This window comes from Chiloscyllium plagiosum, unplaced genomic scaffold, assembly GCF_037043375.1.
Source record: "Chiloscyllium plagiosum isolate Xiang-an unplaced genomic scaffold, Cpla_swu_hap1 HiC_scaffold_11, whole genome shotgun sequence".
Taxonomy (NCBI): domain Eukaryota; kingdom Metazoa; phylum Chordata; class Chondrichthyes; order Orectolobiformes; family Hemiscylliidae; genus Chiloscyllium; species Chiloscyllium plagiosum.
Genome location: NW_028270149.1, coordinates 39,596,416 through 39,660,915, shown reverse-complemented (window position 1 = coordinate 39,660,915; position 64,500 = coordinate 39,596,416). Strand labels below are relative to the sequence as shown.

At 42.1% G+C, this 64,500-nt stretch overlaps 1 protein-coding gene across 1 annotated transcript; it reads right to left on the bottom strand.

The window, feature by feature from the left end:
• Positions 1 to 3,936: 3,936 nt before the first annotated feature.
• On the bottom strand, positions 3,937 to 36,802 carry fdx1b (ferredoxin 1b). Its single transcript, XM_043704836.2, has 4 exons — positions 36,556 to 36,802; positions 28,777 to 28,901; positions 27,377 to 27,506; positions 3,937 to 5,817 (listed from the first exon to the last, which is right to left on the bottom strand). The coding sequence occupies exons 1-4, from the start codon at positions 36,720 to 36,722 to the stop codon at positions 5,715 to 5,717; spliced, it is 525 nt and encodes a 174-aa protein (XP_043560771.1). The 5' UTR covers positions 36,723 to 36,802; the 3' UTR covers positions 3,937 to 5,714.
• Positions 36,803 to 64,500: the final 27,698 nt, after the last annotated feature.

Genomic DNA, 64,500 nt, shown 5'->3' with positions numbered 1-64,500 from the left:
CTGCCAACTGACAAGATTATCAACTCAGTTCCAAATTCCAGACAGGTGAAAATATTAATTTGTGAGTGGATGGCCTATGCTTATAGAAGTGCAACATAGGCATGTGACCCAAAGAGAAATGAACAGAATTGGAGATTTGAGGTGTAACCCAAGGCCTGAGAGAATTCAATGTTGAAAAATAAACAATTGATTTTCCCAAAGGGCTTCCATTCTCAGATTAATTTTCTGTGCGCCCCTCCTTTTGGAATATTTGTAAATATTCAAGCCTCAATACCTCAAAATAGTGTGCTCAGTGTAATTTCCAGGGTGGCCTTGGAATTGTAAGGTAAAGAGAAAGGGAGAAGAGTTCCTGACAATCCATGTTTTTCCCAATATTTTAATTTCATTCCCATCCTCGGGCAAGGCACACAATATTTCTGTCTTCGTCCAACCCAGGTAATATGGGACCCATTGGGTTTCTATGTATTCAATAGATGTATGGGACAGTGGTGACATTTTTCATCTGCTATATCGGTAGAAGTAAATGCAGTTATAACCATGAGGAAATGGTTAGTGTGCCAAAACATTCTTACAGTATTATTAGGCAAATAAAGCAACAATTGATGAGTGATAGCCAATCCACAAAATTTGGATGACTAAAGCTGTGTAATTGTGATAGGGCTTGGCCAGCCTTAGGTCAATAATTTCTGATACCTAATTGTTTAGCTTGGAGTAGACATTGGCTGCAAGATGGACTCTTCTGGATACAGACACATTATCTTCATTTGCCACCCCAAATGAATCTGAACCCATCTCGTCTTGACTGGAAAACCTGTGTCTTGTGTGTCCGTATGAGGATTCAGACACTGTGAAGAAACAGACTGTTATTGTGTTGTAGGCACAGCAGATGCAATAAAGAGGATACTGCTCAATCAAATGCCTGATTAAAGTTTTGATTTCATTCACCTTTTCACTGCTGACTACAAAATCCATGATTTGGAGATGCCGGTGTTGGACTGGGGTGTACAAAGTTAAAAACCACACAACACCAGGTTATAAACAACGAGGTAAAAACAATGACTGCTGATGCTGGAAACCAGATTCTGGATCAGTGGTGCTGGAAGAGCACAGCAATTCAGGCAGCATCCGAGGACAGGCAAAATCGACGTTTCGGGCAAAAGCCCTTCATCAGGAATAAAGGCAGAGAGCCTGAAGCGTGGAGAGATAAGCTAGAGGAGGGTGGGGGTGGGGAGAGAGTGGCATAGAGTACAATAGGTCAGTGGGGAAGGAGATGAAGGTGATAGGTCAGGGAGGAGAGGGTGGAGTGGATAGGTGGAAAAGGAGCTGGGCAGGTCGGACAAGTCCGGTCAGGTCAGGGGATCGAGTTGCTGGAGGTTAGAAGCTAGGATGAGGTGGGGGAAGGGGAAATGAAGAAACTGTTGAAATCCACATTGATGCCCTGGGGTTGAAGTGTTCCGAGGCGGAAGATGAGGCGTTCTTCCTCCAGGCGTTTTTCCGTGTGGGGTGAGTTGGTTACGGAGACAGGCACTGAGGAAGCAAATGTGGCTGTGATAGCGAGTTTGTTTCAGGACATGGTTGAAGAGCTTCAGGGCTGAGGAAATGACCTGGGAGTTGCAGTGAGAGAGAGACTCCCTGAGATTCTTGTAGAGAGAGGAGGAAAACTTCTTCAAGGCAGGCATCCTTGCAAGAGGATTCACAGTAGGGCTAAAATCAATGAGGTAAAAACAATGACTGCAGATGCTGGAAACCAGATTCTGGATCAGTGGTGCTGGAAGAGCACAGCAATTCAGGCAGCATCCGAGGACAGGCAAAATCGACGTTTCGGGCAAAAGCCCTTCATCAGAAATATCTTCCGTAATTACACCGGCACCACTCCCCACCTCTTCCTCCGCTACATTGATGACTGCATTGACGCCACCTCGTGCTCCCGCGAGGAGGTTGAGCAATTCATCAACTTCACCAACACATTCCACCCTGACCTTAAATTTACCTGGACCATCTCTGACACCTCCCTCCCCTTCCTGGACCTCTCCATCTCCATCAGTGACGACCGACTTGACACTGACATCTTCTACAAACCGACCGACTCCCACAGCTACCTGGATTACACCTCTTCCCACCCTACCTCTTGCAAAAATGCCATCCCGTATTCCCAATTCCTCCGCCTCCGCCGTATCTGCTCCCAGGAGGAGCGGTTCCACCATAGAACACACCAGATGGCCTCCTTCTTTAGAGACCGCAATTTCCCTTCCCACGTGGTTAAAGATGCCCTCCAACGCATCTCATCCACATCCCGCACCTCCGCCCTCAGACCCAACCCCTCCAACCGCAACAAGGACAGAACGCCCCTGGTGCTCACCTTCCACCCTACCAACCTTCGCATAAACCAAATCATCCGCCGACATTTCCGCCACCTCCAAACAGACCCCACCACCAGGGATATATTTCCCTCCCCACCCCTCTCCGCCTTCCGCAAAGACCGTTCCCTCCGTGACTATCTGGTCAGGTCCACGCCCCCCTACGACCCACCCTCCCATCCTGGCACTTTCCCCTGCCACCGCAGGAACTGTAAAACCTGCGCCCACACCTCCTCCCTCACCTCTATCCAAGGCCCCAAAGGAGCTTTCCACATCCATCAAAGTTTTACCTGCACATCCACTAATATCATCTATTGTATCCGTTGCTCCCGATGTGGTCTCCTCTACACTGGGGAGACTGGGCGCCTCCTAGCAGAGCGCTTTAGGGAACATCTCCGAGACACCCGCACCAATCAACCAAATCGCCCAGTGGCTCAACATTTCAACTCCCCCTCCCACTCTGCCGAGGATATGGAGGTGCTGGGCCTCCTCCACCGCCGCTCCCTCACCACCAGACGCCTGGAGGAAGAACGCCTCATCTTCCGCCTCGGAACACTTCAACCCCAGGGCATCAATGTGGATTTCAACAGTTTCCTCATTTCCCCTTCCCCCACCTGTCCGGACTTGTCTGACCTGCCCAGCTCCTTTTCCACCTATCCACTCCACCCTCTCCTCCCTGACCTATCACCTTCATCTCCTTCCCCACTGACCTATTGTACTCTATGCCACTCTCTCCCCACCCCCACCCTCCTCTAGCTTATCTCTCCACGCTTCAGGCTCTCTGCCTTTATTCCTGATGAAGGGCTTTTGCCCGAAACGTCGATTTTGCCTGTCCTCGGATGCTGCCTGAATTGCTGTGCTCTTCCAGCACCACTGATCCAGAACACCAGGTTATAGTCTAACAGGTTTAATTGGAAGCACACTAGCTTTCGGAGCGTCGCTCCTTCATCTGGTAGCAGTCAAAATCCAAGTCAGTGTATTTTACTGCTGTTATTTTTGGGATAGGGTTTAGTCATGCCACCAGGAGAACGCCCCTCATCTTCTAATAGCATCAGAATTTTTTTTTTATGTTCAGTTGAGCAGGCAGACAAAGCCAGAGGTTAACATCTACATTTTCCAGTGCCAGATTATGTGGTAAATCTCTGGAGTGGCAGTGCACATGACTAGAAGTTGGCATGTTTATACAACTGAGCTAAAATAGGGACAATTTAAGTAACTGACTTTAACATATGTTCCAGGAGAATTCCTACATTAAACTTACATCTAAATGCAGACACATTTCAAAAGAAGGTTTTGCATTCCCATGCCCTTGCTAATAAAGGTAATAACATACAACCCAGAAGGTCTAGGGACAATTTCCAATCAATGTTAAGTATTAGAGTCAAAGAATCATACAGCACCGAAACAGACCCTTCCGTACAACTCATTTTCACCGATCAGACAACCCAATGTGACCTACTCCTATTTGCAAGCATTTGGCCCAAAACACTCTCAACTCTTCCTATTCACAACACATCCAGATGCCATTTAAATGTTGTAATTGTAACCGCCTCCACTACTTCCTCTGACAGCTTGTTCAATACACGCACCATCCTCTGTGTGAAAATGTTACCCTTCAGGTCCTTTTTAAATCTTACCCCTCTCACCTTAAATCTGATGCCCTCTAGTTTTGGACTCTCCCACTCTAGGAAAAGACCTTGGCTATTCACCTTACCCATGCCCCTCATGATTTTACAAACCTCTGTAAGTTCACCTCTCAGTCTCAGATGTTCCAGAGAAAGAAGGCCCAGCCTATTCAACATCTTTCCCATAACTCAAACCCTTCTGTCTCAGCAACATCTTTGTAAATATTTTCTGCACCCTCTCAGGTTTAACAACATCCTTCCTCTAGAAGGGCAAACAGAATTGTATGCAGTATTCTAAAAGTGTCCTCACTAATGTCCTGTACAGCTGCAACATTACTTCCCAATTCCAATGTTCTGAGCAATGAAGACAAGCGTGCAGTTAGCTTACTCTCTTGCATTCTAACTGAATGCCAGTATTATGGGTAAGATCAGTAAACCAGTGAGGAGAAAGGTCAGCTTTCCTGATGATCTCGTGACCACTGATTATTTCACATAACTTCAAATAAAGGGCTTTTTTTTTATTTGGAGAGTGTCCAAATGTTTGTCCTACAACCTTGATGTCTGAGAACAAAATGTACTAAATCACAGGAGTGAGAAAGAACCAAAACATCATGAGTTTGAAATCACATCTTGTGTAAGTGAGGGAAAGTGAGAAATGCAGAAACACAACAGTGGCTGTCACTAGAGACATAGAATTGGCTTTTGACCTGTGAACCTCAAGTTAGAGATGAATTATCAAACAATCTCCAATGACATTTATAACTGCCTCCAGTTGAGTGACTCATGTCTATAAAGTACAGAGCTACAAAATGACAATATCTTCTCAGTGCTAATAACAGTGCAATGACTTAGACATTAACATTTCATCTCTGCGATCTGGACTTGGTGACATTTGATGTTTCCCTTGAAACATGGCTGTAAAACGAGATTTGGCTATCTCAGACCACATTACAGAATAGCTCCTAATTTGTCACTTATGTGACAACTTATTTTCCAAGGAGACAATGAAAGCACTATGGGACAGAAGTGGGGATGGAGCTGCATAGTGAGTGGGAGGCAAGGATTCAAGGTCATTTGGGACCAAATAACCTTCACTGTTGCATTGGGTGCCAAACATATTGAAGGAAAGAACCCCAAGGGTTTTGTCAGCTTATTTATACATTAGATATTACAGTTATGCATTTTCACAGTTGTACATGTATGTATGTATGTATATGATACCAGTTTTAGTGTGTAGTATTCAGTATTATTGCCTGTTAAATTGTAAGAGCCCCAGATTGAATCTTGAGCCTGCAAAACAAACATCCTTCCTGGTGGATTGCTGCAAAGGATTTTTCTTCTTAAATTATGGCTTGGGTATTATTTAACTTCAGCTACATGACTTGACTTACAGATGATTGGTGTTACTTCTGGGTGAAGAAATGGATAATGATTCTCTCCCCAGATTACTTCCTGAGCACACAAACCTTTCAAAGAGGAATAGTAAAACATTTCTCCAACACCAGCAGACACTTTGCTTATTGGGACTCTGCTTTGTTATAATGCTATTATCAAATCAGTTTAATGTTTATCCATTACAAGTCTCACCCATCAGAAACAGCTTCACTGGCAATACCATGTTGGACTTCACAAGATCTAGTTAAAATAAAAACTTAATATGTTGTGACATAATTTTGTCTCTTCTATGAGGGAGTTGTTTCCAAGTTGTGTTGACATTGTAAAATGTGTCATGTCACTGCCCCTTTGATTCTCTGACGTCGGACACTTCCTTTGGTATTTTCACAGTTATTCCATCCAAAGACTTCTTTAGACAAATCTGGCAACCCAATCGTGACCTGAAAATGACAAATGGCATAACAGTGAGCATTTTATGTTATTTTTAATTATTGTATTTTATTATTATTTTCCTACTGAAAGAAAAGAAATATTCATTTTCGAGGTTGATGAGGTTTGAAAAAATTTTATCACCAGCAAAGGATGCAAAAAATGATAATTTTACCTAATCCTTCTTTGCTTAGGAAAGTGGAATTGATGCTTGATGTACGGTTAAACTTTCAGTTGGGAAAATCTGGATTTGTTGAGTTTGTGGGCCGATACATGGTGGATGAAGTATAATGTGGATAAATGTGAGGTTATCAACTTTGGTAGCAAGAATCGGAAGATGGATTATTATCTGAACGATGATGCATTGGGAAAGGGGTAGGTGCTACAAGGCCATGGTGTCCTTGTACACCAGTTGTTGAAAGTAAGCATGCAGATGAAGCTGTGGTGAAGAAGACAAATGCTATGTTGGCTTTCATAGTGAGAGGAGTTGAGTACGGTAGCAGGGATGTCTTGCTGTAGTTGTAGAGCGCCTTGGTAAGACTGCACCTGGAGTTTTCTGTGCAGTTTTGGTCTCCTTATCTGTGGAAGGTTGATCTGGCTATGTAGAGAGTGCAACAAAGGTTTACTGACTGATTCAAAAGCAGAAATTGCTGGAGAAACTCAGCAGGTCTGGCAGCATCTGTGGGAAGGAACGCAAAATTAATGATTTAAGTCCAATGATTCTTCAGCACAACTCAGACTGATACTTAGGATGGTGAAACTGGTGTAGGGAGAAAGATGGGATCATTTAGGACTATATTCACTGGAGTTTAGAAGAACAAGGGTGAATCTCATAGAAACCTCTTAAAATTCTAACAGGATTAGACAGGGTAAACGCAGGAAGGATATTCTTGATGACTGGTGAGTCCAGAACCAGGGGTCACAGTCTCAGGATATGTGGTAGCTCATTTAGGACTGAGAGGTTGAGAAAATTCTTCACCCAGATTGGTGAAACCTGTGGAATTCTCCGCTCCAGAAGGCTGTGGAGGCCAAGTCATTGGGTGCATTTCAGACACAGATAGATGGATTCTTGATTAGGAAGGGAATCAAATGTTACAGGGGGAAGACAAGAGAATGGGGCTGAGAAACATATCAGCCATGATTGAGTAGAGGAGCAGACTTCATGCTCTGAATGGTCTAATTCTGTTTCTACATCTTATGCTTTCCAGGAAGGAGTTAGATATAGTTCTTAGAGCTAAAGGGATAAAAGGATATGGTGATAAGTCATGAACAAGGTACAACAGTGTTGAATCATCAGCCAAGATTATAGTGAACGGTGGAACAGGTTTGAAGGACCAAACGGCCTCCTCCTGCTCCAATTTTCTACATTTCTCTATTTATCAGAAGCAAACTTGATCTCAAAATAAAAATAATTTAATCTGAACAATCTCTGGTCTAAAATGCTAAAGGCAACATCTTATTTAAAATAAAAACTTCTGATCTTTAGTTGACTGAATGACTTACAAAGTAAATACTCTAGCTGGGCTTGTTCTTGAGCTCTCAGAAGCACCCTACATTTTTGGCAGTATTCTCAAATCCAAAACCAACCATTCTTAGACAGCTCAATATTTCTAAGCTGGTTGAAGGCAGATGTAGCTTGGAAAAATGAAAATCCAACAAACTCACGTCAGATGACCTGTGTTCTGTAGATTGATGCTTGCATTCTGTTCACTGCCACCAGATGGCAATTATATTGTGTTTGGCTGTAATGTCCCATCAGTGGATTAACCTTCTAACATTCACTGTCAGGTTTTACATGAACCATTGCCACTTAAATAAAATATTGGCAGCCATGAAAGTGCTGAAACCTAAGCCTTCAGAAGGGAAACAAATGTAGAAAAAACTGATTAAGATTGCAACAAATATCAGGCACTGTTCATACTTTATATTTGAGGTGAGGTGCTGCATCTTGGAAAGGCAAATCAAGGCAGGACTTATAGACTTAATGGTAAGGTCTTGGGGAGTGTTGCTGAATAAAGAGACCTTGGAGTGCAGGTTCATAGCTCCTTGAAAGTGGAGTCATAGGTAGATAGGATAGTGAAGAAGGTGTTTGGAATGCTTGCCTTTATTGGACAATGCATTGAGTATAGGAGTTGAGAGGTCATATTGCGGCTGTACAGGATATTGGTTAGGCCACTTTTGAAATATTGCATGCAATTCTGGTCTCCCTCCTATAAGAAGGATGTTCTGAAACTTGAAAGGGTTCAGAAAAGATTTACGAGAATGTTGTCAGAGTTGGAGGATTTTAGCTATAGCGAGAGGCTGAATAGGCTGGGGCTGTTTACCTTGGAGCATTGGAGGCTGAGAGGTGACTGTACAGGGGTTTATAAAATCATAAGGGGTATGGATAGGGTAAATAAGAAAGATCTTTTACCCAGGGTATAAGAGTCCAAAACTAGAGGACATAGGTTTAAGGTGTGAGGGGAAAGATTTAAAAGGGCATTTTTTTCACATGGAGGATGGTGCATGTATGGAATGAGCTGCCAGAGGAAGTGGTGGAGGCTGGTATCATTACAACATTTAAAAGGCATCTGGATGGTTGTGTGAATGGGAAGGTTTAGAGGGATATGGGCCAAATGCTAGTAAATGGGACATGGATGTGGCGGACCGAAGGTCTGTTTCCATGCCATATATCCCTATGGGTCTATAACTGTAGTGGATGTACTTATTAAATAGGACATTGAGACTGTAACAGGGTTGCACTTTGTTCAACTCAGCTACACACAAAGCTCATATCTCTGGTCTTTGTGATGCATGTAAATCAAATAGATCTGTTTATGTACAAGATTCTGGCATTTGCTGCTTGACTGAAAGGACATTTCCCAAATTAGTCAGACATTGGCATTCCCAATGGCACAATGCTGCAGAGATAACTTCAATGTTCCCTCAACAATCAGTTAAATTTGATAATACTTGACAAGACAAGGGTAAAGTTTGACTTACAAATGACTTTAATGCTGGAGAACATAAGACTTTATATTTCATTCAGTTAGTTACAGCAGTGAATACTCACAATTTTGTTTTAGTAGGAAATAAATATCCTGTTCTGCTTCATCTCAGCCTTGTAGGAGTCACAGACATTGGGGAATTTTAACCTGAAACATTGAGTTGTTTTGAGAGCAGGCATCTGGTTAAAATTTCTGAAATGGATAGTCCTTTGAGAAATGTGAGGTGTTACGTTTTGGTGGGGCAAATCAGGACAGGGCTTGTACACTTAATTTTGTTTTAAAAATGGATTCACTTTGTGGGATGTGGGTGTCGCTGGCTGGCCAGTATTTATTGCTGGTTCCCAGTTGCCCTTGAGAAGATGGTGGTGAGCTGCCTTCTTAAACTGCTGCAGTCCACCTGCTCTAGGCTGACCCACAATGCCTTTAGGGAGGGAATTCCAGGATTTTGACACAGTGACAGTGAAGGAACGGTGATATATTTCCAAGTTAGGATGGTGAGTGGCTTGGAGGGGAACTTGAAGACAGTGGTGTTTCCATATATCTGCTGTCCTTGTCCTTCTAGATGGAAGTGGTTGTGGGTTTGGAAGGTGCCGTCTGAGGATCTTCGGTGAATTTCTGCTGTGCATCTTGTAGATAGTACACACTGCTGCTACTGAGCACTGGTTGTAGAAGAGTGGATGCTTGTGGATACAGTGCCAATGAAATGGGCTGCTTCGTCCTGGATGGTGTCAAGTGTCAAGCTTTTTGAGTGTTGTTGGGGCTGCACTCATCTAGGCAAATGGGGAGTATTTGATCACACTCCTGATTTGTGTCTTGTAGGCTTTGAGAAGTCAGGAGGTGAGTTACTCACCACAGTATTCTTATCTTCTGACCTGCTCTCGTAGCCACTGTGTTTATGTGGTGAGTCCAGTTGAGTTTCTTAATGGTCAGGTCCTGGAAAGTGTTGCTGATAAAAGAGACTTTGGAGTGCAGGTTCATGGTTCCTTGAAAGTGGAGTCACAGGTAGACAAGATAATGAAGATGTTTGGTACGCTTGCTGTTATTGGTCAGTGCATTGAGTATAAAAGTTGGGAGGTCATGTTATGGCTGTGCAGGACATTGGTTGGGCCACTTTTGGAATATTGCATTCAATTCTGGTCTCCCTGCTATAGGAAAGATGTTGTTCAACCTGAAAGGATTCAGAAAAGATTTACAAGAATGGCCAGGATGGGAGGCTTTATGCTCGAGGAAGAGGCTGAATAATTAAGGGCTGTTTTCCCTGGAGCATCAGAGGCTGAGGGGTGACCATACAGAGGTTTATAAAATCATGAAGGGATCATGATAGAGTGAATAGTCAAAGTCTTTTCCCCAGGGTAGGGGAATCCAAAACTAGAGGGCATAAGTTTAAGGTGAGAGGGGAAAGATTTAAAAGGGACCTAAGGGGCAACATTTTCATGCAGAGAGCTTGACAGAGGAAGTGGTAGAGGCTGGTACAATTACATTTAAAAGGCATATGAACGGGTATATGGATAGGAAGGCTTAGAGGGATATGGGCCAAGTGCTGGCAAATGGGACTAGATTAATTCAGGATATCTGATCAGCGTGGATGAATTAGACTGAAGGTCTGTATCTGTGTTGTCCATCTCTATGACTCTAAGCCAACAGTAGTGACCAACGTTTGCCTTTAGGTTCAAAATATTCATCTCTATGGCGGATACTCTATCAGGAGTAGTGGGTTATTGATTATAATATGAATAACAGCACTTCATAGCTGCTTTAAATCGGACGTTTACACTAACTCTGAGCCTGCAGGCTTCCTGGGATTCTGGAATTCATCAGTGAGAGAAAGACAAGTGAACACATGGAACTGAGGATGCTGCACAAAAGGCAAGATATGCAGCAGCAGTAGCACCAGCATAGGAGCATCAATAATCTTCTCACTTACCTGATTGCTCTACGGGAGAAAGGGGATGAGCACAGAGGTACAGTTTGCAAGATGCAGTACATCCAATACAGATTTTACAGGCAAAGAATCAATTTCATTGAATCTATCTAAACAACATTGTCACAAGAGGCTCAACAGTGATCAGCAGCATCCAACCATGTCGACTGGATAGGCATACAATGTCACACCACAGCTTTGCATTTCTTTGCCTATGGAATTGTGCGGAAGATATTTGCAAAATCTTGTATTCTGTTGTCCACACATTTATCTTAAAGGGGATGAATGCCGGAATATGTCTGCAATTTGTAAATGATGAGGCCAATCAGAATGTTTGGCTTTATGACACTTGCTCATTTCCTTCAGATTCTGGAAGTCATCAGTTGCATGTAAGGAACTCAGGGGACCCCCTAGATTACCTCAGGGGAGATGATGGTCAAGTGGTATTGCCCAGGGACCTAAGTAATATTCTTTTAAGAAACAACCAACCTTCCCTGGTCTGGCCTACATGGAATACAACATTGTGGCTGTCTCTTAACTTACCTTTGAAATAGCCCAGAAGTTTAGTCAGTTGTATCGATTCTAGAAAGTCTAAAAAAATGAATTAAACCAGGTAGATCACCCAGTATAGATTAAAGACGCCTGTAATGATATCAGCAAATATAGACCTGTTGATCCTACAAAATGCTCCTTACCAACTTCTGAGGCTATTGCTAAAATGGAAGAGCAACAGCTTGACATAGTCATACTCACAGGATGCCCAGACAGACAATATCTACTAGCAGCAATGGCCCAGCAGAGATAGCAGCACAGTGGTACACTGTGGGAGTTCTGAACAATGACTCTGGACCCCATGAAACCTCATGACCTCAGGTCCAACATGGACAAGCAAACCTCCAGCTGAGTACCTCATAATGTAGCTCCTGTCTCAGCTGATGAATCAATATCCCTCCACATTGAACATCACCAGGGTGAAGCAGACTGTAGCAATAACACAGAATATACTCTGGGTGGTAGACATTGAAGAGTGATTCAGCAACACTGCCAAGCTGCTAAGAAGAAGTCCATTCTTACTAAACTGCCTGAAGGAAGTGGTGAGGGAAACAACAAGAGGGAAAAACATGCTTGACCTCATCCTTCTGCCAGCTGCAGATGCATTTGTCCATGATATTAGTATCGGTAAGAGTGCCCAACACACAGTCTTGTGGAGACTATGTCCTGCCTTCAGATTGAAAATACTTTCTATCATGTTGTGTGGCACTATCACCGTACTAAATGGGACAGACTTGCAACAGATCTGGTAACTCAACACTTGGTATCCATGAGGCACTGTGGGGCATAAGCAGCAGCAGAATTGTACTCCAGCACAAACTGAAACCTCACGCATATTCCCCACTCAACCATTATCATCAAGCTAGGGGATCAACCCTGGTTCAATGGAGACTGCAGGAGGGCATGCCATAAGTAGCACCACACACACCTGCAATGAACTGTCAACCTACTGAAGCTAAAAAGCAGGACAACCTGTATGCCAAATAGCATAAACAGCAAGTGATTGATAGAGCTAAACAACTCCACATCCCATAGTTTAGTACCCAGCCATGATTAGTTATAGACAATAGGAGAGTGGGGGTATATCAGGGTCCAACAACCAGGACCCAGGGCTCTTGAAAACTCACTGAGCTCAATTTGGGTGTGGGACCACTGTAGTTAGTTGGGGATTGGACTGGGGTCCTGGGCCATGTGCAGTGTTTGGGGCCTGTGATTTCTATGCCTGTTTCTGGAGGAAGAAGGTGGAGACTACAGTACTTCTTCACAGGAGGAGGAAGAGGGAAGGTAACCTAAGGATCAGGGGAGGAGGGATGTGATATAGTAAGCATGCCCATAGTTAACAAAGCTGCCTGAGATGGAGTAATCCTTTTGTGGTTCAATTGCACTAAACTGGTAAACTCTTCTGACAACAATACTGTAAACCCACGTCACATTCACCAACACCACCTAGCATCCATTGCCCCCAACATAAAGCAATCCTACAAAAAACCCAGTAACCCTGTGAAAAACACCCACCGGTTATCTTTAACTTTTGTCATACCATTCAACACAAGCGATGCTACTGCCAAAGATCAAATGGACATTGGGAAAATATGCAAATGGTTATTTCAATCTAATTAAAAAGTTAAGTCTAAATGTATAACTATTGCATCGTGTGTGAGGTGAGGATGGGGTTAAATAATTTAGACAGCTCTCAAGAACAGAAGATGGGATCTGTGAGATGTCAGAATGAAGCGAAATGCAAAATGTGAATCCTGCAGTGACAGGTTGAGGTGGACGTAAAGCCAGTGCCTTGTTTGTTGTGTCTCAGACAACACACTAAATTGGCAGACAACATCTAACTTCTGTACATTTTCATGCCAGTAATAATCAAAGCATAAAACCTTTAAATAAGTTCTACTTTCAAGACCAAATCAGTGGTGCACGAGAATCTGGTGGTTCACATTTGTTTAAAGATGGTGAGCACCGATCAGCTTTGTGCAGTTTTGTATGAGATCTTTATATTGTCTGAGTTTCCTATACTAAGCTAGATGGCACAAGGGAGGGAAACAAGAGAATGGCAGCCTACATGGAGTCTCAGGATCAGCAAGGGTGAGTAAGTAGTGAGGGAAAGTTAGAGGGGGCACGTGCAATGGGTTTGGGGCATGACAGATTATGCCTTTTGTTGTTTCTATGTAAGTTAGATATCATAACATCTGCTTCTGTTGAGTCACAAATCTTGAAGTTTATTCACAATACTAACTATTTGCAAGGTTACAATATCACAGACTTTCACATATAGTCTGCGTTCTGTGCTTACTGATGTACTGGTCTGTTATGCACATATAACCAATTGACTACACTGATGAAATGACACACAGACTGTGACTGAAAGCAAGCCAGGTATCTTTATGCCAGAACAGCACAGCTTGTGATATCATATCAACTGTCTTAAAATTACCAGCCTGTCTGGCCTGGAATCGATGCCATAATACAGCAGAGGTGTGGAAGACAGAGCCAAGGGAGGACAAAGGATACAGGGAGGAATGTGGAGCAGTGGAAGAATGATCCAGGGGATGACGGAAGGTCATTGGGGGCATGGAGGAATGAAGTAGGAAGGACCCGGTTCTTAGATGCGTTTGGGTGCAGAGGTGGTGGGTATAGTCAATAAAAGAAAAGGACTCTAATAAGCTGTGTGTGAAATCTAAAAATGAATTCAACATGTGTTGGCTTACATAACTCTTACAGGACTTTGAGTTCACACTTCAGCGATCTCCTGAGAATGATCTTGCACACTGTCTTTTAAATTGTGTAGAAGGAAGGGCCAGTTGAGCTTACCAGTTCAGCCATGTTCTATATCAGGCAAGTACAACACCATGCAATTACCATGCAATAAAGTGTCAACAAGAAAACAAAATTTTGTTTCGTCTACAATAAAGGAAATGTCTCAGACCTCCTTGTAACCATCAATGTGTGCCAACCATGAAGAGGATCAGTACATTTATCTCCCTAAGTTAGCCCCAACAAATAATAGTGGCACACATATGAATAAACTAAAACCAATGTGATAAGAAATATTTATAGGTGAAATTCTTGAAAAACACCCAATGACCAGGAGTCCACCAATAGTTGTTGCATGGAGAGTGCTTTCTCTCCTCATGGCCTGTGCCAAAAAAAAATCCTTCCGAAGATACAAATAAATGTATCATTTTCAGGTTGACAGACAGACTGTAGCTAGCAACACACAGCAAGGATCGATGCTTGAGCCTTAGATGTTTACAATGTCTATCACTGAAGTCGATGAAGGAACTGAGTATAATGTGTCTAAGTTTGCTGAAGATACAAAACTAGGCAGAAAGTAAGCTATGATGAAAACGCAAAAAAAAATGCAGAGGATAAATTGTCAGGTTAAGTGAGTGGACAGGACCATGACAGAATATAAAGTGGAAAGGTATCCAATCTGGAAGAAAAAATAAAAAGTCAGATAAAGGCAAGAGATGAGGAAATGGTAGTGTTCATGTACCTGAATTTCACTGCAAATGAGTCACTGGAAGGCAATGTGCAAGTACAGCAAGCCATTAGAAGGACAAAGGGTATGTGAGCATTAGTTGCATGAGTTTGGAGTGCAAGAATGAAAAATATCTTTCTGAAATTGTACAGTGTTGTGTTACCACATCAGAGTACAATGTATTATCTGCACCTCCCTACCTAGGGCAGGATCCAATTGTCTTGGAGGGAGCTTAACAAAGGGTCACTAGATTGATCCTTGAAATGAATGGGAACTCTCCTTGCCTCTCCTGGTCTTTCCTTGCACAGCTATGCTGTTTTACCAATACCTCTCACCAAGCCTGCCTGACCCATACCCAATTTGCTTGGTTCTGAGGATATGCCTTTGTTGTATCCCTCCTCCTGACTCCTGTCCTGCATTTGGCACCATTCATGGGATCCCTGCACTAAATTCAGCACACTGTTTCCTGTTCATTAGCCAACTCCTAATCCTTGTAAATAAATTTTCTCTTATCCAGTGAGCATTTGATCTAATAATCTCTCTGTTACACTTATCAAATTCTTTTTAAAAGAAAACTCAAATATATCACATATTTTACTATTCTCCTTATTGACCTTTCAGGATGGAATTAAAAAGATCATTATCAGATTTATCAAATACAATTTCCATTTCATAAGTCCATGCTGAATTTGCCTAATCATATTATGATTCTCTAACTACTCTATTTCCATGTCCCCAGCAGATTCTTACACTTTGCCTAGTAGTACAAGTAGAGAGAGAAAAGAACATTAGTGAAAGCAATGGAATGCGTTGAGTGATTGGTTGGATAACATTTGTGGAAGGACACTGTGAGAACTGTATGTGACATTGCATTAAGATGAGGGTCAGTGTACATGATGGATAGTTAATTAGAAATCTCAAGGGGAATTTTGCAGAAGCAGGTAGATGTGTCAGCAAGTTACATTTATAGAATAGGATTGAGAAAAAGAGAGTGAAGAGTTTGAAGAACATCAAAACTTAGCCATGACACTCACTTTTCCTGATCTGATTAAGTTATTGAATCTCTTCTAATCTTTGGACCTTAATGTTCTAAACTCCAGAATTTACACTTACTAACCTGTTCAATCTTATCCCATCAGACGCCTTGACCATTCCAAGTATAAATCCAATAAACCTTCTATAAACTGGTGCCAATGAGTGTATATCCTTCCTGAAATAAGGAGACCAATACTGTACACCAGATGTAGCCTCAGCAACTGAAGCACAACTTCTCTACTTATGTATTGAATTCCACACACAGTAAATAATTTGCTTTTCAAATATATTGCTGTACTTGCATGCTAACCTTTTGTGATTCATGTACAATGAGTCCCAATCCTTTTGCACCTCAGAGCTCTGCAATTTCTCATTATTTAGATAATATGGTTCTTTTTTATCCTTCCAGCAAAATGGACATTTAACATTTTCCCACATTACGTTCCATTACGCTGTGCACTCTCTTAATTTATCTATATATTTTTGTAACTCCCTTACTGAAGGACTGAAGGCGTTGTATCTAAATGCACACAGTATTTGGAATAAGGTAAACAAGCTTGCGGTGTAGATTTTGGCAGGTATGACATGGTGGGCATCACGGGGACGTGGCTGTAAGGGGATCAGAATTGGGAACTGAATGTTCAAGGTTGTACGTGTTATTGAAAAGATAGACAGGTGAGCAAAGGGGGCAGAGTTGCCTTATGAGGAGGAAATGAAATGAAATTAATAGTAATAAACAAAGTAGCATCAGATGGTGTAGAATTTGTATGGGTAGAATTGAGGAACTGCAAAGGTTAAAAAAAAGCACAGTTGAAGTTATGTACAGGCCTCCAAGTAGTAGTCAGGAGCTGGGGCATAAGGTATATCAGGAGACAGAAAAGATGTTTAAGAAAGGCCAAGTTACAGTGATCATCAAGATTTCACTATGCAGGTGGACTGGGAAGATCAGGTTGGTAGTGGATTGCAAGAAAAAGGAATTTGTGGAATGTCTGCGAGATGGCTTTTGGGAGCAGCTTGTGGTGAAGCCCACCAGGGAACAGGCAATACGGGATTTAGTGATGTGCAATGACGCAGACTTGGTAAGGGAGCTGAAAGTAAAGGAATCCTTAGGAGGCAGTGACCATAATATAATTGAATTTACTCTGCAATTTGAGAGGGAGAACATCGAATCAGAGGTAACAGCACTTTAGCTGAATAAAGACAACGACAGAGGCATGAGGGAGGAGTTGGGTAGATTTAACTGGGAGAGGAGCTGAGCAAGAAAGACAGTGGAACAGCATTGGCAGGAGTTTTTCGGAGTAATTCAGGAGACACAGCAGAGATTCAGCCCGAGGGAAAAGAAGCATGGTACAGGAAGGATGAGGCAACATGGCTGACTAGGGAAGTCAGGGATACCATAAAAGCAAAAGGGAAAGCATATAATATGGTGAAGGGCAGTGGAAAACCAGAGGATTGGGAAGCTTACAAAGACCAATAGGAGGGATCAAAAAAAGAAATAAGGAGGGAGAAGATTAAATATGAGGCTAAGCTATAAGAGTTCCTTTGGATGTAAATAAGGGCAAAAGGGAGGCAAAAGTGGACATTGGGCCACTGGAAAATGACGCCGGAAAGATTGTACTGGGGAACAAGGAAATGGCTGAGGAACTGAGTAATTACTTTGCATCAGTCTTCACGGTGGAAGACATGAGTAATTTCCCAAAACTTCAAGAGAGTGAGGAGGCAGAGCTGAGTATGGTGGCCATCACCAAGGAGAAGGTGCTAGAAAAACTGAATGGCCTGAAGGTGGATAAATCACCTGGACCAGATGGACTACACCCCAAGGGAGTTGGCTGCAGAGATAGTGGAGACGTTAGTGGTGATCTTTCATGAATCGCTAGAATCAGCGAAGGTCCCAGAGGATTGGAATATTGCTGACATGACACCCCTTTTTAAATAGGGAGTAAGGCAAAATATGAAAAATTACAGAGTGATTAGACTAACCTCTGTCGGGGGAATCCTGATTTGGATGAAGGGACTGGGGGCATTCTAGTGAAGTTTGCCGATGATACAAAGTTAGGTGGACAGGCAGGTAGTACTGAGGAAATGGGGAGGCTGCAGAAGGATCTAGACAGTTTGGGAGAGTGGTCCAGAAAATGGCTGATGGAATTCAATGTGAGCAAATGTGAGTCTTGCACTTTGGAAAAAAGAATACAAGCATGGATTACTTTCTAAACAGTGAGAAAATTCATAAAGCCAAAGTACAAAGGGATCTGGGAGTGCTAGTCGAGGATTCTCTAAAGGTAAACATGCAGGTTGAGTCCGTGATTAAGAAAGCGAATGCAATGTTGTCATTTATCTTAAGCGGGTTGGAATATAAAAACACCATTGTGCTACTGAGACTTTATAAAGCTCTGGTTAGGCCCCATTTGGAGTACTGTGTCCAGTTTTGGTCCCCACACCTCAGGAAGGACATAGTGGCACTAGAGCGTGTCCAGCGGAGATTCACATGGATGATCCCTGGAATGGTAGGTCTAACATACGAGGAACGGCTGAGGATCCTGGGATTGTATTTATTGGAGTTTAGAAGATTAAGGGGAGATCTATTAGAAACTTACAAGATAATACATGGCTTGGAAAGGGTGGACGCTAGGAAATTGTTTCCGTTAGGCGAGGAGACTAGGACCCGTGAACACAGCCTTAGAATTAGAGGAAGTAAATTCAGAACAGAAATGCAGAGACATTTCTTCAGTGGTGGGCCTGTGGAATTCATTGCCGCAGAGTGCAGTGGAGGCCGGGACGCTAAATGTCTTCAAGGCAGAGATTGATAAATTCTTGATGTCACAAGGAATTAAGGGCTATGGGGAGAATGCGGGTAAGTGGAGTTGAAATGCCCATCAACCATGATTGAATGGCGGAGTGGACTCGATGGGCCGAATGGCCTTACTTCGGCTCCTATGTCTGATGGTCTTATGGTCTTAATCCATTGTGAAGGATGAGGTTTCCAAATACTTGGAAATGTATGGTAAAATAGGGCAAAGTCGGCATGGTTTCATCAAGGGGTGGTCATGCCTGACAAATCTGCTAGATTTCTTTAAGGAAGTAGTGAGGAGGTTAGACTAAGGACAGCCAATGGATGGTTATCTACCTGGACTTCAAGAAGGCCTTTGACAAAGTGTTGCATAGGAAGCTACTGAATAAGCTGAGCCCATGGTGTCAGAGGCAATGTGCTAGCATGGATAGAAGCTTGGCTGTCTGGCAGAAAGCAGCGAATGAGGATAAAAAGGTCCTTCTCAGTATGGCAGCCGGTGAAAAGTGGTGTTCCACAAGCTCAGTGTTGGGACCACAACTTTTCACTTTATGTATTAATGATTTAGATGAAGGAACTGAGGGCATTTTGGCTAGGTTTGCAGATGATACAAAGATAGATAGAGGGACAGGTAGCATTCAGGAGGCAGGGAGGAAGGATTTGGACAGGTTAGGAGAGTGGGTAAAAAAGTGGCAGATGGAGTACAACGTGGGAAGTGTAAGGTCATGCATTTTGGCAGGAAGAATAGAGGCATGGACTATTTTCTAAATGGAGAAAAAGTTCAGAAGTCTGAATTGCAAAGAGACTTGAGAGTTCTACTTCAGGATTCTCTCAAGGTAAACTTGCAGGTTGAGTCAGTAGTTAGGAAGCCAAATGCAGTGATGGCATTTATTTCGAGGGGACTTGAATATAAAAGCAGGGACGTAATTCTGAGGCTCTATAAGGTTCTGGTCAGACCACATTTGGGCACAGTTTTGGGCCCCAGATCTCAGCAAGAGTGTATTGATCCTGGAGCGGGTTCACAGGAGGTTCACGAGAATAGTCCGAGGAATGAAAAGCTAACATATGAGGAATATTTGAGGATTCTAGGTTTATACCTGATGGAGTTTAGAAGGATGAGGGGGGAACTAATTGAAACATACAGAATACTGATTGGCCTGGATAGAGTAGAAGTTGGAAAGATGTTTCCATTGGTAGGAGAGGCTATGACCCAAGGGCATAGCCTTAGAGGAAAGGGAAGACCTTTTAGAATGGAGATAAGGAGAAACTTCTTCAGCCAGAAAATGGTGAATCTATTGAATTCATTGCCACAGAAGGCTGTGGAGGCCAGGTCATTGAGTATATCTAAGATGGTGATAGATAGGTTCTTGAATATGAAGGGGATCAAGGGTTATGCAGAGAAAGCAGGAGAATGGGGTTGAGAAGCATCAACCATGATTGAATGGCAGAGCAGACTCGATGGGCTGAATGGCCTAATTCCTGCTCCTATGTCTTATGGTCTTATGTCTTCTTTACAAGTACTTTCATGTCATTAGCAATTTAATGAACCATTCCTCCATCCCTTCTTCCAAGGCAGTTATAAATGGTAAATTTGAGGCCATAGCACAGTCCCTGTGGCAGACACTTTGTTGAATCCTGCCAAATTGAAGGGGTCCTATTTATGCCTACACTCTGACTCTTATTAATCAGCTAACCTTATATCTGTGCCAATATCTCTTAACACCATGAGCTTTTTTTTGCCACAATATCTTGGATGTGGCATCTTATCAGGTGTCATCTGAAATCTAAGGAATGGCATATCCACTGGGGCCCCTTTATCCACAACACATGTTACTTCTTCAAAACATCTTTTGATGAGACAAAGAGTATGCAAAGAAATATAGGTTAAGTGCGAGAATGAAAAACTTGGCAGATGGAAGATAAAGTGGGAAAATATGACATTAAGCACTTTGGCAGGAAGAATAGGAGAGCTGAATATTATTGACATGAGGAAAGAGTGCAGAAAGCTACCACACACAGAGGGATTGGGATCCTTGTGCATAATTAGCTCAAATTTTTCTGAATAACCTGCCATAATATCTAATTGTAGTTTGTAACCTTTTCCCTATTGCAGATGTTAAACTAATTGCCTAATAGTTTTTGTTTTCTGTCTGTCTCCCTTTTTGAATAATAGAGTTATATTCATTATTTTCCACCCTAATGGAACCTCCCTGAATCTGGGGAATTTGGGAAAATTAAGATCAGGACATCAACTATTTCACTAGCCACCTCTTTTAAGACACAGACACTTGTCATTTACAGCTCAAACAATTTGCTCAGTGTCACTTCTCTAATAGTTATAATTATCTGGAATTCCTCCCTCCATTCTATTTCCTAATTTATAACTATTTCTGGGATTTAACTTGCCTGCTCTAAAGTGAAGAGCGATGCAAATACCTATTCATCCACCATCAGTTTATTGACAATTATTAATTCCAAATTCACTTTCCAAAGTTTGTTAACTCTTTACTTTTTAAAATATCTATAGAATATTTTAAGATTGGTTTTCATATTTCTAAGATAGTCTTTCATACTTTTTAATCCTCTTGCCCCTTATTAATCTTTTAATCATTCTTTACCTTTTATCATGTTCTGTGCAATCTTTTGACTTTCAATTTATCTTTGCACAATAAGATGCTTTTTCTTTAATTTTAATAGCAGTTTTATTTTTTTTTGTTAAACACATTCCTCCACTTGATTTTTTTTCTTTATAATTGAAATGTATCGATTCTGTGTATTCTAAAACAATCTCTTTAATGTCTGTCACTGTGCCTGTGTTGGTCTATCTTTTCATTTATTTTGCCAATTTATTTTAACCTAGTTCACATTCTCCCCGTGTCTGCGTGGGTTTCCTCCAGGTGCTCCGGTTTCCTCCCACAGTCCAAAGATGTGCAGGTCAGGTGAATTGGCCATGCTAAATTGCCCGTAGTGTTAGGTAAGGGGTAAATGTAGGGGTATGGGTGGGTTGCGCTTCGGCGGGTCGGTGTGGACTTGTTGGGCCGAAGGGCCTGTTTCCACACTGTAAGTAATCTAATCTAATTGCCTTTGATTCTTGGTCCCACTCTTCTCTCCCTTAAGCTGAGTGTAAAATTGAATCATATTATGATTGTTGCTGCTCAGAGGTACCTTCACTATTTGTTAATCCTATCTCATTGCACAATACCAGCTCTAGTGCAGCTTGCTCTCTGGTCAGATGTGAACATGTTGCCCTAAGAAACTATTCTAAAAACATCCTATGAATTCTTCATATAAATTAAATTTATCCATCTGATTGTTATAATCTACACATAGATCAAGACCCCAATGACTATAACAGTACCTTCCAAGACATTCCCATTAATTCTTCCTTTTTAAGCCATTCTACAATTTGGTTACTGCAATGGGGCTTGTACCCCACACTCACAAGTAACTTTCTGCCTTTATCATTTCGCAACTTTACTCAAACCATGAAACCATCCTGGTTTCCTCAGCTTAGGTTGTTCCCTACTTAGTGCTAATGCCATAATTGATTAACAGAGTTACCCCTCCAACTTTGCCTAGCTCCTGCCCTTCCTAAATGTTATGAACACTTCCCAATCAATGTTACTCTGCAGATGTGTGTCTATGCTGGCTATCACACTGTACATATTAATTTCTATTTGTGCTATCAGTTAATCTGCTTGTTTTAAACGTGTACTCATATATGGAGCCTTTAGTTTTGTCCTTTTACTATTTTGTTGCCACTGGCCTTATCTGTTGATTTACTCTTAGATTTATACTCTTTATCCCTTCTGATTGCAAGTTATTTATCATTTCCAACATTAATACTTTTCCCTCCTTCTCTCAAATCTTTTATTTGTTACATCTTCCCAAATTTGGTTCCTTTTCCTATTATTTAGTTTAAAACTCTCTCTACAGCTTTCACTCTGCCCACTAAGACAAATGCTCAGCACAGTGCAAGTGTAGCTTGTCCAAATAGTATAGCACCTATTTTCCACAGCACCTTTGCCCCCAATACTTAGGTTCTTACAGAGGCTGCCTCAGATCTAGAGGGATGCCAATTAGATCATTGGTGGAATAGTTTTCCATGTTGAAATTGCTGAATGAGCCCTATAGCAGGGCTTCTTTAAATACCTTGAAATAGACTCATGCCCCTCATTATAATGCTGACTTTTTTTTATAGAATCCCTACAATGTGGAATCAGGCCCCAACAAGTAACACCAACCACCAAAGAGTGACCCACCCATACGCATTGCCCCTACCTTATATTTACCCCTGACTAATGCACCTAACCAACACATCCCTGAACGCTATGGGCAATTTAGCATAGCCAGTTCATCTTACCTGCACATCCTTGGACTGTGAGAGGAAACCCACGCAGGCATAGGGAGAATGTGCAAACTCCACACAGCCAATCTCCCAAGGCTGGAATCGAATCCAGGTCCCTGGTGCTGTGAGGCAGCAGTACTTAACCACTGAGCCACTGCTTGGGAAACTAGGAAATCAGCAGATGTTTTGGTGACTCAATTGAGGTGAAAGTTTATGATATATCATTATCTGGAAACTTGGTTCTGAAATGAACAGATCATTAGTTTGATGTGTATTTCTACATTGTCTGGGTTAAGAAGGGAGGGATCCAGATTTTGCTTCAGTTTCATTTTAGATTAGTTCTACGAGTCCTGCCAGATTAGTCTAAAAATACATTTTGAAGCATATAAATTATGTTTAAAAACTATCCTTGAGATAAATAGTTCAGTGCTTTGGAAAACAAGGTGTCAAAAAGAACGATATACTCAATGACTGGCAGGAAGCTCAGAGGAACAGAGGGATGTTAGTGTTTTCAACCACAGATCCCTGAACAGGACAGGTTAATACGGTGGTTAGAAAGGTGAATGGGATACCTGTCTTTATCAATCATGATATAGATTATAAGAACAAGGAGGTTATACTGGAGCCAAACAGAACTTTAGCTAGGCTGCAGCTGGAGTATTGTGTAGTTCTGGCCACTGCACTATAGGGTGTGACTAAACTGGAGGGGGGGCTGTGGGATGGAAATTTTCAGTTATGAAGAGAGGCTGGAGAAGCTTGGGTTGTCTTCCTTGGAGCAGAGAAGGTTGAGGAGGGATCTGATAGAGATATATAACATTATGAGTGGCATGTACACGTTAGATAGAAAGTAGTTGTTCACTTTAGCTAAAGGGTCAAGAACAAGAGTGCACACTTTTAACGTGAAAAGCAGGAGTCTTAGAGGGGATTTGAGGGAAATATCTTTCACCCAGAGGGTGGTAGGGTTCTGGAATGTACTGTTGGGAAGGTAGTAACCTCACAACCTTTAAAAAGTACTCGAATGAACACTTGTAGTGTCACAACATTCAAGGCTATGGGCCCAGTGTGGGCAAGTGCGACTAGTGTAGGTAATAGTCCATTTTCATGGTAAGGACTTAATGGGCTGCTGGGACTCTTCTGCCCTCTCCTTAAGGGTGAGAAGATTCTCTTTCGTTGTTATTTCCTTAAAACCAGCTGCATAAAAACAACCAGGAGAAAGTGAGGACTACAGATGCTGGAGATCAGAGTCAAAGAGTGTGGTGCTGGGAAAGCACAGCCATCCAGGAAGCAATCTGAGGAGCAGGAGAATCAATGTTTCGAGCAAGCTCTAAACTTTGACTCTCCTGCTCCTCAGATGCTGCCTGACCGGCTGTACTTTTGCAGCACCACACTCTTCGACGCATAAAAACAATCAATTGGGCTTTGTCGATCATGTGTGTGGATGCATTGAACTGCAGTGAGATGCATTCACAGTCCTCCAGATCCTGCTGTTGCAGTTGGAAAACATCTTTGAAGAAAGATTCTACTTTTCTTGTTACAAAGGAAGCAGCAAGTGTCATGTTCTGGATTGACATCATTGTTTTTTTCTTTGTTCTTAAGGTCTTTCAATAAAGCCTCAGTGGCTCAGTCATTGTACCTTTAGTTACTGGGCCATCTGTAAATGATTTCTTGTGTTTTGCCCGCCAGAAAATGGCAAAAATGAAATGATGCTTCAGTGCTGGTCTTATCTTTAATTGCTGGTTTAAAAAAGAAGTACTAGTGGGCAGCACGGTGGCACAGAGTGGGCGGCACGGTGGCACAGTGGTTAGCACTGCTGCCTCACAGCGCCAGAGACCCGGGTTCAATTCCCGCCTCAGGTGACTGACTGTGTGGAGTTTGCACGTTCTCCCCGTGTCTGCGTGGGTTTCCTCCGGGTGCTCCGGTTTCCTCCCACAGTCCAAAGATGTGCAGGTCAGGTGAATTGCCCGTAGTGTTAGGTAAGGGGTAAATGTAGGGGTATGGGTGGGTTGCGCTTCGGCGGGTCGGTGTGGACTTGTTGGGCCGAAGGGCCTGTTTCCACACTGTAATGTAATCTAATCTAATCTAATCTAATCTACTAATTGTGCTTTCACAAATGCCCTCCAGTTCTTTTCCGAAACATGTTGTTCAAGGAAAAACTCTCAACTGTACTTTGCACCGTCATTCCAAATCCCTCTTTTCACTTATCTGTATATTTTGGTGACATATAAGGCAAATACTAATCTTTTACAGCTGTGAACAGAAAATCATTGTCTCATTCTATATGAAAGTTGTACATTTTGGTTTCTTTATCGATGGTTCTGGTTCAGCACTCATTATGATTGCTTCACCTTGTAGTTTGTGACATCAGTCTGATGCTGGTCACACTGCAGGGATGCCTTTGGATCCATTCCTCTGGAACATCCAGAATATTGTCGGCTGCTTTCAAGTGTGGAGGTATAGGGGCGTCACTTCTGCGGTCATGATCTGTTTCCATTCCCCTGGTCGGCTTGCATTTCTTGGATATTAGACGTGGATCACAACAGCATTCCCACCATTTTTCTTCATCTTGCTTGGAGCTATTAGATAAGCAGCTGAAGTAAAGAAAACTGCAAGTTTACAGAAAACTGGCAGTGCTTGCTTGCAGAGAGTCTACATGGACTTGATGGTATGAACAGTTTCTCTGTTTTTAGTTCTGGAATACGTTGGCTTCATATATCAGTTCCTAGTATATTTCTAATTCATTTGTTTGCATTGTCACCACAAAACCTGCTTGACCCTGCAATAATAGGGCATCTGGACCAAACTCAAGCATGATCTAACAAGCTGGCAAAGGGTGTTAAAATCATGCAGTTTTCTCTCACACTGCGGCTTCTGGAAGCAGCAATGGCATGATGATCAATCAATGCACACATGGCAAAGGAATGCAGGTGGGCAGTGAGATCAACTGTCAGATACTCTGTGATTGAACAGTCAATAATGATGTTATTGAATTGAGTCATAGTAGCTGAACCTCACCTATTGTAAAGGTGCCAAACCAGATTGATCACAATTATTGTGTATAGATTATCATATAATCAACGTGGTCACAAGGTGGTCTCATATCTGATTCTGTAATTGGAGGAATTTATTGTGATTATTTGACAAGCAGGGTTTTTGTAACGAAATTGACTTGTTAAGAGAATTTTGGCAAATTCAATGGACAAATAAAGCCAAAGAAATATCAATGGATGAAATTTATCAACATAAAGTCATGCCTTTGGAAGGAAAAATTCTCCAGTATTTTTTCAACAACTAACTAACAAAGCCATCAAAGGGTTTTAAAACTGTGTTACGTATATTTAAATTACTTGGTATGTTCAGTGAAATGTGGGAGGAAAATTTACGCTACTTGAAAGGATTGTCTGATAGTTATAAAAAGCCAATTTTGTCAAAAATATGACTAAAGGTGAACTAGTAAAAGCAAGAGTGACTTATTTGATCCATACTGTGGGACAATGCCAAATAGCACATAGAAAAATAAAAATATGGGGCAATCTCAGATTTTTCTGTGCCTAAGACAAAACAAGAGGCTTTGCATTATATTGGCATGTGTGGTTCTTGGAAGTTTGTTCTGACTTCCATTGCTGTAATGGCTCCTTTGACAAACTTGTTAAAGAAAATTGAATGGATACCCAAATGCCAGAATAACTTTGAATACGCTGTACTGACTTCTACACTGGCTTTAGTGACTCCAAAGCCATTTAATTTTGGTTGCTAATTTTTTTTTATTCATTCACAGATGACGGCCAGGCCAGCATTTACTGCCTATCCCTAATTGCCCAGAAGAGTCAACCACGTTGATTTGGGTCTGGAGTCACATGTAGACCAGACCAGTAAGGACAGCAGTTTTCTTCCCAAAAGGACATTAATGAACCAGATAGGATTTTGCAACAATCAACAATGGATTTATGGTTATCATTAGACTCTTAATTCTAGATTTTATTAAATCCAAATTCAACCACCTGCCGTGGCAGGATTCAAACCTGGGTCCTCAGGATTCGGTCTCTGAATTAGTAGCCTAGTGATAATACCATTAGGTTATCACCTTCCCTGATGCCAATGACGTTAGCATGGATGCAGCATTTTACAGGAGGATAAGATTGGGCTCAAAAGGCCAGTCACTTAGTTTTCTCACAAGTTAAATTTGCATCAGCAGAAATATTTAACTATGGTGAAAGAGACTTTGAATTAGGCTCAGCTGTGATCTCAGCATGATTAAATGATGTTCTGGATTCCTGGATTCACAATGAAACAGCACTATCTGGTCAATGATACAAGGCAGCAAGCAAACCTCACAAGCCTGTCATTCAGTACATTTGGTGATGAAAGGGAAATTATAAAAATACCATTGTGTCTGAAAATAATTTGCATACAATTGTCTATAATAGTTAAAAGGTACACTTAGAATGCATTTCTTACGTGGAAGTGAGTCCAAAAGCTAAGTCCAACATATCCATTTCTTCATCTGTGATCTCATCCAAATTCTCAAAAACCTCCTTGTCAAAGATTATGTGGCATGTTGAACAAGCCAGGGTTCCTTCACAAGCACCTGCAGTAAGAACACAAGTTAGGCTGCTTTTGCTTTCTTGCAAACTTCTTACCTGAATGCTCTGGTCTTGTTAAGATCTAGTTCCACAGGCTTTTGCAGCTCTCCTGTATCTCATGTAGATGGCCTTTTTGTTTCCTTTGTAAATCTGAACAACATTGGATCAAGGAAAACAACACAGTCATGCCTGACTCTGCCTCACTTGACTTCCACACAAGGTGACTTGGTGACACTGAATGGTGATCAGAAAGTAGACCCTGGTTAATGTCTTGTTGGCAATTGTTTAACTGTTGCAATTTAGTCATTTTCATTTAGAGTATAGAGTCATAAAGACCTACAACATGGAAACAGATCCTTCAGTCCAACTCATCCATGCCAACGGATATCCCAACCCAATCTAGTCCCATTTGCCAGCACCCATGCCATATCCCTCCAAACCCTTCCTATTCATCTACCTATCCAGATGTCTTTTAAATGTTGCAATTGTACCAGCCTCCACCACTTCCTCTGGCAGTTCATTCCATACACATCCCACCCTCTGAGTGAAAAGATTGCCCCTTAGGTACCATTTAAATCTTTCTCCTCTCACCTTAAACCTATGCCCTCTAGTTCTGGACTTCCCAGAATAGATTTTGTCTATTCATCCTATCCATGCCCCTCATGATTTTATAAATCTCTATAAGGTCACCCCTCAGCCTCCAAAGTTCCAGGGAAAATAGCCCTAGCCTTTTAGTCTTTCCCTATAGCTCAAACCCTCCAATCCTGGCATTCTGTACATCTGTTTCCATTTTTGGACCTGTTTCTTTGTTTGTATTCAAGCTTATCCTGTGATGAACCATCCAGGCACTAGAAAGGAGTTTGTCAGATCACAAAAATTGAAAGGTGTTTCTCTGTCAAAGCAGGAATGAGAGGAAAGACGTACATAGAATGATTAGAACTGAAATGGTGTTCCAGGTAGAGTGGTAAAGTCATTCATGAGGATGTTATGGAAGGTAAACTATATTGTGAGAAATATCTGCTTAATTTAAACTTCACTGTGTGATGTGCACCGTTGCAGGTGAGATTTACTACTGCAGCTCAGGCAGGAAGAATGGCCTCTACAGCAAAATGCAAGAGGGTGACTGGTGCCGAAGGAACTATGCTTAGAGAAAAATAAATGCTATCCGAGCAGGAGAAAATTATCTGAAGCACTACTTTGAAAACTATAACCACAGCTTAGCCATTGACTCTCTGAGATAGTAGAAGACTGACATTCTGCATTTTGGCCACTTACCAAATCCATCAAGATCTAAATTATTCTTGATCACCACATCAAGCAGACTTTCACCCTCTTTTGCTGGAACGGTTAATTTTTCATTATCTCGATTGATGAAGTGCACCATCAGTTTTTCATCTGGCCTGTTGAAGAATTAAACAAGAAAACAATGAAATCTCCAGTTAGACCAAAGTTAAATAGTATACTCAGCAATTAAGTTAAATTCTATAAATACCGGGAATGCAGAAAGCATAGTCACATCACTTGTAAGGTAAAGTCATAGATAGCTGTTTTCCAATCAAAGAAAGACAACCAGTGCAGAGTTAACCCAAGGACCACCATGTCTCAGCAAGGGAAGACACTGAGAAGGAGATTACTACATGGGGCAGGAACTGAACCTATGCTATTAGCATTACTCAGTGTTGCAAACCAGCTGTCCATCCAGCTGAGCTAACCAGTCACATGATTTAGTCTAAATATTTTGCTTTGTCTCAACATCTCAGACAATGCATTTAGACAGCCCATTCCCCCCACCTCCATCCTCACTTCCATAGACCTGGACTATATCTTTACCCACCTAAACAGCATGAAGGTAATATGTCATGAATTTCTGTTTGTCAAATAGAACGTCATTGTTACAACATTTTGGCTTTTTAAAAAATTAATTCATGGTATATGGGTGTCACTGGCAAAGCTAGTATTTGTTGTTCATCTCTAATTAACTTTGAGAGACTAGTGGTTACATCATATGCTCTTTCTTGACTTTAGGAGACCATTTCTTAGGCTATAGTCTGCTAGACAGAGTTACTAACCAGTAAATGGATAAGTGACCATTATAAATGGCACACACTAGATTTACAGCAGATAGTGTTCTCAATATTCCTCTTTGAAATGTAGGACCTGTTTTTCATTGTTCATCCTATCAAATTACTTTGGATAGAAATCTCAAATTAAAAATGATGGACAGAGAAATACTTCTCTACAATTAGATTTTAATTAATTAAATTCAATTTAACAGTCAGTCAAACAGAAATAAATAAAATCCACAAGAAATTTAATTTTAAATTCAGTGCTTTTAGGTGCTTAGATGGATCATTCGACACAAGATGGGATGATTCTATCCAAACAAATTAGTTAATTTGTAGGGAAGAATCTGGTTTCTACCATTATGAAGAGAAATCACCAATGCAAATGAAAATATCTTCATCTCAGTAGTCATGTGCTTTGTACTAAGGTGAGGCTAGCCATTGCAAAATTAGCCTGGAGTCTTCCGGCACAATGGGATATATACCCATCAGTGTGATTATCGGTAAATGTACTGAAGTTGATGACGAGTTTTGCATCATTAGAAAGCAAGGGCAGGCTATTCTCATCCAGATAAAACTCCCGTTTCAAATGTTAGGTCAAATTAAGGATGAATGCGAGCAATTCATAATACTTAAAGCGTTAATACATGAAGAGGAATATGGGATTCTGAATATATTTTGGCCCCCAGCACATCCCTTTAAATTCGTAATCGATACGCTCTCTATATTTATGGCTTTGGGGCACATCATAGAATTATAGGGGGAGACTTTAATTGTGTTATTGACCCTGAGGTGGACAGGATACCTAGGGGTCTTGCAGGTATGACTCTGCAATCTAAGCAGTTGATGGACTTGAACAGAGAGTTGGGGTTAGAGGATATATGGAGATGTCTTCATCCTGAAGGTAAGGATTTTACCTTTTTTCCTAACCCACATAAGTACTATACCAGAATTGACATCTTTTTTGTCCTATTGACCTTTTTGAACTTGGTACTGTCTTGCAGAATAGGGAATATAGCCATTTCTGATCATGCGGCAGTGTACATGGAGGTCAAGGCCGGAGATGGTGGGACGGGTTCCTGGCACTGGCGCATGGACCCTTTCCTCCTGAAAGATAGCAAGTTTATAGAGTATTTTTTGCGGGAGTTTAACATTTTTTGGGATATGAATTTGGGTACAGCCAGCAACCCATCGGTGCTGTGGGAGACTGCCAAGGCCTATGCAGGGGATTTAATTATTTCTTACTCTGCAACCTGAAAACGACAGAAGGGAGAACAGCAGCATTTGCTCGAGGCTCGCCTGAAGGCAGCTGAGTTAGCATACTTTGACAGGCTGTCTATAACTAAATTGTAATGGATTACAACCCTCAGGGCTACTTTAAATGCTGCACCAACCAGCAAAGAGGGAAATCTCTTTTAAAACAGACATAATTTGAGTATGGTGATAAACCGGGTAGGTAGCTAGAGTACTTTGCCAGAAAGAAGAATGTCCCCCAAACTATTACATCCATCAGAGAGAGTGCTGGTACTCTTACTTGTAATGCTAAAAAGATTAGAAAGTTTAGTTTTGAGCTGTATCAGTCGGAGGGCTATGAGGATAGAATGATGAAGATGGAGTCCATTTTTAAGATCTTGGACCTTTCGGGTGTAACCTCAGAGCAGACGACCTTTTTGAGTGCCCCACTGACAATTCAGAAAGTACAGGAGGCGGTGAGGCTGCTCCAGAGTGGTAAATCGCCCACACCAAATGGATTTCAAAGTGAGTTTTTTTTATAAGGAGTTTATAGACAAGCTTGGATATGTACAATTACTCATTCAGTGTCGAGATTAGAGTGGTGCTGGAAAAGCACAGAAGGTCAGGCAGCATCTGAGGAGCAGGAAAATCAACGTTTCGGGCAAAAGCCCTTCATCAGTCCCAGAAAAGCCCCAGAAGATTGCACTTCATACAGGCCCATGTCGTTACTGAAGGTGGATTTCAAAGTCCTGTCGAAAATGTTGGCGTTAAGGCTGGAGAGGGTATTGTCTTTTATTGTAAAGGAGGACCAGACAGGCTTTATTAAGGGTCGTAGGTCTACCAACAATATTAGAAGAGTATTAAATATGGTCCAAATATGTCAGCAAAGTGCAATCCCAGGTTTGGTAGTCTTCCTGGATGCAGAGAAAGCATTTAATTGGGAGGAGTGGCCAAACCTCTTTTATGTCATAGAATGGTTTGGTCTTGGAGAGGTTTTACCAAATGGGTGGCAGTGCTGTATAGTCATCCAAAAGCAGTGGATCTTACTAATGGTATAAGGTCAGATAGTTTTAGTGTCGGCAGAAGCTGCCATCAAGGGTGCCCTCTCTCACCACTATTATTTACATTGGAGATTGATCCTCTGGCAGAAGCTTTCTGGATGGATCCTAATATAACTGCCCCAGAGGTAGGATCAGGCAGGCATAAAATCACCCTCCATGCCGATGACGTCCTTCTCTTTTTAATCCATCTAATGACACCTGTGCCCCGCTTAATACAAGTGATTAATCTATTTGTTTTCAGGGAATAAAACTAATTTCATGAAATCAGAGGCCATGCCCATGAGATTCTTACCCGTATCCAACTTTGGGGATGGGACCTGTTTCCCCTTCCGATGGTCACAGGGAGGCTTTCTGTATTTAGGCATTTTAATTACCCCGGTTTTTGATCAATTATATAAAGCCAATTACGGGCAGTTAATTACAAAGAAAATAAGGCAGGACCTTCAGCGCTGGGAGGATCTTCTGATATCTTGGTTGAGCAGAATAGCTCTGGTTAAGATGAATGTTCTTCATTGTTTACTATATCCCATGAGTGTGTTCCCTTTGATGCTGCCAAGGTAAGCACTGCGCAGGTTTTACAGCTGGCTTGGATCTTTTATTTGGCAGCTTAGGTGGCCTCTTATTAAGCTGGATAAATTGCAACTTCCGCAGGGATGGGGTGGGGTGGGGGTTTTAGATTTTCCGGATTTTAGGAAGTACCAATTCAGTTCTTCACTATCCTATGTGGCTGAATGGGCCTGTCACGATCCACAATCAATTTGGCTAGACATTGAGGCCTCCCAGACAAAATGCCCTCTCATTAATTTGTTGTTTATGGAAAAGCTGAGAACTGTTATGGATCATTGTAAAAACCCGACTGGCCTAAACACAGTCAAAGCATGGAGGATGAAGCGGCAGGGCGAGGGCAATTTACAAAAAAAACTTCCCCTTTCACTCCCGGAGTGGGAATGTTGGGATTCTGGCTGGATTCGATGGACTCTGGCTTTAAGCTCTGGGAGTCCCGAGGAATCTCCTGTTTGGGAGATCTATTTGACGGGGAGGTCATGATGTCCTTCGAACAGCTGAGTCAGATGTTTGAGCTACCTAGGAAAGATCTCTTTCATTACTTCCTGGTTAGAGACTTTGTACAAAAAAAAAGACTACATTGAAGGTTAATCCCTACAAGTCAGACATGGAGAGGAAAGTGCTCCAGTCTATGGGCGCCCTCTCGGTTAGCACTCTCTATCACTTGGTAGTAATGTCTCAAAGGACATTGAACGGCTATATAAAATATGGACTCAAGAATTAGGAGTGGAAATCTCTTTAGAGATGTGGGAGGATATCTGGGAAAATGGAAAGAAGATCTCGATTTGTAATCGGACCCAGGCTATTCAACTGAAGGTACTTCACAGGGCTCACTTGCCACCGGGATGGCTTGCGAAACTTAAGTCAGAAGTGTCTACAATGTGCCCCAAGTGTAAAATGGAGGGTGGTACTCTTACTCACTGCTTGTGGTCATGCCACAAGCTCTGCAGGTATTGGGATGATATAGCGAGTGTTTTGGCAAAGATTTTGGGAACTGAGGTTAAGTTGGATCCAATGTCCCTCCTTTTGGGTCTTCCTAATCTTCCTTCCCTGGATGAGCATGGGAAGAAATTGTTTAATATGCTTTCTTTCTGCACGAGGAATAACATTCTAATGAGCTGGGTGTTGGAGAATCCTCCAGGACTCTCGAGTTGGCTTAGGATAGTCATGGAACACATCCCCCCTGGTCTTCCTTACGAGTATGGTGCACCAGAAAACGGAAATGTTTTACAGAATGTGGGAGCCCTTCTTGAATTATAATGATGTTGACATATTGGCTATATTATCTAGAGTCTTTGTGTAGCCGTGAGGACTGTGCCTGTCAGTCTAGGGGCCCCTGGGAGGAAGAATCCCGAACAAGTACAGGTTTACTTGCTATTGTTCACAGTGGTGGGGAGCTGCGATGAGATTGCGCTGAGTGCAGTAATTTAATTAAACACAATTTAAGTTACCTTGTTATAACGTGGTTTAATTTTATTTCATTTGTTTATTTTTCTTCTTTCTCCTTGGTTATTTATTGAATTGTAGTTTTTACAGAGTTTTTTTTCGTGTTTTGACAGTCTGTGGCGTAGAGTATTAGTTTGTTTTCTATTATTGTTATTATATTACAAAGTTGTCATACTATTTTGTACTGGTTTTGTAACTTTGTAAAAAACCTAAAATCTTTATAAAATGAAGAAAGCAAGGGCAGGCATATTTGTGAGAAGGTTACAAATGAAGGTAAACTGCATAATCAGTGTACAGACAACTTGTAACTCTTTATCGAGGTGAAACATATGTTATATTTTGAAGTTTGTCCTTGTGTCTCAATAAGTTTCATATCAAAACCATGACTCCTGATTTTTAAAGCAATGCATTCAATATCAGCAAGGTCGCCTCTTAGATATATTAACAGTTCATGTCAAATTTGCCGTGAAATACATAGTCAAGGAAGTGTGCCATGGTCAGTATGACCTTGATACATAAATCAAAATCAAATACGTAAACGTTGATGGGAATAAATTGTAAAGTTTAAAACATGTTTAAAAATAACTGATGTACACTGCAGTGTAGTTTTTATTGTGTTCGTTTCCTCCCCCACCGATTGTAAAGCCACCTTACTGAAGTATAATTCAGCGGGTGCTGGATGCTCAGCACTGGACACCCTCTAGTCAATCTATCAAAAGTATACAGTTGAGGCGGAGTTGCCCTTGGAGTCCTCAACATTGATTGTGAACATTATGAAATCTCATGGCATTAGGTCAAATATGGGCAAGGAAACCGATTATCCTGCTGATTATCTTTGTGACAAATGAAATGGAATTTTATTTTAAGATAACTCAGATTTTTCTTGTGTCTTAAGATGGCTGACTGTCTCCCCATGTGTTAATGAGTGTTGCAGTGTAAAATTTACAGTCTGTCTCTGTTGCAGAGACAGACAGGCTTTCATTCCAAAGGAGTCACTGTTTTCCCGTGAGTACAGAAAGTGAGTGTTGGCAGACAGAACTTGAGGAAATAATCTACGTTGAATTCAGTGCAGAGAAAGGGAATGATGCTATGTCAGAGGTGACAAGGTCTGAATGATATACGAAACAAAATCCTAATTACAATCTGGTGCTTTAAATGGACATTAAAAATCTCATGGTACTATTTGTAGATGGCCAGAGAGTTCCTCTGTTGTCCTTCAACCAATGTCACTAGAAAAACAATTCATGCCATTGCTGTTGTGGAACTATAATAGAATCATAATGGTGCAGAACAGCAACTCCATTGATGGGTGACTACACATTCCTGTTAAACAAATGCAAAAGGGACAGAACAAAAGAAGCTGTGGATTTATGGATTTTCCCTACCCACACAAGTGACTTGGAAAAGCATCGACACTTTATGATACATCTTACAAAACTGTACATTTACAGGATTTCATTTAAATTGTCATCTGAGGCACTGTACTTTAATGTAAGAAGATGTAGAGAAAACTTTCTATTTTGTTCTTGTCTTATAACTTGTGAGAAGTGATACAAGTACTTTACAAGATTTCATGTCCAAGATGAATAAAGTCAGATCTACATTCATTCAGCAGCTGTTGATGCCTCTGAGAAACGACTTTCTGTATGTTTGAATTTCTTTGTACAATGTAACTGCTGTGAATGAAACCACAGGCAGCAAGCAGAAAAGCAACAACTGTAGGACAAACCGCAACACTGCAGGACAGACCTACCAAAGCATACAGTTGGGAAGGAGTTACCCTGGCAGTCTTCAACATTGACACTGAACATTGTGAAATCTAATGGCATTAGATCAAATATGGTTAAGGAAACATCCCGCTGATTATCTTTGTCTCAAACAAAGAGGAATTCTCTTTTAAAATAATGCAAATTTTTTTTGTGCCTGAAGATGGCTGACTGTCTCTCCATATGTCAACAAGTGTTACAATATAAAATATAGAGTCTGTCTCTGTGGCAGAGAGTGATACATGCTTCCATTGTTCCTTCTATATCTATGTACTGTAAACAATATCGTACCAAGAAGACATTGGAGCACACCCATCCCCATTGCCTAATGATTAAATTTGTGGTCATAGGCAGCCTTTTATCTAGCTGACAGCCCTGGCCAATATTTTTAGTTTAAATGTTTTAAAACTGTGGGATCTTGTGGTGCAGTGGTAGTGTCCCTACCTCTGAGCCAAAAGATCTAGGTTGAAGTCCTACCTGCTCCAGCGGTGCATGTAATAACATCTCTGGGCAGATTGATTAGAAAGTATCTGTTTTAAAAATTGTTGAGAGGGTGCCTGCAGATGGAGCATCCTCTCTCCCTTACCTGCACAGGATGCTGTAACACCTTATGTATTGCCCTCTAGCTTTGAGAACTATTGTTAATTGGATGGCAAGTGTATCCTTGGGCCACTAATTGGCAAATCCAGACAAAATTCACATTGGTAACTTATCCTATCATGCTATAGGATTTGGACTTCCATTTGACCCAACCTTGGGGTTGCAACAAAATCAGAAAATCTGGCTCCCCCATATCCATATCAGTGTTTAATGAGAGGTCCGACTTGCTTACTCATTTCAGTGCTCGATTTTATTTGGACTGGTATCCCCATTCTGATTTATATTTAGCTTGTTTGAGAAACAGCTCAGACTTTTTCTCACCTGTTACCCCCAGATGCAGTTGACAAGCTGAAGTATCTTTTCTGTTGGTTCACAGCAGCCCGACAAACTGCAACGCTTTTAACTGTCGAAGCTCCGACAAACCATAATTTCCCACAAAGCACAGCAGGCAGGGACTGCAGCTTGAAAACACCACAAGACATCATCATACTGATACGTATTGGAGAGGTTGCAGCTTCTGTACTTGACTGAGCATGAATCCTTCCACTTGTGACTTGCTATGGATAGAGATAAGCTTACATAATAAGCATAGAAAAGAGGGCTGGGCCAGTTGGATTTGCCCCAAGGTTAGAAAATGTTGCAAGTGAAACAGATTTTTTTCCCTCTTTATTGTGCTGTCATTCTGTTCTGCTGCCAAAGTCAGATGAGTAAAAGTAAAAGAAAGTACCAGATGAAGTAAATTTGAACTGGATACAGAAAACGTTGGGTATCCACAACAAATCTGTCAGCATTTGAAAAGGAAAAAGACAAATTAATGCTACAAATAGCAATCATGTACCTGGAAATATCTGATTCCTGATTAAGGGTCTGCATCCAAAACATCTTTGCTCTTTCAGACTTTGGCAGATTTATATTCCAGCATTATCTATTTGGATTTTAACTAAATAAAATCTCTTGTAGAAACCATAAAATTCCCAAATTATAGAATAATATTTAAATCTAAACAATTACACCTACACTGCCTTTGACTCCATATGTGAATGAAATGTTCAGCCTAAGTCATAATGAGTCATGTGTTCAGCATTCGTCCCAGAGTCAAAATCTTCCAAATGTAATGGTCAAGGTCAGGTTTGCAGACAACACAAGGCATCAGGCCAACACCATCAGGTCAACTGGCTATGAAGAGAAACTGCAAACCTGACAGAATGTGAACGTTTGTTGAGAAATATGACAGTGTTACTCTGTTTAAAAGGAGCAAGTTTTCTGCAACAGTAAATTGAATAGTGTGGTGCATGTAATTAGGAAATTTCAATCTTGGTATTTGACCAACTTGCACCTAAGCTATCTGGACTTGAATAACTATCCTTACATTGTACTAGTGTCCATTCACTATTGCTCAATTAGAAACTATATTAAGTGGATATTTTAAAATTGATTTGATTTGGAGACTATGAGGCAGTGTGCTGTATTTCCACTCACATTCAATACTGACTGAATAAAAGCTAAGGACATCACACTCATAAGAAGTGATTTAATTTCCTGGTTTCTTTACTGAAAGCAAAATCTCCTACAGTTCACTGAGTGTAGGCCACCACCTGAACTATTAATTCTTCTTGTATTGGTCTAAATTATCTACTATTTGACAATAGAAAGTATCTTAACCAAACACAACCATTTGCACTTTAGAATAGGAATTCCTGAATACTATTGGATAACAAATTTTAACTGGTTTCCCCAGTCTTAATATAGGCTGTCATTTTTCTGTTATTCATCAGTGCCATTGTTTCTCCGAAAGAAATGTATCTTATTGTCAAAAACAAAACCTGCTATTACAACATTCACCAACTGTGATTAATAAATTAGATGATGGTAAAAACTGAATGTTTACGTGTTCCATGAAGTCAAAGAAAGTGTACTGATTGAAAGGTAGACTCTGACAACTGTGATTCTCTTGCGCATTTGTTTCAAAGAATATCTATTGCATCTTGCTTCTGCAGTGAGAGAAAATCAATAAAGATTGTGTACAGGATTGAGTTAGTATTAGAATTTAAGTTTAATGGAGCTTTTTCAGTATTTTAAAGACTTGTTTTCATCTATTTAATCTGGATGCTCCAATTTGGAGTTTGGTTGTCTTATAGTTATAAAAGATGGAAACTGCAGAAAATATTTACTTTTTTTCACGAAATGCAGTTCTTGAAAGAAAAGCACATTTTATGAATGTTTAGTAGTTTAAAGTGCCAATTCCTGGAAGTACATTCCGATTATGTAATTACTGACATATAGGGCAAACTTTGTGGACATAATTTTCATTACCTGGGTGACAATATGACATGGCAGGTCACTGAGCGGTTATGGAATCCAACAATCAATGGATTGAAAATCAGCCACGTTTATAATAGGCAGGGAAACTGATCACTGGACTAGTTATTTCCCAGGTGGAATAGGTGATATTGACTGCCCTGAGCTCCTTTCCCTGCATATTCTGGCATTACCAATGCTCTCTAGCACATGGGGCCTGATAGCAATGAGCCAAGGTGCCTGATACCTTAAGTAGCATCGGTGGCTCCACAGTTGTTGTGCTGACATTTGCAGATTTTGTTTTATTATTAAATGATTTGTTCTTAGGTCAGGATGTGGTGGACTCTATTCTTGAACCACTGCAGTCTGTCTTGTCTGGGAATACCCATAGTGCTTTAGGAAGGCAGTTCCAGGACTTGGGCCAAGCAGAAGGAATAGTGATATATTTCCAGGTCAGGATGGAAAAAGTCCATCAGGAGAACTTTTTAATCCAGTGCATAGAAAGCCCAACAAGGGTGGAGCAGTTCTGGACCCAATATTTGAAAGAGAGCCTTGGCAGCTGGAAAGTGTATTTTGGAGACAGAGAGACTGTAACTTAAGATAATAATGAAGAATGATAAGAATAGGCTGAGAATTAAAGTTCTAAATGGAGGAAGGGAAATTTTATTGAGGTAAGATATAATGAGGCCCATATGAAATGGGAACAGATATTTGGGGGTAAAATTGTGTTAGAGCAGTGGAAGGCATTCAAGGAAGAAGTTGCAAGAATCCCGAGCCAATATGTTCCTGTAAGGACAACAGGTGGGACCAGATCTGAGAGCCCTGAATGTCATAGGATATATCGGTTAGGATTAAGAGAAAAAGAATTAAGAGGGTTCAAGGCAATAGAGTGCTTAGAAGAGTACAAAAACTGCAGGGGGCAACTTAAAAAGCAAACTAGGAAAGCTAAGAGTCAAGAGTGTGTTGCTGGGAAAGCACAGCAGGTCAGGCAGCATCCGAGGAGCAGGCGAATCAACGTGCGGCTTTTTGAAGGGCTTATGCCTGAAACGTCGATTCTCCTGCTCCTCGGATGCTGCCTGACCTGGTGTGCTTTCCCAGCAACACACTCTCGACTCTGATCTCTAGCATCTGCAGTCCTCACTTTCTCCTAGGAAAGCTAAGAGATTGTATGAGAAAGCATTGATGTGTAGAATAAAGGAAAATCCAAAAGTGTTTCCTTTTTAAAAATATAAAGTGCAAGAGAATAACTAAGGAAAGACTAAAGCCCATTATGGTCAACAGAGGTAATCTGTGCGTGGGCCCAGAAGATGTAGACATAGTCCTCACAAAGGAAAGTCTGATACAGATATAGGCATTAGGATAGGGAACTGTGAAATATTAAAAGAAATTAACATAGAGTGGAAGTGCTAGCAGGTTCAGCAGCCTTCAAAGTGGAAATGTCTGCAGGCCCAATGAGATACATCCCAGGATATTGAAGGAGGCAATGACGGAAATATCAAGGGACCTGTAATTGTCAAATTTTCTCTGGCTATTGGTGAGGTGCTAGAGGACTGGAAGATCACTAATGTTATCCCATTATTTAAGAAAGAGAGGAAGAGATAGGACAGGAAATGGCAGGCCAGTGGTAGGGAAAATACCAGAAAGAATTCTGAGGGACAGAATTTTTCCTGCACTTGGTGGGACAAGGATTAATCAAGTGTGTTCAAGATGGCGTTGTTAAGGGAAGGTCAAATTTGACAAACTTGATCAAATTTTTTGAGTGGGTAACCAGGCATGTGGATTATGATAATTGTGTTTGATATGGTTTACATGGACCTTAGCAAAGGCTTTTTGTAAGGTTCCTCATGGCAGATGGTTCAGAAAAATAAGACCTACTAGGATGCAAGGTGAAGTGGCACATTGGATGATTAATTGGCTGAGAAGCAGGAAACAGAGGATGATCATCGAGGGATGTTTCAATGATTGGGTGCCTGTTTCCAGTGGGGTTCCATCAGGCTCAGTTCTGAGGCCCTTGCTGTTTGTGGTGTGTCTTAATGATTAGACTTAAATGCAGGAGATACATCAGCAGAATGGTCAGCTGGGAAGAGCAGTGGGAAATGGAATTTAACATGGGAAAGCGTGAAGCTATGCACTATCAAGGCAAGGGATTACACTCTAATAAAAACAGAATAATATGGATACAAGAAATCTGAAACAAACACAGAGAATGCTGTAGAAACTCAGCAGGTCTGGCATCATCTCTGGAGAGAGAAGCAGAATTAATGTTTCAAGTCTGGCATTGAGCATAGATGCTGAGATGTTGTTTTCCCTGGCTGGAAATTGAGAACATGCAACATAATCTCAGGATAAAGGAGTGATTGTCTTGAGACTGAGGGGACGAAGAAGTTCTTCGCTCAGAGGTTTGTCATTTTTTGGACTTCTCTATCTTGAAGTGCCAGAAAACAAAATGTTGCAGCGCAGTATGGGCCATTCAACCCTCAATGTTGTGCCAACTTTGGAACCAATCTGAAGCCCATCTAACCTAGACTATTCCATTCTCGTCCATATGCCTATCCAATGACCATTTAAATGTCCTTAACATTGGCGAGTCTACTAATGTTGCACTATGTTCCATACCCCTACTACTCTCTGAGTAAAGAAACAACCTCTGACATCTGTCCGATATCTATCACCCCTCAATTTAAAGCTATGTCCCCTTGTGCTAGCCATCACCATCTGAGGAAAGAAACTCTCACTGTCCAACCATCTAATCCTCTGATCATCTTGCATGTGTCAATTAAATTGCCTCTCAGCCTTCTTTCTCTCAAACAAAACAGCCTCAAGTCCCTCAGCCTTTCCTCATGAGACCTTCCCTTCATACCAGGCAACATCCTAATAAATCTCCTCTGAACTCTTTTCAAAGCCTCCACATTCTTCCTATAATGCGGTGACCAGAACTGTACACAATACTGCAAATGTGGCCGCACGAGAGTTTTGTACAGCTGCAGCATGATTTCATGGTTCCGAAACTCAATCCCTCTATCAATAAAGGCTAACACACCATATGCCTTCTTAACAATCATATCAACTTGGGTGGCAACTTTCAGGGATCTATGTACCTGGACATAGAGATTTTTCTGCTCATCTACACTACCAAGAATCTTACCAATAGCCCAGTACTCTTTACTTCTGTTGCTCCTTCCAAAGTAAATTACCTTATAATTTTCCACATTAAACACCATTTGCCACCTCTCAGCCCAGCTCTGCAGCTTATCTATGTCTCTCTGTAACCTACAACATCCTTTGTCACTATCCACAACTCTACCGACCTTAGTGTCATCCGCAAATTTACTAACCATCCTTCCATGCCCTCATCCAGGTAATTTGTATAAATGGTCGAGGGGAAAGTGAGGGCTGCAGATGCTGGAGATCAGAGCTGAAAATGTGTTGCTGGAAAAGCACAGCAGGTCAGGCAGCATCCAAGGAACAGGAGAATCGACGTTTCGGGCATAAGCCCTTTTTCAGGAATGAAGAAGGGCTTATGCCCGAAACGTCAATTCTCCTGTTCCTTGGATGCTGCCTGACCTGCTGCGCTTTTCCAGCAACACATTTTCAATTTGTATAAATGACAAACAACAGTGGACCCAAAACAGATCCTGCCAGTACCGCACTAGTAACTGAACTCCAGGATGAATATTTCCCATCAACCACTACCCTCTGTCTTCTTTTAACTAGCCAATTTCTGATCCAAGCCTCTAAATCACCCTCAATCCCAGGCCTCCGTATTTTGTGTATTAGCCTAGTATGGGGAACCTTATCAAACACCTTATTGAAATCAACTGCTTTTACCCTCATCAGCTGTTTGGTCACCTTCTCAAAGAACTCAATAAGGTTTGTGAGGCATGACCTACCCTTCACAAAAGCGTGTTGACTCTCCCTAATCAACTCATTCCTCTCTAGATATATAAATCCTATTTCTTACAACCCTTTCCAACACTTTTCCCACATGTGAATACCTAGTCATTGAATACAGTCATGTCTGAATTGAATAGATATTTGGATTTTAGCTAAGTTAAGGCACCTGAAATTTGGGTAACAAAGTGGATTGAGGCAATGTATGGACTACTTCTATTTTGTTTTATACAATTTTCCTGCTCAATTCCCATTTCTCTTGATCCTCTTGGTGCTCAAAAGTCGACTGCAAGTCTATACTGTAAGCAAGTTCTGTATACCTACCTCATACACTTAACTGTGGATTCTGACTGATCAGGATTCCATTTTACTTCCCCGATTGGCAGGGGAGTCCAATAGCATTATTCACAAGCCATGTGGTGCCATAAACCTCCTCTTCTTCTTACTTAAAGGCAGGCTGTTCCCTCTTAAAGCAGAGTTATAATGAAGAAAATTGTTGCAATTTAGAACATAGAAAATTGAACATCAGAGTAGAGAAAAAGGGTAGGATTTTAAGTTTTGGATCAGAACCTTGATATTTGGTCAAATACAATTCCTAACTTGCAATTTGGTGGGAATAATCATCCCACATTGATTTTGCTTAACTGGCCAATGAGTGATCAATGGCATGCTTACCATCCAATAAGGAGATTCTTTTCCATTGAACAAACTATAGCCTATGATTTCAAAGGAAGGAAATAAAAAGCACAGAAGGGGGCCATTGTATTCATGCTGCACAACAAAGAACTAACCAGCCTAATCCTACACAAAGCAAGACTGTTCCAAGATTTGAACCCTTGAAGATCTGTATTACACACATGTATGCTCTAAGCAAGAATCATAGTCTGAAACTACTGATCAGGTAAGGGAACCACAAGGTCCCTCTGTTTTGAGGCATACTTAACAAATTTATTTAAAATTGATTGAGTGTAGAGGACTTTTGACTGAAATTGTACAGGGCTTTGATAAAAACCACATCTGGAGTAATATGTACATTTTTCTCTCATGATCTAAGAAAGGATATATTGCCTTGGGAGGGAGAGCAGTAAAGGTTTACACACACACAGAAATAGAAATTGCTGGAAAAATTCAACAGGTCTGGCAGCATCTGTAGAGAGAAATCAGAGTTACTGTTTCAGGTCCAGTGGCCAAAGAAGAGTTTGTTCTGAAGAAAGGTCACTGACCCAAAACTTTAACTCTGATTTCTCTCTACAGATGCTCACAGACCTGCTGAGCTGTTCCATCAAATTCTATTTCTGTTTCTGATTTCCAGCATCCACAGTCCTTTTGGTCTTCAATAAAGATTTACCAAGCATGAGAGGCTAATCCTGTGAGGAAAGTTTGAGTAAGGTTGAGTTGTACAATTTTGGAAGAGAAAGTTCTCCACAGGGCATCATAGCTCCCACAGTTACCTGGACAACACTTCCTCCCACCCTTCCTCCTGTAAAAATGCTATCCCTTATTCCCAATTACTCCGCCTCCACCGCATCTGCTTCCAGGAGGACCAATTCTATCATAGGACATCCTAAATGGCCTCCTTCTACAAAGACTGGAATTTCCCCTCCCATGTGGTCGACAATGCCCTCCAGGGCATCTTGTCCACTTCCTCCACCTCCGCCCTTGAACCTCACCCCACCAATTGCAACAAGGACAGAATCCCCGGTCCTCACCTTCCACCCCACCAACATTTGGATACACCGCATCATTCTCCACCATTTCTGTCACCCTCAAAAGACCCTACCACCAGAGATATATTTCCCACCCCACCCCTATCTGCATGTCAGAGAGACCATTCCCTCTGCGACTCCTTTGTCAGGTCCACACCTCTCACCAAGCCACTGACCCTTCCTGGCACCTTCCCCTGCCATTGCAAGAAGTGCAAAACCTGCACCCATACCTCCCCCCTCACCTCCATCCAAGGCCCCAAAGGATCTTTCCATATCTGACAGACATTTACCTGTACTTCCACACACATCATCTACTGTGTCCGTTGCTCCCAATGTGGTCTCCTCTACATTGGGGAGACAGGATGCCAACTTGCAGATCATTTCAGGGAATATCGCTGGGACACCCACATTGACCAACCCCACCACCCTGTGGCTTAACATTTTAACTCCCCCTCCCACTCCCACAAGAACATGCAGGTTCTGGCCTCCTTCATCCCCAAACCCTAACCACCCGACCTTCCTGGAGGAAGAATGCCTCATCTTCCGCCTTGGGACCCTCCAACCACATTGGATCAATGTGGATTTCACCAGTTTCCCTATTTCCCATACCTCCACCTTATCCCAGTCCTAACCTTCCAATTCAGCACCGTCTTCTTGAATCGTCCTACCTGTCCATCTTCCTTCCCAAATATCTGCTCCACCCTCCTCTCTGACCTATCAATTTCACCTCCACCTTCATCTACTTATTGCATTCCTAGCTACCTTCCCTCCCAGCCCCACCCTAGTCCCATTTATTTCCCAGCCCCCTTGGCCCACAAGCCTCATTCCTGATGAAGGGCTTATGCCTGAAACATCGATTCTCCTGCTCCTTGGCTGCTGCCTGACTGGCTGTGCTTTTCTCGCACCACACTCTTCAACCACAGGACATCAGGATGGAAACAATTGCCAGGTAGACAGAGAGGGAGAAAGTGTTTCAAATGCAACTAGTTGGCCTCTGATCTTTTGTCTTAATTTGCCTGTTATGTACGTCCAAATTGCAAAATGGGAAGGCATCCTATCACTGATCTGACTTTCCCTAAAATAGCTCAGGGTGACATGGAGCTGACAAACAAGCACCTTGACCATTGGTAGGAAAGTATGCACCCACCCACTGCCATCCCACCCTTTGTTCCCATCTCCATCAGGGAGAAAGTGAGCACTGCCAATGCTGGAGATCAGAGTCAAAGAGTGTGGTGCTGGAAAAGCACAGTGGTCAAGGCAGCATCCGAGGAGCAGGATAAAGAGCTGATGAAGAGCTTATGCTTGAAACGTCGATTCTCCTCTTCCTTGGATGCTGCCTGACTGGCTGTGCTTTTCCAGCACCACACTCTTTGACTCTCATCTCCATCAGCCCAGATAACCATGCCCCCATTCTCGATGCAATGCTGGGGGCATTAAATGTGCAGGTGGAAAGGAAGGTCGATGCATAATTCCTTGAGGGGGTAATTGGTTCTAAAGAATCAACTGCAGAAATAATGGGGTGTGAGCAGTTAACAGGGGAGATTAAATCTAGCTACATTGATCTGGCAGTGGGACTGAGAGATCTAATGATCTCATGGCTGTGATCAAATCAGCTATGCCAGCAATCTGACATGCTGCTGAACGAAGCACACTCCATCCCTCACTAACACTGGTCCCTGGCACTCAAGACTCACACCTAACATTAAAATATTACTCTCACTCACCATCAATGATGCCCATTGAATATCTACCCCTTGCTTTCTTGACATATATCCAGCTATTCAGCATTAATACACATCACTCAAATGCAATGCTACATGACCATGTACAGCCAATCTTCTCTCTCTCATTCTTTCTCTCTTGTGGGGGGCAAGGTGACACATAATTGGTGGAAGAAAGCAGGAACATTAGGGATCAAGGACACTTGTATAGCAGGTGGTGATGGTTGGAGAACACTGAGCAGGACAGCTGGAACAGTTGAACGGATTCCGTCTGGAAGAAAGGGTGTCTTTCAGGGAAGGTGGCCTCATAGAGAGAAGAATCAGGTACACAAACGGTTTATTCAAGCAGAGACAAACCACTGGCTTATTCGATGTACGTACCATGTATTCCTTGGAGCTCTTTGATGCATTTGTGAGTGAGATCCAAACCCCGTGCAGGGAGGGAGAACCAAGTGAGGTTTCATCTTTACCATTGATCTCAAAACAGGACTTCAGACAGTTTGAGCTGATTAATGAGGGCACCAGTAGACTGCACCATTACTGGGAGGTTCATCATTACCAACCCAGCACCAACTGACAAGGGAGTCTAAACAGTGACAGAAACTGTTGAGGTGCTGGAAAAGGACCAGGGAAGAGTGTGGTGTCCCATATCAGCTGATTTATGTCAACAGGAGAAAGGCAAAGTGACTCATCGTTCCCAACAGCCTCAAGTGTTATATGTTGGAACAGTTCATGATTAGGCAGCTCACGAAATGACACAAAAGACAACCATCCTGACCAGAGGGTGGTGTTACTGGCCTGGGATAGCTACTCATATTGATGACTGCATGGGCAGCACAAAGGCTCAGTGGTTAGAACTACTGCCTCACTGCACCAGGGACCTCCAGAAACACCCCAGAGTGTATGGGAACACGTTGTATTTGAAAACAAAATTAAAACTGACATTACCTGAAATTTGGGAACCTGTCTTTTTGAGAAACACCATCTCAGGGTCCATCCTGCAGCATCACTTTGGATCTTTGATGAGTAATAAACAAACGTGAACACGTAGACAGCATGAACCCAGTTTGGAATCCTGGTGTCACATCTGTCCAGCTGGGTTGTGCGATATCAGATTGTCCATTCCAAACCATATGTTTACAGAGAATTAAAGTTGTAAACTCAGAGGCAAACTGTTCCAGGAGGTTTTTTCAATGAATGGGATGACACCTTTAACTGACCTCTGATCTGTCATTTCCAAATGCATATATGATCAAAGCCACTAGTGCAGGTGAGGGGTATACTTATATGGGAATCCTTCATGTGACTCCAGACCCACAGCAGTGTGGCTAACTCTTAACTGTCCTCTGGGCAATTTGGGATGGGCAATCAACACTGGTCCAGCCAGTGACACCCCATCCCATGAATGAATAAAACAAATCACTGTTTTACTGTTGTAATGGGGTAGCCTGTTCAAATATTAGCACTTTATTGACATAGAAAGGCTGGGATTTTGTTTCAATTTCCAAACTTATTAATCTGTGGCTGATGCTTAGAAGAGGTAAGGCCACAGTCCTCCACAGGATTGGAGCCCACTGCATCCCCGAAGGTCACCACTGAGTTATCCTCAATGTAATGAATGGCCATATTTGCTCAAAAAGATTACTTCACTGATGTCTGTTTAAGCCTTTCAACTTTGTGATACTTTAGGACATTCATAATTTTATGGGCATTTAGAAGGATATATAATATTGTTTAGTTTTGAAGTGATAAGACCATGGACAGTTCAGCAGTCAGCACTGCACATTACCCACCCACCCCCTGCCTGCCCCTCTGCCTGGGGATGACATTGTCAATTAGATGCCAATGCATGCAACAGCAGAGGGTCAAGATATCTTGTTGCAAATGGAGAAGTGGAAAAACACGTTGGGAATTAAGAGCTCATGCCCAGCACGCATCTCTAGCAAGTGGAAGCTGGTACAAGTGCCAACCTTATTTTTACTTGATGACTCTTTGCCTGGTCTGGTGATCTGTACAAACTTGTGCATTGATGTCACCAGGAATGTCAGACCTTGGTACAATAGCATTCAAAAGTATCATTGCCAGCTTCCTATCAGCCTGCTTTGCCATAGCCACTCCAAAAGAATGTTGTGACCTGTACTAACGTTTCAGCTGAGTTTCCTCAGGGGCGTAAATTGGCTGATAGTTACAATCTGGACATTGTACCTAACCAGATCCCTACCAATAACAGCAGCTCTTCTTTGAAGTCTGTTACCTGTGGCATTGTCCACTGGGAAAGTCACCCCGACTTTATTTTTGAGAATGACTTATGGTCATACTGATGGAATCCTCACAGCTACAACCACTAGCCAGGGAGATGAAGCAGCCAATGTTTGGGGCAGTTTTCTCGCACCTTCCTCATATTAGGGAAATGAATAGTGTGGGTTTGAAAAAAGCCACTGTATCACTTGGGCTGCCAAATTGCCTTTTGCTTCTTTCCAGTGAAAATCTATCCCCTGTGGCCTGAGCTATCACAATTACAGCTCCCAGTAAATCCACATCTGCTGCTACCTCATTTACCTACCCTCCCAGCACTTGTGATTGATGATGGATGGCAAATGGTAGAAGGATGGTATACATCACTTGTGTGAATTGGATTACACAAAGGGTTATCTCTTGTCCTGACCCATCTTGGTCCTGTTTCTAAGGTGAGTCTAGGCAGCCAGCAACAGATCTAGATGCAATGGGTGACCAGGATATTACTTGTGTCTTATCAAGTCCAACATTGGCACGGTGGCCCAGTGGTTAGCACTGCTACCTCACAGTGCCAGAGACCCGGGTTCAATTCCCGCCTCAGGCGACTGACTGTGTGGAGTTTGCACATTCTCCCCGTGTCAGCGTGGGTTTCCTCCGGGTGCTCCGGTTTCCTCCCACAGTCCAAAGATGTGCAGGTCAGGTGAATTGGCCATGCTAAATTGCCTGTAGTGTTAGGTAAGGGGTACATGTATGGGTGGGTTGTGCTTCGGTGGGGCGGTGTGGACTTGTTGGGCCGAAGGGCCTGTTTCCACACTGTAAGTAATCTAATTTAATCTTCCACAATGCTGGGCTGACCCACCTTAAAGATTATTGGATCTTGGACTGATCTCATCTGCATAGACTGCCCAATTGGTTTGCGTATGCCTCAGTAGACAAATGCCACTGGCATAAAGAGGAGGAAACCTGATGGCCACTCTCACCTAATTTTGCTTGCCACAAGTGATCCTTTGGGGCGTGGCTGCTGTTGTGTGCTAACTATTATTTGGAACCACAAGTGAAAGCTGGCAGAAGGTGAGGTCCAATACAGGAGAGCCACTTCAAAGAGTGCAACCAGTCAAATAACCAAACAAAAAATGGTGAGGCCTCCTTAAAAAGCAAATGCAAGGAGCAGAAATCCTAAATCAGCAACTTGTTCAGAACTCAATCGCTTAAGGTGTCCTGCCTTAATTGCAACATCATTTTCCAGATGCAGATGGGAGTCAGCAATCACCAACGTACTTTCTGCAAATTCTACCTTTTTTATATCCAGAGTATTATCATACACAACCAAATAACCCGTAGTATGTTTCAGCTATTAAATCCTTCAGCTTAAAAGATGACAAGCAAGCAATGTGTGCCTTCAAAGTTAGTGAATTTGTTTGAAGTGTGCAGATGTTTCAGTGATGAGTATAATTATGCCAGCAACCATCCACATGACTGGATCAGTCACTTGCTCAGTCTCTGCTTGCTGAGATCCAAAGGTCTCTGACAACTTGATCGGATAATCAATTTTGGTTACCAAAATGGGTGACTCACTTTCATTCATATTTCAATTTACAATCTAGTGTACTACATTGTTAATATTAGATTAGATTACTTACAGTGTGGAAACAGGCCCTTCGGCCCAACAAGTCCACACCGCCCCGCCAAAGCGCAACCCACGCATACCCCTTACCTAAGACTATGGGCAATTTAGCATGGCCAATTCACCTGACCTGCACATCTTTGGACTGTGGGAGGAAACCGGAGCACCCGGAGGAAACCCACACAGACACGGAGAGAACGTACAAACTCCACACAGTCAGTCTCTTGAGGCGGGAATTGAACCCGGGTCTCTGGCACTGTGAGGCACCAGTGCTAACCACTGTGCCACCGTGCCGCCCAGTTAGCAACAATATGTTAATTGTTGCTAACAATACAATCTTGGTAACTCTGCAACTTACATACAGTCGGCAGAGGAAAAGGCCAATCAGTCCATCTGATCTTCATGGTCCATGGAAATCTCTTCTCATTTCATTTTAACTAACCTTAACAACATACACTTTCCATCCTCTCTGCCCCTGCACATCTTAAACATGCCTCTCTGCCCCCTTAAACATAAAACATAACACCTCAGTCATTACTTATGGAAGCATAATTCATATTCTTACCCTTCTTGGATTGGTTTCTTCTTGAATTTCTAAAATAAATTAATTCTAATAAATCTATGATCTCTCGGTTTGAAAACTCCAATAAGTAGAAACATTTTCTTGTATCTATCCTACACTTACCACCCTTCAAACCTCTTTTCTAAAGAGCCCTAGCAGATCTAGCTTTCCCTGCTAAGTATATATCCCCTTAGTTCTGTGAATCTTTCTTGCACCTTCTCCAGTGTTTTGTTTCATACTGTCAAGGCTAAAGCTGCACAGATCTCTTCATATTGTATACCTAAGGGCCTATACAAATGTTATGTAAATATATAAATGAGACCTGCATTCCATTTAGTTGTGATGACCTTATTCTCCTGCGTTAAGGTTAAAAATCACAGAATAACAGGTTATAGTCCAACAGGTTTATTTGGAAACACTGCTCCCTCATCAGGTAGCTGTGTAACAGGATCATTATATACAGAATCTATGGCAAATTCTCTTGCATCATTGCTTTAGTGATTTATGTATCTGGTAGACCAGATCTCTTTGCTTCCTTATCGAGGTGGCTTTGAAACCTTTTATGATTGGAGGACTCCTTTAAAATGAATTCCTAATCACAGATTCCTGATTATAGTACTCACAATATAAAATGCTGCAGATTGTATTTATAAGGCTTTGAAGAATACCAGTATCTAATCACAGCTTGAATCGAGACGGACATGCCTGCCTCTCATTGACAGTATGTAGTACTTAAGGGTTTAAATATATGTTCCCTAGCTCATGAATCAGCATGCTTCTTAACCCCCGACAGCCTCAACAGCTATAGATGTTTCTGCCGATCTTTCCGCTGCTCTTCGCTCTTCCCGAATGTATTCTCTCCGCTAGGAGGCAGCAGCCAGCCTACTCGGCGCTGAACATGGAGAAGCTGGATCCAGTTCACACTAAATCCAGCCAGGGGTTGCGCTTGCTTAGTTTGAGGACCTCCTGGAAAATCTTTATGGGGGTCTGTGTGAGCAAGTGATCCCCCTGGTATGAATCTGGTGCATTAGCACTGCATCTCAATCCTCCAATCCAACATATTATTTCCTAAAATAGGAGGTCTACGAGGGAATGCAGTATTCCAGATGACGTACGAACAGATGATTAATTTTAGCTTTTGCAAAAACACACGATTTTATTTTTAAACTATTGCTTTGTACGTAAAAGAAATCAAATCAAGATAAAGGAGACATCGAAAACAAACTGTCGGCATTTCCTAGTATTCCCATTTGAATAAATAGTTAAAGCAATCAACAGATACCCAGCTTTTAAAAATCCTCGCATTCACAATAAATTGAGACGCAGTAACACTATTCGAGAAAAACCACTGGCAAAAGACCTATGGAAGGAATCGTTCTCAAATTAGGTTGATGGAAGTACTGGTCACACTCCACTCCTACCTTCTGAATCACGCCAAGCTTACTTCCACCCTTTGCACTATTATTTTACAGACTTCCTGAGAAAAGTTTTTGTTTTTTAAAAAATAACTCCTGTGGGATGATATGGACGCCAGTTTCAGAACCTCTGCTCCATCCCACTCAAAGCCTCAAGGGGTTCATCTTAAATTTTCCAAAGACATTTAGGTGCCCAGGATGTTTGTGTACAGAAATACATGGAAGCAGTTCCGTAGAGATATTAAATTCAATGTCGGTGCCATTTTGTTATTGTATTTCAGAACTAGGCCTGTAGAAAGCTCACATTGTACCACTTCCTGTTAAGTAGCCAGCTTAAAATTGGTTTTAAAAGTAATACTTTCAATTTTCATGTTTACGTTGTAGAAAAATGGTTGTGTGAAAAATTGGAGGAAATATCTGACAGAACATTCTGTCCACTGCAGGAACAACTTGTGCACAGATTTTGTTTGCATTTTTTCCCCTAAAGGCCATCTACTGTCTCTTTTCTACCTGCCTGCTAAGGCTAGCCAGGAGCATCAGCAGCCTACATGAATTAGGATCATAGCCAACTTGTGCTGTCATCGATTGGCCTTCACCTACTGGCAACAACTTGAGTGGCTTGGATAGCAGTCAGAATTGGGAATCCCAGTTGATAGTCTTTCTTAATTGAAAGCACTAAAGCCAACTACACTTTCTCTGCTACTACACTAGTTAAGTCAACATAAACAATAGCCCTCAGAACTCAATACGTAAGAACAATAGAAATAAAATAGAACGTTCAGTCCCTCAAGCCTGTACTGCTAATCAATTAGATCATGATTGATCTGATCGTGAACTGAACTCCACTTTCTGGTCTGCACCATGGAATCCTCAATACCTTCTAGATCAAAAATTTATCTAACTCACCCTTGAATATATTCAGCAAACAAACCACAGCCTCCAAGATCTCTATCTTATGCAGCAACTTGCGGCATCTTACTAAATACTTTTTGAAAGTTCAAATATGCATCTAGAATTGTAATAAATTTGTCAAGCATGATTTTCCATTCATAAGAACATGTGCACTTAGCCTGATTCTATTATGTTTTTCTAAACATCCTGCTACTAACTCCTTGAAAGAGATTTTAGCAGTTTAAATTGACTGATGTCAGATGAACTAGCTTAATAAAGAATTGCAGATGCTGGCGATTTTAAAACAGAAACAAAAGTTGCTGGAGAAATGCAGCAGGTCTGGCAGCTTCTGTGGAGAGAAAACATTGTTAGTGCTTCGAGTCCATTGGCCCTTCTTCAGAACTGATAGCAGCTTGAAGGAGGAAGCATTTATAGTGATGACAGAGATTTCCAGAGTGGGAAAAATGAGCTTAACTCTCCCCTGGTTCGGACTCCAACTGTCTGCTCACTCCTCCACTATCACCCTTCCACACCAGTGATCAGCATAAATATCCTATTTTCCTAGCTGTTACTGCAGCTGTTCTGAAGAATGTTCTGAAGAAGGGTCACTGAATTCAAAACATTTCTCCAAACACAGATGCTTCCAGAGAACTGCTAGATTTCTCCAGAAATTTATTTTTGTAACTTAGCTTCCTGCTTTCTGGCTCCCTTCTTTCCTGAACAATGGTGTTAAAATTTGTGATTTTCCAATCTGCTGCAATCTGTCCAGAATCTAAAAATTTGGAGGATTACAAGCAATGCATCCATCATCACTGCTGCCACTACTCTTAAACCTTCTAGGATACAGGCTACAGGGTGCAGGGGAACCTGTCAGCTTTTAAGTCCCATTAATGTTCCAAATCTTTGTCTTAAGTAATATTTTGAAATTCCACCTCTTTGCCCTTTCATTTATCATTCTCATGATGTTTTTATCTTCACAACAGCAGCCACAAGGCAAGAGCTTTTTTTAAAAAGTGTTACCAATTCCTCATTTTCCATTCATGTCTTAATCTCATCATCTAAGGGATCATGATTTGGAGAAGCCAGTGTTGGACTGGGGTGGATCAATATTTACTTTAGCCATTTCTTTCCTTTTTATGTACTTCTGTTCATACCATCCTTTACAGAAGGAAGCAGTACTTTTCCTTTCTTCCCATCCTTGCGACATGCCAAATACTCTTCAATATCTGATTGCTTTAGTATACAAGAACATAAATTGGAGGAATAGACCATCTGGCCCATAGCGACTGCTCCACCATTTAACAAGATAATGACTGATCTTCTCATGGACTCAATTCCACTTACTTGCCTGCTCACCATAACCTTAAATTCCTTTACTGTTCAAAAATCTATCTTTGCCTTAAAAACATCCAATGAAGTAACCTCAACAGGTCCACAGGGCAGGAAATTCCACAGATTCTTAACTCTTTGGATGAAGAAGTTCCTCCTCAACTCAATCCTGAATGTGGTCTCCTTTAAGGCGTTGTCTCCTAGTTCTAGTTTCGCTTGCCAGTGGAAACAACCTCCCTACTTCTATCTAGTCCCTTCATAATTTTCTGCTCCTTTAAAATGTCCCTCCTCATTTTTAATTCCAATGAGTATAATCCCAGTCTACTCAATCTCCCCTCATAAACCAACCCTCTCAACTCCAGAATCAACTTAGTGAACACCTCTGCACCCCCTCGACTGCCAGTACATCCTTTCTCAAGTAAGCAGACCAAATCTGTACACATTTTCCCCACATGGCCCCACCAGCATCTTATACAGCTGCAGCATTACCTCCCTATTTTTAAACTCCATCCCTCTAACAATGAAGGACAATGTTCCATTTGCCTTCTTAATTTCTTGCTGCACCTGCAAATCAACTTTGTGACTCCTGCAGAAAAACATCCAGGTCCCTCTGCACAGCAGCATGCTGCAATTTTTCACCATTTAAAAAACAGTTCATATTACTGTTATTCCTATCACACCCATATATTTCTAATCATACTCCAATTCATCTACCCTTTGGTCAGATGTTTCCCTACTTAAACATACCAGGAAACAGCATCTAAGTATATATGTTCTGTTTGTCAAATTTCTACCCTGACTTGTGCTTTCTCTTTAACTGTCTAAATTTCTCTTTCGCTGATTTCTCCTGATATACCTGAAATTCTAGTTAATGCTTGAAATTAGTAAAAATGAGATTGATCTGATTGTAAGTACTTTCTAGATCTACAGCTTCCCATTCCCAGTCTCAGCTGTCTTTTTCATGGTGAACCCTGTTACCCTCTAGTAAAAAGTGGAAGGATAGATGTTGAAAGAACAAAGTCCACTTTGGCATAGAAGGTGACACCTACATGTACTTGCCATTTGGGGCAGAGATGGTACAACCGTAACAGAAAATGAACAAACATTGTCCATCCCCAATTGCCCTTGTATACTAAAGCAATCAGATATTGAAGAGTATTTGGCATGTCGTTAAAAAGAGTCAACCACATTGCTTGGATCTGGAGTCTCACGTGGGCCTAACCATTTAAGAATGGCAATTTCTTTCCGTAAAGGATATTAGTGAACCAAAGTTACTTTTTATGACACCTGAGCGTGTACATAGTTGTCATTAAGCTAGCTTTTTAAAATCCAGATATCCTTTTTAAAAATTGAATTCAAATTTAACTTTCCATCATGATGGGATTCAAACCCATGACTCTAGAACATTAGCCTAGAATTGCAGATTACTAGTCCAGTAACATTACCACAACTTCCCAGACCCCACAGCAGTCACCTTGTCTTATTGCCAGAGAGAATTCAGAATCTTCATGTTACTTTTCTATTGACATTTTAACTTGTAAAACTTCTTTAAAACATGGCCATCTTATACAACCTCACATTCACAACAGAATGAATCCAGAAAAGCAAATTCTGCCTCAGGCCAGCTCCAGAATATTGTCTGGAAGCAGCCAGGATTTAAACTGGACTAAAACTTGAATTCTACAAGGCCACTGTCCTTCCAACATGCTGTTTGTGCAGAACTCTAGATCTGCTACAGGCACTATGTCAAAACTCTGGACTGTTTCACTAAAGACTCCTAAGGTGAATTTAGCAGTACGTCAAAATCACAAATCATGTCTTCTTATTATGCTAGGCTCAACGGCATTGGGATTACCTCCTAAAAAATCCAACTTAGATATGTAAATGACAGCTCCTACAGAATCCCTAGGCATGGGAAACAGTTTAGGAACCAACAACATCAAGATAGTTTCTGCATACAAAGACACCTTAAAAAAATGAATCAAGCTTTTATATTGCACACCATCTCTCTTGTGGAAACAACTGATGCAACCCATGTGGAGGTAAGCACTGGAAATTAGTTGAACATATTTAAAAGGTGGCAAATATTCCAAAGGTGTGATATTTGACATGCCCAGAAGAAGGCTAGAAGATGCAGTTCAGCTGCAGAAGTTCACCTAAGCACAAAATGGACTGTCAGTTCTACTGACATCCCTACCAATTCCACATAGGACTCTGTCACAAGAGGGTCAGAGAGAACCTGGAAATAATTTACAGTTCAGATATTCTCTCTCAAAGTCTACTGTCACTACCTAAGCTTTGAAGTGCTAATCCACCCAGATCTAAATTTTTACAAATCATTCTGGAAAAGGACAATTGGCCTGAAATGAAAGTTTAAACTTGGAGGCCTAATTTTGGTAATGTGGCCAGGGGACTGCGAGCAGATACTTTTACTTAAATCTATTTGTGTATAGAAAACTGAGATAATTGAAACTAGCATAGTCAAGGAGGAGCTTCTGAATGGTCTGGTAGGCTTAAAAGTAGAAAACTCCAGGGCCAGACAAAATGTATCCCAGCTTATTTTTGTGAGGCGAGCAAGGAAATAACAGGAGCACCAGCAATAATTTTCAATTCCTTGCTAGCCACAAGAAAGGAACTGGAGGACAGCCAATGTAGTACTGTTATTCAAGGAGGGAGTTTGGGATGAAAATCAGGAAATTACAGGCCAGTCAAACTTTTCCACTTGGCGGTGACAGCAATATCCAGAAGGCATAGGTTTATTGTAAAGGGCAGGCAGTTTAGAATATAAGAAAGATTTTTAAAAACCTTTTGACCCAGAGGATGGTAGGAATCTAAAACTCACTGCATGTAAAAGATGGTAGAGGCAGAAACCCTCAGAACATTCAAGTTGTATTTAAATGTACACTTGCAATGGGAGGGTATAAAGCTATGAGCCAATTGAGATTAGAATATTTGGGAGGCTATTTTTCACTGGCATAAACTCAATGGGCTGAGCAGCCTTTTTCTGTACTAATCGACCGCTATGATTTTGTCTGATCGAAAGTGTGGGTGATGATCAAAGAGGATTTAGATAGTAGATATTAATTAGATTGCCTTATGTTCAGCTTACATTACATCAATAATTTTCATTTTTGTTTAAATTATAAACTTCGTGAAAGGGTTCCAAAAAAATTTAAGCATGTTGCCAGGGTTGGAAGGTTTGAGCTATTGGGAGAGGCTGAATAGACTAGGGCTATTTTTCCTGGAGTGTCGGAGACTGAGGGGTCATAGAGTAATAGGGGCTGTTTCTATGCTGTACATCTCTCTCTTCGGTCCAACTCATCCATGCAGACCAGATATCCCAATCCAATGTAGTCCCAGATGTAGGTTTGCGCGCTGAGCTAGAATGGTTGTTTTCAGATGTTTCGTCACCAAAATAAGTAACATCTTCAGAGTCTCTGAATGAACCGCTGGTGGTGTAGCCGGCTTTCTATTTATATGTTTGAGTTTCCTTGGTTTCCCAAACCTATATCCAGAACATCAACCTGAGCTACAAATCTTCTCAAAAAAAGCCAATGTAGTCCCACCTGCCAACACATGGCCCATATCCCTCCAAACCCTTCCCATTCATTTACCCATCCAGTTGCCTTTTAAATACTGTAATTGTACCAGCCTCCACCACTTCTGCTAGCAGCCCATTCCACACACACACCACCCTCTGAGTGTGAACTTAAAGGTTTATAAAGACATTGGGGGCATGGATAAGGTAAACAGACAAGGTCTTTTCCCTGGGCTGGGGGAGGCCAGATTTAGAGGGCATAGGTTTAGGGTGAGGGGGGAAAGATTTAAGAAGGGTCCTAAGGTGTAACCTTTTCATGCAGAGGGTGGTGCATGCATGAAATGAGCTGCCAAAGGAAGCTGTAAAGGCTGGTACAATTGCAGCATTTAAAAGGCATGTGAATGGGTATATGAATAGGAAGGGTTTGGAAGAATATGGGCCAAGTGCTGGCAAATGGGACTAGATTAATTTAGGATATCTGATCATATCAGATGAATTTGACCAAAGGGTCTGTTTCTGTGCGGTACATCTGACTCTGACTAGTGTCAGAGATCTGTTATTCTTAAAGTCTGGTTAAGAGGAAGAATTGGGCAATTTTAATGGCATTGAATGTTTTAACTTCAGTTGCAAATCCACTGATGGTGAGGGTGATTTGGTTTGGTTTGCTATCCCTGTGATGTAACATAAGAAAGACAAAAAAAAATTAACCTGGATTTTCAGTATGCATGCAGCTTTAAGGGATATGTTCACAATTTCAATATGCAACCTGAAGGCCTAAAGATCTCATGCACAATCTTACTTCAAGATCATTTGAAGCAAAAGCTACTAGAAGCATGCTGCTCTATTATATTACTAGCTCACACATGAGCTGGTAATGTAATGTTTGAATGAAATAAAGTCATACAGATGTACAGCACGGAAACGGACCCTTCGGTCCAACTCAAGAAAAAGGCAGATGGGTTACAGTCAGAGGACGGAAAGGGAACCGGCAGGCAGTGCAGGGATCCCCTGTGGCCATTCCCCTCAACAATAAGTATACCGTTTTGGATACTGTTGGGGGGGACGACTTACCAGGGGAAAGCAGTGGGGCACAGGGCTCTGGCACAGAGTCTGTCCCTGCTGCTCAGAAGGGAAGGGGGAAGAGGAGCAGAGCAGTAGTCATTGGGGACTCCATTGTTAGGGGGACAGATAGGAGGCTCTGTGGGGACGAAAGAGACTCACAGTTGGTGTGTTGTCTCCCAGGTGCCAGGGTTCATGATGTCTCTGATAGTGTATTTGGGATCCTTAAGGGGGAGGGGGAGCAGCCTCAAGTTGTGGTCCACATAGGCACCAACAACATAGGTAGGAAGAGAGATGGGGATTTAAGGCAGAAATTCAGGGAGCTAGGATGAATAGAGTTGTCATCTCTGGTTTGTTGCCTGTGCCACGTGCTCGTGAGGCAAGGAATAGGGAGAGAGAGGAGTTGAACACGTGGCTACAGAGATGGTGCAGGAGGGAGGGTTTTGGATTCTTGGATAATTGGGGCTCTTTCTGGGGTAGGTGGGACCTCTATAACCAGGATGGTCTTCATTTGAATCAGAGGGGTACCAATATCCTGCGGGGGGGGGGGGGGGGGGGGGGTGGGGGACGGGGGGATTCGCTATGGCTATTGGGTTTAAACTAATCCAGCAGGGGGATGGGAACCAAAATTGTAGTTCGAGTATAGAAAAGGTTGAGTAGGGAGGTCGGAATTCAAGTTTCAGGGATGCAAGATGGTTTGAAGTGTGTCTACTTCAATGCCAGGAGCATCCGAAATAAGGTAGGTGAACTTGCAGCATGGGTTGGTATCTGGGACTTCGATGTTGTGGCCATTTCAGAGACATGGCTAGAGCAGGGACAGGAATGGTTGTTGCAGGTTCCAGGATTTAGATGTTTCAGTAAGAACAGAGAAGATGGTAAAAAGGTGGGGGGGGGGGGGGGGGGGGGGGGGGTGGCATTGTTGGTCAAGGACAGTATTACAGTTGCAAAAAGGATGTTTGGGGACTTGTCACGTGAGGTAGTATGGGCTGAGGTTAGAAACAGGAAAGGAAAAGTCACCCTGTTGGGAGTTTTCTATAGGCCTCCGAATAGTTCCAGAGATGTAGAGGAAAGGATAGCAAAGATGATTCGCGATAGGAGTGAGAGAGACAGGGTAGTTGTCATGGGGGACTTCAATTTTCCAAATATTGACTGGGAACACTTTAGTAAGAGTACTATAGATGGGTTAGTTTTTGTCCAGTGTGTGCAGAAGGGCTTCCTGACACAGTACGTAGACAGGCCAACAAGGGGTGAAGCCACATTAGATTTGGTACTGGGTAATGAGCCCGACCAGGTATTAGAATTGGAAGTAGATGAGCACTTTGGTGATAGCGATCACAATTCTGTAATGTTTACTTTAGTGATAGAAAGGGATAGGTGTATACCACTGGGCAAGAATTACAGCTGGGGGAAAGGCAATTACAATGTGATTAGGCAAGATTTAGGAAGCATAGAATGGGGAAGGAAACTGCAGGGGATGTGCACATTAGAAATGTGGAGCTTATTCAAGGAAAAGCTCCTGTGTGTCCTAGATAAGTATGTACCTGTCAGGCAGGGAGGAAGCTGTAGAGCACGGGAGCTGTGGTTTATGAAGGAAGTGTAATCTCTGGTCAAGAGGAAGAAGGTGGCTTATGTTAGGATGAGATGTGAAGGCTCAGTTAGGGCACTTGAGGGTTACAAAGTAGCCAGGAAAGACCTAAAGAGAGAGCTCAGGAGAGCCAGGAGGAGACATGAGAAGTTGTTGGCGGATAGGATCAGGGTAAACCCCAAGGCTTTCTATAGTATTTAAGGAATAAAAGAATGACAAGAGTAAGATTAGGGCCAATCAAGGATAGTCGTGGGAAGTTGTGCGTGGAGTCAGAGGAAATAGGGGAAGCACTTAATGAATATTTTTCGACTGTATTCACTCTAGAAAATGACAATGTTGTCGAGGAGAATACTGAGATACAGGCTACTAGACTAGGTGGGATTGAGGTTCACAAGGAAGAGGTATTAGAAATCCTGCAGAGTGTGAAAATAGATAAGTCCCCTGGGCCGGATGGGATTTATCCTAGAATCTCTGGGAAACCAGAGAAGAGATTGCCGAGCCTTTGGCATTGATCTTTAAATCGTCATTGTCTAGCGGAATAATGCCAGAAGACTGGAGGATAGCAATTGTAGTTCCCCTGTTCAAGGAGGAGAGTAGACACAACCCAGGTAATTATAGACCAATGAGTCTTACGTCAGTTGTTGGTAAAGTGCTGGAACAGGTTATAAGAGATATGATTTATAATCATCTAGAAAAGAATAATTTGATTAGGGATAGTCAGCACCTTGTGAAGGGTAGGTCATGCCTCACAAACCTCGAGTTCTTTGAGAAGGTGACCAAACAGATAGATGAGAGTAAACCGGTTGATGTGGTGTATATGGATTCCAGCAAGGCGTTTGATAAGGTTCCCCACAGTAGGCTATTGTACAAAATGTGGAAGAATGGGTTTGTGGGAGATATAGCAGTTTGGATCAGTAATTGGCTTGCTGAAAGATGACAGAGGGTGGTGGTTGATGGGAAATGTTCATCTTAGAGTCCACTTACCAGTGGTGTACCGCAAGGGCTGGTGTTGGGTCCACTGCTGTTCGTCATTTTTATAAATTACCTCGATGAGGGCGTAGAAGGGTGGGTTAGTAAATTTGCAGACGACACTAAGGTCGGTGGTGTTGTAGATAGTGACGAAGGATGTTGTAGGTTAGAGAGACATAGATAAGCTGCAGAGCTGGGCTGAGAGGTGGCAAATGGAATTTAATGAGGACAAGTGTGAGGTGATTAACTTTGGTCGGAGTAACCAGAATGCAAAGTACTTGATTCTTGGTAGTGTCAATGAGCAGAGGGATCTCGATGTCCAGGTACACAGATCCTTGAAAGTTGCCACCCAGGTTGACAGGGTTGTTAAGAAGGCATACAGTGTTTTAGCTTTTATTAATAGAGGGATCAAGTTCCAGAACCATGAGGTTATGCTGCAGTGTACAAAACACTGGTGCGGCCACACGGTGTATTGTATACAGTTCTGGTCACCGCATTATAAGGAGGATGTGGAACCATTGGAAAGGGTGCAGAGGAGATTTACTAGGATGTTGCCTGGTATAGAGAGAAGGTCTTAAGAGGAAAGACTGAGGGACTGGAGACTGTTTTCATTAGAGAGAAGGTAGTTGAGAGGTGACTTAAAATAGAGACATACAAGATAATCAGAGGGTTAGATAGGGTGGACAGGGAGAGCCTTTTTCCAAGTATGGGGATGGCAAACACGAGGGAGCATAGCTTTAAATTGAGGGGTGGTAGATGTAGGATAGATGCCAGAGGTAGTTGGTTAGGCCACTGTTGGAATATTGCATGCAGTTCTGGTCTCCTTCCTATCGGAAAGATGTTGTGAAACTTGAAAGGGTTCAGAAAAGATTGACAAGGATGTTGCCAGGGTTGGAGGATTTGAGCTATAGGGAGAGGCTGAACAGGCTGGGGCTGTTTTCCCTGGAGCGTCGGAAGTTGAGGGGCGACCTTACAGAGGTTTACAAAATTATGAGGGGCATGAATAGGGTAAATAGGCAAAGTCTTTTCCCTGGGGTCAGGGAGTCCAGAACTAGAGGGCATAGGTTTAGGGTGAGAGGGGAAAAGATATAAAAGAGACCTACAGGGCAGATTTTCAAACCGAGGGTGGTGTGTGTATGGAATGAGCTGCCAGAGGAAGTGTGGAGGCTGGTACAATTGCAACATTTAAGAGGCATTTGGATGGTATATGAATAGGAAGGGTTTGGAGGGATGTGGGCTGGGTGCTGGCAGGTGGGACTAAATTGGGTTAGGATATCTGGTTGGCATGGACGGGTTGGACTGAAGGGTCTGTTTCCATGCTGTACATCTCTATGACCCTATGACTCTACATTACTTAACAGATGATCAGAGGAATGATCCCGATCTCCTTGACAATATTGATCCTTCAACCAGAATTACAAAAACATTATCTGCTCATCATGCTGCTGTTGGTGGAAGTTTGCTGTGCACAGATTGATAGCTGTTATTTCCAACAGTATAGAGATTGCACTTTAAAATGTACTTAATTGGCATAAGGGCTAATGCCCGAAACGTCGATTCTCCTGTTCCCTAGATGCTGCCTGACCTGCTGCGCTTTTCCAGCAACACATTTCCATCTCTGATCTCCAGCATCTGCAGACCTCACTTTCTCCATAAAGCACTGACATCTGTAGTTATGAAAGGCACTCTAAATACTAGTCTTTCTATATTTGCTGAGTAGTTTTGATCAGAGTCCTCCAGAGTTAGGCAGGAGTCTCAATTGTACAGCAGTTAGCAGCTTCCAATCTGGCAGACAATGCATTTCCAAGGAAGATTTGGCACAGGGAATTGTAACAGGTAATTGATCTTCCTAACCTGTAGAACTGTCCTCCAGCAGAATGTGATCATAGTCAGGCCATGAGGCTGGAGATTGCATTCTAAATAGACCTTCTATGCAACTTAGTTGTTCAATTTTTGTTTTAAAAAGGTGATGGAATTTTACAAACAGACACCGTGGTCAAACAACCTTGAAAGAATTTAAATTCCTGAGCAAATGGATTTAACTTATGACCATTCATGTTTAAGGAAATAGATCAAATACCTTTCACAAAGCACAATGAAATTTTATGCAATTACATTAACCATTACACAACTAGCAAATGTTTGAAAACAGTAACACATTATGTTTTAACAATGTGAAAACTATGCCCTGGAATTAGTCTTCTTACCACATGATGGCAATAAGAAGCAACCTTTGTTCTCAAATGTTCCTTACACAAGGACATGTTCAAGCATAATAAACAAAGAAAATGTAAAAGGCAGGAATTCTCACTTTTAAAAAAAAATGAAAGGAGGTCCACCTAGTCCTTTACTATAATTTTGGCAGACTAAGGCAGTATTGGGAGTTGTTGACTAATTACAGTCAATAGACAGACGACAAAGGTTCTGGATTAGTGGTGCTGGAAGCGCACAGCAGTTCAGGCAGCATCCGAGGAGCAGTAAAATCGACGTTTCTGGCAAAAGCCCTTCATCAGGAATAAAGGCAGAGAGCCTGAAGCATGGAGAGATAAGCTAGAGGAGGGTGGGGGTGGAGAGAAAGTAGCATAGAGTACAATAGGTGAGTGGGGGAGGGGATGGTGATAGGTCGGGGGCGGGGGGGAAAAGAGGGTGGAGTGGATAGGTAGAAAAGAAGATAGGCAGGTAGGACAAGTCATGGGAACAGTGCTGAGCTGGAAGTTTAGAACTAGGGTGAGGTGGGGGAAGGGGAAATGAGGAAACTGTTGAAGTCCACATTGATGCCCAGGGGTTGAAGTGTTCCGAGGCAGAAGATGAGGCGTTCTTCCTCCAGGCGTCTGGTGGTGAGGGAGCGGCGGTGAAGGAGGCTCAGGACCTCCATGCCCTTGGCAGAGTGGGAGGGGGGAGTTGAAATGTTGGGCCACAGGGCGGTGGGGTTGATTGGTGCGGGTGTCCCGGAGATGTTCCCTAAAGCGCACTGCTAGGAGGCGTCCAATCTCTCCAATGTAGGGGAGACCACAATCTGGAGCAACGGATACAATAAATGATATTAGTGGATGTGCAGGTAAAACTTTGATGGATGTGGAAGGCTCCTTTAGGGCCTTGGATAGAGGTGAGGGAGGTGGTGTGGGCGTAGGTTTTACAGTTCCTGCGGTGGCAGGGGAAGGTGCCAGGATGGGAGGGTGGGTTGTGTGGGGGGGGGGGGGGGGGGCGCGTGGACCTGACCAGGTAGTCACAGAGGGAACGGTCTTTGCAAAAGGTGGAACGGGGTGGGGAGGGAAATATATCTCTGGTGGTGGGGTCTGTTTGGAGGTGCCAGAAATGTCGACAGATGATTTGGTTTATGTGAAGGTTGGTAGGGTGGAAGGTGAGCACCAGGGGCGTTCTGTCCTTGTTACGGTTGGAGGGGTGGGGTCTGAGGGTGGAGGTGCGGGATGTGGACGAGATGC

Coding starts and splice junctions, on each gene's coding strand:
- fdx1b (XM_043704836.2), bottom strand. CDS start 36,722: ATGATGATGTCTTGTGGTGTTTTCAAGCTGCAGTCCCTGCCTGCTGTG. Junction 28,902..36,555: donor ACTGCATCTGGGGGTAACAG/GTGAGAAAAAGT, acceptor ATTCTTCAACAG/GCCAGATGAAAAACTGATGG. Junction 5,818..27,376: donor GCTTTTGGACTCACTTCCAC/GTAAGAAATGCA, acceptor TGTCATTTTCAG/GTCACGATTGGGTTGCCAGA.